A 69,699-nucleotide genomic window follows, 5' to 3' on the forward strand; every position below is an offset into this window, starting at 1 on the left:
GCAACCCGGAGACTCTTCTTTGTATTTAACTGTCTACTTTGTAATCCTGAGACAGTATTGATATTTTGAGATTTGTACTTTCTATCAGACTTGTATCTGTGTAGTAATGGCTCTTGTACTATCCAGACCAGATTTTGGGGTTATTATTACTTCTGCACTTATCATTAATTTGAATTTGTTAGCTAAATCATTGTTCATTTCCGCATAATTCTTATAAATGACTAAAATGATTTGGGAATGGTTCGCCTACCTGGGGGGACAGTATAGGTGCCATCATGATTCACTAATTGGATCATGACATATGAAATTTTAGGAGCTACAATTATGGACAATTGGGCAGTTGGCTTGGAGAAAAGAACTTGCAGTTGTAGAAAATGGAGTCTCACTGGAATCCCTTGCAAGCATGCTATTGCAGCAATTTGGGCTAAGAAGGATAATATTATTGACTATGTTCATGAATTTTACAAGGTATAAAATACAGGAAAATTTGTGAAAAATCAATTCTACCAATGAATGGGCCAACAAATGTGGCCTAAGTCGAGTAAAGTTACTCCTTTACCTCCAAGGATTACAACAAAGAGAGAAGGAGACCGACGTTGCGAAGAAAGGAACAGGATGAAGTTGAAGCAAGTCGAACAAAGATGAAACGAAAACAAAAATCACTAGATTGTAGTAAATGTCACAAGACTGGCCACAACGTAAGGACTTGCAAATACATTGTGCCACCAGAAACTACCTCTTCAGTTCGTCAAAAGCTACATATAATGTTGACTTTTATATTAAAATATATTTTGTCTTTAATAAGCATAAACTAACTTAAATTATATGTATAATTCTTTTTTAGGTTAGAAGATGACATGATGAAGTGGGACAAGGAGCAGTGGAACAGCAGCAAATGCGACAACAAGGAGTAGAAATTGGACTAGATGTTATTTGGGAAAATTCTCAATATACACAACAAAATGGACCTACATTTTGAAGCTATAACATTTTTTTTTGGGGTAAAAATGGTTCGTTCTTTGTGCACACTTGCGAGTGCATTTATGTTACTTTTCTAGTTGATGTTTGATGCTCTTTTCATCACTTTCCAGTGAGCTTAAAGTGTCTTTCTGGTGTTGTGATTTATTATGTTCTTTGCAAAATTTTTAAGTTTGGTGTAGGAATTTTGATGTTGTCTTTGCTGGTTGTGTAAGCTGTTGCTGGAATTTTTTGGTTGTCTTTGTTGATTTTTGAAGTTGGTGCTAGAATTTTGTTGTTGTCTTAGTTGTTAAATGGCTGTTGTTTTTTCTGATATTTTTGGCTGGTGCTGAAACTTGTCATTAGTTGTTGTTTCTACTGATTTTTCGAGCCGATAAATTGTTGCTGAAATGAAAAAAATGTTGCGGGAATTGTTTTGTCATTGTAATCAAAAACTGATATCTTATTTGTCGAAGAATTAATTTTTTATGTCGATGTATTACGAAGTGTATATGATCAGTTGCAATGGAATATAAATTTATTCCCACAACTTTATTTGATTACATAAAAAAGTAAAAGATACTTTCAACCATGTCTTCGTGGTTTAAGATGTTCATTTGAAAGCAAAATGCCACAATAGGACAAGCACACACCATTGTTAACCAAATGAAACTCTATCAAGACTTCCTAGTCTTCATCTTTTTCTCTTTCAGTTCTTAATCTGAGCTTTCATTTGTGTTAATTTTTCCTAGTTTCCTTTCAACTTTTCAATCTCAGCTTCAATCCGACAAACTGTGGAAAAGCTTAATCTTTGTCTCTATCTTTTGCTCTTCCTCTACTTCCTCTTGATTATGTGTCTTTACAAGGAACATGATCTTGATTTCTAAAAGAAGTAAAACACAAAATAAGTACAAAGTAAACCTTTTAAACAACCAAAGATGTAATGGAAAAGGAACAAGTATATGGACCAAAAGTTGAAAAAACTGCTATTAAGTTGAAAATATGAGGTAAAAATCATAACGTTAGAGCTCTCTGATTCAGTGATAACACCTTTTTGTCACGACCCAATTTCTCTAAGCTACGCGGGCACCTACCCTTCCCACCTCGGTAGGCCCCTTATCCCAACGATTGCAAAGTCACAAATAAACAAGCAGAAGAGAAGAAAATCACGTAAGTCTGACGATAATCATATAGAAATGTGCGAAAGTAAGAAAATACATCAAATCCACCCAGAGTCTGGTCTAACCATACAAGAGCCTTTAACTAGATACTATAAGCCTGAAAGTAACAAAATACATCAAAAGTCTGAATATGTCTCGGAAAATGAAATAAGACATAGATAAAGGAAAACTATCCAAGGCGGCAGACGTCCCCGCGCTCATCCTATAAGACTTTAAGCCGCAACTCTCGATCCGCTATCAGCCACCAGAAACAGAGGTCGATCCTACCTAGAACTTTGTATTCATAAAAGAATGCAGCAAGTGCAGGTCAATACAACAACAAGCATTAGTAGGTATCATAGGCTGACTAAGTTTAGCTAACACATATCAAGTCAATAAAGTAAGACAAGCAGGTAAATCAACAAGGTATAAGTCAAACACGAGCCAGAATCCAAGTACACGTCATCACCTATGTTTAGCATCTAAACCCAAATGTGCCAAGTCTCAAATACTTAGTCAAAATCCGTATATCACAAGTATATCACAAGAATATCACAATAGAAGCCATAGTACAATGTAGTGCAATAATGTATGAAATGTATATGCAATGCATATGTTGTGTACATGTACTCCGATAATGGAACATCACATCTCGGTAGCACAACCCATGGGGTACCCGTGAAGTCCATGTACCTCACCGTTCCGGCAACAACCTCGGCAACCGCTACCTCACCATTCCGGCAAAAACCTCGGCAATCGCTACGCACAACCTCAATTTCGGGACAACCATCGGATATCGGTCCTCACGTCACTCTCATCTAACTGAGCCCAGCTCATAAAATGTTTCCTCAAGTATCATCAATGTAGCAACAGTATATCATGAAGGATGAGATAGGTGCAATGTATGAGTTCAATGTCAATAATCAAATCAATATCACAAGTACCACCCATGGGCATACCAACAATATCATGAAAAGGCTACACAATAAGCTATAATAGAACACTATCCTCGTATCAAACGTCAACAAGTAAGATTCTACCATATCATAATCAAGATATATCAATAGTCTCCAATATCTACCATTTTCACGTGGTTTCAAGCTAATAAATAATAGAACAAGATAAGTCACAACACAATGGGGTGGCTAACCCCAATCACACAACAGGGCCCAACCTAAGACAATATCCAACCCAACTTCATACCCGAAGGTTTACATGCTTTCTCCGATAATATCGTCTACATATATGCTTTGCTAAACGAAGTCTCACCATAGGGTAAACCGTAACCTACTTGGAAGGCCGAACAACAATATCACCAACAATCACTCCTTAGACTTCCCTTTCCTCTGAGCCTCGAGATAGAGAAAGTCTAGGCACATTCGAATCAAGAAATTAGAATCAACAAAAACATCAAACGAACCCTACTTCTATTCAAGACCCAAATTCCCAACCTATGGAATGGGTTTTATGAACTAGAAGGGTGAAATTAGGAATTTAAAGGTTCCAACATGAAATTAAAGCTCTAGGTGATTAATTCCCATCAATAGCAAGCTAGAATAATCAGCAATTTACTCAAATCCGAATTCTAGGCAAAACCCCCAAATTTGGGTATAAACCCTAAATTCCAATTCCATAAATTAGCCACTAATTAGGAAGAAGTTATGAAATGAAGGATTCTAATCATCAATTCAATACTTTAGAAGCCTAGAAAGAATACTCATTAAACCCACTTTTTAACCTTCAATCACTTAATGAACTATCAAGATGAATGGATTTTAAGATGATTAAGGAAAACAGAATAGTAAAGAGATTAGAAGAACTTACCATCAAGAATTTCCTCCAAGAATATCCTAGAATTACTCCCAATAACCCAGATTTCAGAATAGTAATAAGTGAGGGACTTAGGGCATTTAACACTTCACTTAATGACTTAACTGCCCGATACCCGCTTCCGCGACCATCAGGCCGCTTTAGCGTCACCACTTCGGCGGTCCCTTGACCGCTATAGCGGTCAAGCCAGAATTGCGCAGGACGCTCCAGCGCCAGGGTGACTGCTATAGCGTTACCTCTGCTGCGGTGTTGGTGCCGCCAAAGCGGGCACCAGACGCCAGAAAAGTCTCTAAGTTTTCACAACTCAACCCGAATTTTTGACTAATTGCCGAGGGCCTCTGCTCACATACTGGTTATATAAATATACACAAAAACATGCTACGAACGCACTCGTGGCCTCAAAATTCCCAACGGAGGTCTCATTGACCGAGTCAATCTCCGATACCTCAATTTTCAAATTCCCAACCCAAGTCCCAAAATGCACCCGAGTGCATTAGGAACCGAACCAGATATGCGCACAAGTTTTAAATGACCATCCGGACCTCCCAGAATCGACGGATTTCGGAAAAGGGTCCGTTTACTCAAAAGCCAACTTTTTTTCGCTTAAAGCCATTTTTTCCCAAAAAGTCACCCAAATCAACCCTGAACACCTCAGGAAGCGTGTCAATGGTCCCCTCGGGTCAAAAATGAGCTAACAAGCTAGAGGAAAGGCCAAAAAATGCCGAAAAGACTATAACGACCAAGCCGGTCATTACACTTTTCAAGTTTCTTATTCTTAGTTTAGTCAACACATACATCATAATGATCTTTTAACAATTTGTATATTGCTGTACCAGCTATATTTATAACTTAATCATGCCCTCTTCACGCACAGCCCGTAGGTGTTTTTTTTAGTGCGCTCATTAGTCCTTTACAACGCTGTTATGACTGACCGCAAAACACTAAAGTGAGTCATGATTTATCATCTTTAAAGAAAAGAACATGCAAGGATTAACAACATTGCACACCAGATTCAGTAAAACCATCGCATCACATCCAAAGGCCAACATTGATAACTCTGAATTCATTGTTTGGGAGGCTGAGACTCGGGCCATTTGCACAAATGTCTATATTCGGGGGGTTGGTTTTGCGGGAGTGGGGGGGGGGGGGGGGTGTTTGTAATTTTTGGCCCTCAAATTTTGTGGTCAATAAGTTTTTCCATTCAGCAATTTTGGTGCGGCATAAACTAGAAACTTATATTTCGCTTGGTATAATTTACGTCAGCTTCAGCATATGTATCATAACATTCCACAAGTTATGTCGGACAAGACAAAACTTTCAACACTCAACATAATCTGAAAAAGGATAAATTATGATCTCACTCTGCATAATTTACGTTTAACTTTGGTGTATTATCATAACATCCACAAACCGGACAAGGCAAAACTTTCAACACTCGATATAATCTGGAAAACACTACACAACTTATGCCGCATAATCTAATTCCTACAAAAAAATTACCGAGCGAGACAAAAATTCAGTTTTCAAAGATAAATATGTTACAAAATTATGCCGAGCGGAGCAGATTTAGATATTTTCACTAAATAAGTAGCAAGAGCAAAAATTAAAGACGCTGATATAAGGGGAAAAATTAAAGACCGGTGCGTTTGAAGGGAAATCCTTGCAAAAAAATGTACACTTGAAAGATTAGTACAAGGGCCCAGTAGAAGATTGAAGGCCCAGAATCTGCCTTGCATATTGTCCAGTAGTCTTTTGTATAGCCTCTGGAATGAGCAAAACTCTGATATTATGATTTGAAATTTTTTGTCTTAGAAAATCACTAAGAAAGTTAAAAGACTCGGAATCAACCAAACTGAAGTGTGATGGTGTTCAATAATTTGCTTCTTTTTTTTTTTAATGTATAGTAGGAGTATTTACTTGAAATTTATAAAGGGAAAATCGGATCCTCCAATGGTATCACTTGGTATATGTTATTTGTATTAAACATGTATATTATATATATATATATATATTATTTGCTGGACGGCTATTTATAGCAATTTCTCTTCTTAATTGGAAGAAGAAGAATATGTCAGCAAAATCTATGACCAGTAGTCCATCTACATCTAACGGAGTTTAAATGTATTACAATGAGAATTATGAATTGACATATAAACAAGTATCCATTTTTGTTGGTTGAACTTTGCATTGAATATGATTGCCCAAAAAACATTTAGCGACGGTTAAAACATTTCGAAATTCATGTAGTAATAATTAAATATATATATATTGATGAAAGTAAAGTGAACTCACCTCAATTTGTAACCAATTCTCCTCCTAAAATTAAATAACTCAACCCTAAACAAACCGCTCCAATTCTAATAATCAACCCGAGTGCAGGACTAAGCAAAAATTAGAAATCCACTCTTAAAACTTTCCCAAAATTTTGTTCAAATTTATTAGAGATGATAGCTGGCATTAGTTTAAACTCCTGTCTTACTCTAATATTAGGGGTGTACAAAGTAAACCGCCAAACCGCACCAAATCGATAAATCGAGAAAAAAACCCGACTAGTGGTTTGGTTTGACTTGGTTTGGTGTTGGAAAAGAAAACCCCGACCATAATTGGTTTGGTTTGGTTTTAGCTAAAAAAAGTCAAATCGAATCAAACCAACCTGACATTATATGTATTCAATTTTTAAAATATTTTACACATAAAAATATTATTTTGTAATGTAATTTATAAATATTTCTTAAATTTTTTTGTAGTTTTTTATCTATTATCATATTATTTAAGCTTGAACTTAGAATTTTGAATGTCAATACTCATATAAAGTCCAAATCAAAACCAACTCAACACTAATATTAACAAAGGAAATTCAATTTACCACTAGGATTGACAATAATGTTGGATATTTATTCTATAGTTTTGTATAATTGGTTTAGAGAGTGAAAATACATAACTTAATTTTTTTTTGTCATGTAATTAATACTTATTAGCCGTACTTATTTTAGCATGACTTTGTATTTTTAGATTATGGTCATTTTCTTTATGGCTTATTAATTAGCAGTATTTGTTTTAACAGATTCTATTATCTTTTGTTGAATATTTTAATACAATGAAACACCTTAATTGTATAGTTGTATCTTACTAGGACTAAAGAAATATTTGAAGTAAAAGTTATATGTTTTGTATCAAGACTATTCCAAAAAAAAAAAAGAAAAATCGGAGAAAACCGAATAATCTGAGGTTGAAAAATCCGAATTTTATTGGTTTGGTTTGGTGTATAAATTTAAAAACCCGACGCAATTGGTTTGGTTTGGTTTTTAAAAAATCCGAACCAATCCGATCCATGTACACCCTATCCAATATTATCCATCTAATCATGTCATTGCATACGTAACTAACGCATATAAGAACGAATTAAAAGTTTACTGCTTTGCCCCAGTTACGTGCGAGAATTCTCGTTCATGCAACTTCCTTCCCAGGTTATCATCAATTGTTTTTGTTTTCTCTTACTACATCCGAACTCTGAAGTAGTAAGTTTTATAAAGTACTATTCGTATTGAATTTAATTTTAATAAATAAATAGTTACTACTCTGATGTGTTTAGGTAAAAGTATTATTAAAACTAATACAGTAATAAGTAATTGATGTGTTTACTGTTAAGAAAGTGTTGATAAACAATCTTTCTATTATATGCACCCAACGGTGTTATCTAGTGGTCAGTGAAGTGGATTAGGTTTATTATACGCACCCAAGGGTGTGGCCTAGTGATCAGTGAAGTGAATTAAGAATCACGAGATCTCACGTTCAAATTCCAATTATAGAAAAAACACTAGGTGATTTCTTTCCATTTCCTATTATAAACATTTTTTGTTTGATCAAATATTTTAGTATTTTATCCTTAATAATTTTTCTGATTTTTAAAATACCCTTTCCAGAACAAAACCCGAACTTCCTCTTCACCACATATCTGTCGTTCCTCACTTTCTTTTGCAATACTTTTAAATTTATATATTTTTTATTTTAAATTATAATAAATGAACAACTTATGAGCACTTTTGTATTAGATATATTAACTACTCATTTTCAATTTGATACTTTTATCCAAACATGTAATTACTTATTTATAAAATTAATTTCTTCATTTTTTAAACAAGTGTTAAGTGGATTAATTTATGTTAGTGTAAAACGGCCTGCTGAGTGGGGTGACCACTGTCGTAAGAAAACACTTGTATATTTTTTTCTTTAGCTCTGCTCCAAAAAAAAAAAAATTGTCTTACTTTCCTTATTAGTAATTTAGAAACAATTTAATTTTATGAAATAATTTACAGCATATAAATATCTAAGGTTTATTTAGACTATACATTTTAAAAGTGTTACTTTATTTTTTAAATTTTATGTCAAATCAAATTAAGACGGGAGGGAATATACATTTTTCTTTCCCCAAGATAGAAGCTGAGTACGTGGATGCACATATCTATAACAGTGTCACCAAACTGCAATACTTTTAATACTCCTAGTACGTTGAAACTCTCGTGGCAAACGACACTGATCTAAGTTCCAAGCACAGATCAAATGGAGAGTGGCGGCGCATTGGCAGGGCTTCACCTTAAACCCACTTATCTCCACCACCACCTTAAGCTTCTCCCTTCTTCTTCTTCTTTCACCTATGAACGCCATTTTTCTAAGGTATTTTGCTCCACTTTGCTAATGTCCTTTTTTTTGTTTTTTGTTTTTTTTTTTCATCGGAACTCGACTAAATTTGGATTGAAAAAGTCACAGGTAAAATACTCCCTAATAAAGGTTACTCCGTAGCTAACAGGACTCGAACTCCAGAATTCAAATAAAGAATAAAACAGTCACCTACCACCTTGTTGGCGCTAATGTCCTTTTTCTCCTCCACTCTTTTCAGCTACTTTAATTTCAATCCGAAATGTCGTTGCAATATAATGCTTATATTTCTTATATTTGTGTAATTTTTGTTTCAATTTGTTTGTCTTACTTTCATTTTAGTCCATTTTAAAAGCCTCTTACTTTATCTTTTATCTTCTAAGATTACAAGATTAAAGGACATTTTAATACATTTTATATATTCGTAATTTAAAAACATAAAATTCAAAAATTTTCTTTACTTTCTCAGGAGTAATGCTTATTTTCCTTAAGTTTGTGTGTTTTTTTTTAAATTATCTATTCATGCTTTTGTAAATTGGAAGTGTTGATTAGTTAATTTTCTCTCTTATACAGCTTCAAAAGCAATCACCTTTTGGTTCTTATAGCTGTAAATGCTCCATAAACGATGGAAGTCCTCTTCAGGTGTCCTCTCCTGCGAGGTATTTTTTTTTTTCCTATCTAATGATTTTTCAGTTTTCCAAAATAAATTTTCCATTCATTATTGTTTTGATTTTCGTTAACCTGAGAAATTCATAATCAGGTAGCTTTAAAAAACGAAGAGCAAATTGAATCAATATCACATCCCGAAAGTACATCCATTTGCTGCTTAAAGTTTAAGGTTATGTTTGTGTTAAATTCAGTGTTTGATCAGTGATTTTAACACTGGACTTGAGTTCTAACTAGAATCCATTGAGAGAACTTTGAAGAAGAAGAAGGTAGTTTTTTGTATATCTTTGTATATCTGTTACAGAATGTATATATATACCCTTTCATGCTACATACTCACGTGCACAACATGTGCTCTATCTAACTGAATCTTAACTAACTACTGATCATTATTTTTGACAACTAATATACAGCTAAGAGCCTAACCACTTATAACAAACTCAGTTCTTAATACTCCCCCTCAAGCTGGAATGGAAAACATCAAATACTCCCAGCTTGCTTAATAGAAACTGATGTTGTGCTACTCCCAACCCTTTTGTCAATAAGTCTGCCAGTTGAAACTTAGTTCCAATGTATTCAGGTTTGATCAGACCATCTTTAAGCTTCTCCCTCACAAAGTGACAGTCAATCTCGATATGCTTTGTTCTCTCATGGAACATGGGATTGGAAGCTATTTGTAAGGCTGCTTTGTTGTCACAACAAAGCTTGACTGGTCTGTCTACAGACACCTTCAACTCTTCCAACAAACCAGCTACCCAAATGACTTCTGCTACTGCTGCTGCCATGCTTCTGTATTCAGCTTCTGCTGAACTTCTACTTACTGTGTGTTGCTTCTTTGACTTCCATGAAATTAGAGACTCTCCTAGTTGAACCACATAGCCTGTTACTGACCTTCTTGTATTGGGGCAAGCTGCCCAAGTCACAAAAGACAGTCCAGTTGTTAATGGGACTGTTCTTTAATAAGATGCCTTGTCCTGGAGAACCTTTTAGATATCTAATCACTCTCAATGCTGCTTCCCAGTGTGATCTCTTAGGGTGCTGCATAAATTGACTTAGAACCTGAACTGCAAAACATATATCAGGCCTGGTGATTGTTAGGTATATCAGTTTTCCTATGAGCTGCTGATAACCGTGTATCTCTTTCAAAGGTGGATCATCTGTCCTTTTGATCAATGTGTCATACTCCATTGTGGTGAGCTTAGAATTTTGTTCCATTGGTGCAGAGGCAGGTCTTGCACTAGTCAATCCAACACTTGAAATTAACTCACGTGTATATTTTCTCTGATTGAGAAGAATTCCCTTATGGGATCTCATAACTTCAATGCCTAAGAAAAATCTAAGCTGTCCCAAATCTTTAACTGTGAATTTTTCATGTAATGTCTGTTGTGCTGCTTTAACCAAAGCTTGGCTGCTTCCTGTGATCAAGAGATCATCAACATAGACCAAGATGATCACTAAGTCATCTCCTGCTTGCTTAGTAAACAATGAATGATCATAAGAGCTTTGCTTGTATCCTGCTTCAACCAAGGCACTAGACAGTTTGATATTCCATTGTCTACAGGCCTGCTTTAAACCATAAAGAGATTTCATCAGTTTACATACCCTCGTCTCCCCCTGTCTGTGAAAACCTTGAGGAAATGCCATGTAAACATCTTCAAATAGGTCACCTTGGAGAAAAGCATTGTTGACATCCATTTGGATCAAGGGCCATCCTTTGGCTGCTGCAATGCTAATGACAATTCTCACAGTCACCATTTTGGCTACAGGTGAGAATGTCCCATGGTAGTCCAGACCTTCTTGTTGGGTATACCCTTTTGCCACCAAACGAGCTTTATATTTATCAACACTACCATCTGAGTTATACTTGATCTTAAAAACCCACTTGGACCCAATAGCCTGTTTGTCAAGGGGTAAGTCAACTAGTTTCCAGGTGTTATTGCTCTCTAAGGCTGAAATTTCATCCTGCATAGCAGTGATCCATCTGGCATCTTGAGAGGCTTCTTTAAAGGATTTTGGTTCTACCTCAGAGGAAATAGCACCCAAGTAAGCTTGGTGAGGAGTAGGTAAATGTGAGTAAGAGAGAAAATTGGACAGAGGATATGAACAGTGGGCAGATGAAGTTGTGTGCGTGACATAGTCATGAAGCCAGGCTGGAGGTTTGGTAGCTCTTGTAGGTCTAGTGAACTCTTCTGGTTGTTGAGGGATAGGAATATGTGGGGCTGGTGCTGGTATGTCTTGAGGGATCTCAACTAAAGGAGGAATCACATCTTGTACCTGATCAACAACATTTGGATCATCTTCTGCCACTTGTGTGGGTACAACATCAGCTTGTGTATCCGTGAGATCAGCCGAATCAACTTGAGTGCTGATGATACTATCAGCTGTATCTTGAGCAGTGTTTACAACATTATCTCCAGATTCTTCATCAACTGTAGGATTCAACATCAAGGCATTATCCTGCTCATGATCAAGGATATTTCCAGGATGTGTGACTTCCACCCTCTCAAACATATCACCTGTATCTGATGATTGATCATTGCTATAAGGAAAATGTAATTCTCTAAAAGTGACATCTCTACTAACAAAGAAAACTCTATCCACCAGGTCAAATAGCCTGTAACCTTTTTGAGTCTCTGAGTACCCTACCAACACAGCTTTCCTTGCTCTTGGAGCAAATTTGTCACCTTTAGGTAGCTTACTTGCATAACACAAACACCCAAACACCTTTAGGTGGTCATACTTAGGAGATTTCCCAAATAAGACCTCATAAGGTGCCTTACCTCCAATCACATCAGTAGGCAACTTATTTATCAAGTAAACAGCTGTTTTCACACAGTCTCCCCAAAACTGTATAGGTAAAGAACTTTGAAACCTCAATGCTCTAGCCATTTCTAAAATATGTCTATGTTTCCTTTCTACAGTGCCATTTTGTTGTGGTGTATATGCACAACTACTTTGATGTATTATCCCATTAGCAGCAAACAAATTATGACAAGAAGCATTATAGAATTCTGTACCATTATCTGTCCTCAAGATTTTTACAGACAAGGCAAACTGGTTTTTTATTAAGGCTAAGAAATCCTTAAGGACTACAATGACTTCACATTTTGAATGAATCAAACATAGCCAGGTATATTTGCTACGATCATCAACTATAGTAACAAAATAGTACTTATTGTCATGTGTAGGTTTTCGATATGGACCCCAAACATCAACATGCACCAAATCAAACACATGCTTAGCCTCACTAGTACTAGTAGGAAACTTCAGTCTACATTGTTTAGCTAAGGGACAAATTCCACATTCATCATGCATGCTCTTATCTGCCATATGTTGTAGTGTCTTGATATGTTGCATTGTCTTGTTGGATGCATGTCCTAATCTCAAATGCCATAGCTTACCATCAGCATGTCCTTTTTCTGTATTTTCTGTAAGTACTGCATTTATTATTGGCTTCAATTGCTCACTAAGTATGTATAATCCATCTCTTTGCCTACCAATCCCCAACACCCTGCCATTGAAGAGTCCCTGTAACACAAAGAAATCAGGATAAAAGGAAACCGAACAACACAGTTCCTTTGTCAATTTTGCTACAGATAACAGACTGAATTTGAAGTCTGGTACATACAGTACATTTTTTATTTCATATCCTTCTAAAATTGTAGTATTTCCTGCTCCTTGGATGTGACATTTATTTCCTGTAGGTACTTGGACTTGGTTATGATGATAGTCATCTATTCTTCTAATGGCTTTGAGGATTGCTTTCTTAGGTCTTATGTGGTGTGTTGCACCACTATCAACTATCCATTCACATGTATGAGTGATGCTTGACAATGTTGAAGTAATACCTGCCATGTTTGAAGAACATTCTCCTCCTGTTCCTGTCCTGTTCATCCTGCTCACCAGTTCCTCATACTGCTCCTCAGTGAAGTGATTCATTGGAACTTTGATGTCACTAGCAGTTGCTTCAGCTTCCTTAGTGAAATTTGCTGCTGCAGGCTTGTATTCTCCACCAGGTCTATTGTCACCAACTCCTTTCTTCTTGCTTTTAAAGTCAGCTGGATAACCTACTAATCTGTAACAATCAACTGTCAAGTGTCCTTTATAACCACAAACCTTACAAGGTGTTCCATTATTTCCAAAATTCTTAGGTCTGTATCCCTGACCATTGTATCCCTGACCAGGTCTATAACCTTGTGTTCTTCCTGCAAGTAATGTTAGTGCCTCTCTAGCTTTATCAGCAACACCTAAAGCTCTTTGGCTTTCTTCTTGTGTTGCCACAGCATATGCCTCATTTACAGATGCAACTGGTTTCCTAGCCAAAATACTACTCCTAATATTCCGATAGCTCTCATTTAGGCCCATTAAGAATTGAAGTAGTCTCTGTGACTTCAAATGAACAACATATGTTGCTGATTCATCACATTCACAAGCAGGCAAAGGAATCATCATATCCATTTCAGCCCATAAGTCCTTCAATTTAGAGTAATAAATAGTAACTGAGTCATTACCTTGCTTCAGAGTTGCCATCTCAGTCCAAAGGTGATAGGATCTGGTCAAGTCAGATCTGTCAAACCTTTCTTCAAAATCTAGCAAAATTTTCTTTGCACTTGAAGCATACATGATGCCTGGTAACAATTCTGCAGCGACTGTGACTGCTATCCATGAAAGTACTATCGCGTTACACTTTTCCCATTGTTCCTCAAGTGCTCCTTTGTAAGCCCTTTTGACACAGCTTCCATCAACGAATCCTAATTTTTCTTTTCCTCTAAGTGCTAATTTCATAGACCTGCTCCACAGAGCATAGTTCTCTGGTCCTGTGAGCTTTATTGGAATTAAAACCACACCAGGTGCATCTGAAGCTTGAAGATAAAGAGGATGATTGTGATCAAGTGTTGTAACTTCATTCACCGCCATTGTTGACTGTGTTGTGGCTTCGCTAACCACCATTGTTGATTGTATTGAGTTTCTTCGAGTTGGTGCTTATTTCTATATTCTCTTTTGCTTTGATCGAGTCTCCTTAGGATCCCCGCTCTGATACCATGTTAAATTCAGTGTTTGATCAGTGAATTTAACACTGGACTTGAGTTCTAACTAGAATCCATTGAGAGAACTTTGAAGAAGAAGAAGGCAGTTTTTTGTATATCTTTGTATATCTGTTACAGAATGTATATATATACCCTTTCATGCTACATACTCACGTGCACAACATGTGCTCTATCTAACTGAATCTTAACTAACTACTGATCATTACTTTTGACAACTAATAGACAGCTAAGAGCCTAACCACTTATAACAAACTCAGTTCTTAATAGTTTGTGAGTTCTCCCGGCATTCCCTGTATTAAGGTGGCTATTGCGCGAAACCAGAGTAAATTAATTTACATTAATCAATCAACTACCGCTCAATGTTGTGGTTAGCTAAGACTAGTTATAGAAAGATTCTACTCTTTTTGTTAGTACATGTAGATGATACTAACTGAATCAGCTAGTCATTTTACAGAACCAGAATAAACTAAGTTACGCAATAATGCTAACTTTTTACTTTATTGTTAGTGCATAAAAACCATAGTACCTGAATTTAGATAGCTTCATCGCCCACAAAATTACAGCAACCATAAGAACCAAAAGCATAAAAGAAAATTACCAGTTTTAAAAAAGAAAAGAAACAAAAGCATAAAAGTAGAGCTTTAACAACATTGATGCATCAACACAGTTTCCTGTAATTATACAATTTTGATTTTCAGACCATCTATCAAGTGTCTCTAGATCTAGTGCTTTACTTGTTTTATCGCCGCAGACCAACTGATAAAAAGTATACTTTCTTTGTATAAGCAGTGCAACACCTGAGTTAGCCGACATCGATTGGCACAACCTTGGCTTTGGGATTATGCCTACGGATTATATGTATATCATGAAATGTTCTCGAGATGGAAACTTTTCTAAGGGTGAGCTACAGCGTTTCGGGAATATTGAGTTGAGCCCATCTGCTGGGATATTAAATTATGGACAGGTCTGCTTTGCAACTTGCTGTGGTTTTGATTTTCACTTCAAGCAACTATTTTTCTTCATCTAAAATATATTGCTGTTGTAATTCATTTTAATGATTATGTTCCACTTTATCTATCAGACTTTACTTAAAATGCTTTTAGAAATATTGATAGGGATTGTTTGAAGGTTTAAAAGCCTATAAAAGACATGATGGTAATATATTGCTGTTTCGACCCGAAGAAAATGCTCTGCGCATGATGATGGGAGCAGAACGTATATGCATGCCTTCACCATATGTTGAACAGTTTCTTGAAGCAGTAAAAGCCACTGTTTTAGCAAATGAAAGATGGGTAAATGTCACATTTCAATCTCTTAGTCGCAGATCTTGTTGTTGGGTGATTTCTGTCCTGACTACTTTCCTTTTTCTATTCCTTACTACAGATTCCTCCACCAGGTAAAGGTTCATTATACATAAGACCGCTACTTATGGGGAGTGAATCTGTTCTTGGTGTTGCTCCAGCTCCTGAGTACACATTCCTTATTTATGTATCACCTGTGGGAAATTATTTTAAGGGTATTACTGGTGTACTGGTAGTTTGTTGGATCACCCCAGGCTTTGATTGTAACTTTTGATTTGTGTTCACAACTGCATCTTTCAGTTTTCCTTTGACATATCACATTCCATGAAAATGTTAATAATTGGTAAAAAGGAATAGCTTAAGGTAGACGTCAAGGGTACTTGCACCTTTACTTAAGAGAACTTCAATTCCAAAATCATCTGACTCTACTCAATTGGTCTATTGCCTGGGGATCACACACAACTGCATTTAATACAAGCACAAAAACCTTTTTCATCTTGGAATATTTGTTATATATTTTCCTCACTATGTATGAGATTACCCGTCAAGACAATTTTCCCTTTCAAGGACTATTTCATCTTTGCGAAATGTTTCAAAGCTATTCAGCTAACTACAGTATTTCCATAGAAATCAATGATGAATTCACCATCCTGGTTGTGAATTAACTTTTCCCATAAACCACCCTGATAAAACTTCCATCAGTATTCATTTCCATTAGAGATGATCATTGTGGTCTAGTGGACAAATTATACTTCACTGCTAAAAGCCTAAGCCTACAGAGATAATTGTTTAAGCTCATCATGAATATATTGATACCTCCCCCAACCCCCAAATTAAAACAAATCCTCTTCTCAAATATATATTTACAAGTATTGGCCCGGGGGGCCGGGAGTACAAACTACATATATGTTTATTGGAAAGTTTGAGTTGCTGAATGAGTATCATGAGAAGGATTGAAACTAGACGTAAGGTACTGCTTTATGAAGTTTTAATGTGAACATGAAGTTTTAATGTGAACAACAACATACCCGGTGTAATCCCACATAAGTTTTAATGTGAATGTTATCACAATATTCATTAGCTCCAAATTCCTTTAAGTAAATTCTGAAATGATCAAATTTGTAAGAATTTAAGTCCTTGATGTTGATGGGTGTGGCAATTCTCGGGACTGTTAACTACATCTGGTGTATGAAGTGAAAATTTGATGGAAATTAAATAGTTAAGTGGGTTATGATACACTACCTCACAATCTTCTTACTACTTTCAAGACAAAAGGATATGGTGTCAGTAAGGAATATAGAAAGGATAGGAAGATGTAGGTCTCTTATTACTTCTCAAAACATCGAGTGAGCATGGCATCTTTTGTTGTAAAATTTCATGTTTGTATTCAAATAATTATGTTATGCTTTGTGTCCTTTTCTATCGTCACTTCATTTTACTTTCTTGGCAGGAAGGTATGGCACCAATAAATTTGGTAGTTGAGACGGAAATGCATCGCGCAACTCCTGGTGGAACTGGAGGTGTCAAGACTATAGGAAATTACGCTGCAGTAAGCTAGGTTTATGGAAATTTTGCTTATTTCAGATATCTGTTTAATGTTTATGTATTTCAAGGTTACCTGCTGAAAGCCTTAATTGGACCCTGACTTATTCTATTTTCTTGGGGATTGACAATGACAAGTATTGGTCCCACTTATCTTGCTTATCCTTAATGTTTATGTCTTTCACTCGTGTTACACTTGATGTGTTTACAAAGGTATTTGCAGTTTTATAATCATATTATTACGTGGAAACACACAAATCTATAGGCTAGCTGTGATCATGAGAAGAAAAACATTGTGCTTCACCTAGTTATTTGATACCTAAATGGATATTAAGGTATGGCTGATCAAAACTAGTTTGGTGCCAGGGTGTAGTTTTTATTGTATATGGATAATAAAATCTGCAATTGTTGATGAATTCATTTTCATTTGTGGGTTTTTAAATGTAGGTTCTGAAGGCATAGAGTGCTGCTAAAGCAAAAGGTTACTCTGATATTCTGTACCTTGATAGTGTTAACAAAAGATACCTAGAGGAGGTTTCCTCTTGTAATGTTTTCATCGTGAAGGTATAAGATAACGTCAATTTTATCTTTGCACCTAAATTATTCTTTTAGTATTTTCATTAGGGCTAATGACACAAGAAATATGTCCAGAGATTTTCTAAAGCAAACTCTTATTATGTGTCCGTTTTATCTTTTTCCATTGTGGCTTACATATGTGGATTAGTTCATCATTGTCACTTGTCGCAAAAGGACTTTCCGTTTTCTGGGGAAAAAAAAACTATTCTTTCCTTCCAGTGAATGTGTGTAAAGTCTTTGCACATGTATTAGGCCAATTAAGATATTTGCTAGTCTTAGACAAGAATAAAATATTTTAGATTCACCAAGATATTTGTCAAACGGTGGCATCTTTCCTACAAGGATCCGAACAGACTTCTTTGCAAATTATCATAATGATGAACTATGTTTCTAAATACTATTTTCTCAGGGTAATCTGATAACAACTCCTGCAATTAAAGGAACCATTCTTCCTGGTATCACACGAAAGAGCATAATTGATGTAGCTGTAAGCCAAGGATTACAGGTAACCCACAGACAACCCTTCACCCCACCCCCACCCCCACCCCCACCCCCAACCGTTCCCCCCCCCCCCCCCCCCTTCAAAATTCAATTTCTCGATACCATTGGTATATAAGAATTAATAAACCGTCTAGCTTACCCAAGGAAGATGATGTTCATATTTGTAATGAACCTCAGTCTAGAAAGCTCAGAGGCAATGAATATTGTCCTTACGCTACCAATTAGCATATACAATTCTGAGTTTAGTTGAATATCATTACTAATTTTACATTTTCGGTGGATGAGAAAGATAAACATTGCAGACTGATTATTCAACACATAGGTAACTTGAGAGTTGTTTTCATGTGTTAGCTATGAAAAGTTTGGTTTGCAATCTCCGATTTATGCAACAAGGTGATTGGGAAATGGTTTTGCATTGCTTAAATTGCCTAGGCAGAACTTCAATTCTATTGAATGATAGAAGTGAAATTCAATGACTTTGGCATATATGTTGGTCGTCTGGTTGCAAGAACAATTGGAATCTTTCAAGTTTAGCTCTTTCCACGGTGAGAAATTCGTAGCAAGTACGCTTTGATGATTAGGTTGCTGACATAATGATGGACTTTACCTTACCATCAAACAATTGAACTCGGGAAAGAATGGGAACTTCATTTAATTTTAGTTCTATTTGTTCACTTGGCTTAGCCGGTTGCTAAATACTTCATGTATCACAAGACCATTATTCTAAGACCATAATGTCAATATGCAGGTTGAAGAACGGCAAGTGTCTGTGGACGAATTGCTTGATGCTGATGAAGTGTTCTGCACAGGAACTGCAGTGGTTGTATCTCCAGTGGGCAGCATCACTCATCTCGGGAAAAGGTATCTACATAAATTGGAATGGATCTAGATAGATTTTTTCATCCAGATACTATCCATTTCAGTGTGTTATCATTTTAGTGTTGTTTCCCTGCTGCTGCAAAACGTGAGATGGCCCTGAACATATACATCGGATAGTGATTTGTAAAATTAGTGTTTTTGTCAATGTATAAATACCAGGGTGAACATTTGTATGTGTATATGTAATGGAGATAATTTGATTAAATACTGCGGTGTACATTTATGCAGGGTAACATATGGAAGTGAGGGGGTTGGTCGTGTGTCAAAGCAACTATATTCTGCACTTACTAGCCTTCAAATGGGACTAGCAAAGGATAACATGGGTTGGATTGTTGAGCTAAAATGAGCTTTGCTATGTAAGGGATAGTACCGTCTTTTGAGTTGTAATGAGCTTTGCTATCTTTGGATTAAAGTTATACATACTTTTTCACGCTATCAGGGCAATTGTACCACTCATAGCAGGTTATTAATTTATTTTCAAGGTTTCCGTATTAGGCTTGTCATGGAGAATTACTGTTGTATGCCAAATTTAATTGATGCTGTAAAAAATCTATGCACAGTCCGTGCACATAACTTCGACTCTTTCTCATTTAGCTAAAGTTTTTGTGAAGTTCTAGACTTGTCATATGGACTTATCTCTTTGTCAGTTAACAATCTCGGTTGATATCTGTTATGTGTACTGGGGTGAAGGTGAGTAGTATGTTGTACATTTAGGGAAAGGGACCGGGTAAAGTTCACTCATTCTTCTAATTTGGTGGGATATTATTAGAGAAAAGCCTTGAACCGAAGGTCTATCAGAAACAATCTGTCTCTCTATCTTTCAAGATAGAGGTATAGTACACTCTACCCTCCCTAGACCCACCTAGTGAATTGTACTAGGTATGTTGTTGATTATTAGAGAAAAGGGCCAAATATCCTCTATATAAGAGATTGGCAGATTGCTAATGAGGTAACATTGCTCATTATATGATTTAACCAAATCGTTATCGCTGGCACTTCTTTCATTTTAAACCATCTGTAAAAACGAAAAAAAAAAAAAAAAACATAGACACAACACCCATCAACCAGCCTCACACCCCCCTAAGCTCCGCCCATTACATTGGATAAGAAGTTGTGAAATTATAAATAAAATATCGACAAATTTGCAACAATAAAGTTTGATACATGTTTCAGATTTTCTCTTTTGCACTCCTTCACAGATTCGATCTACTATTCTTTACCAGAGAACAATAGTTTTTGGACATCACAATGGATGCACGATGTACACTACATGACACACAAAATATACATAGACTATACATCGAGTATATACTTCTCATACACATTATAAGTAGTACCTGATTATACACTGAAGTCTATAGTATACACTCAAGGTGCATTGTGTATACACTACAAGGGCCATACTGATGTTCAGATTAGTAAAAATACTCCACTTTCGCGTGGTTCAGTTTTTCCAAGTATAAAGAAAAATGTGGAGTACTTAAAATTACTTATAAGATAGTTTCATTAAGGAACTAACTAAATACCATATTTGGGATGACAGGAATCACAAAACGCAGCAGGATTCATTCTGAGAACCCGAGTGCCAAATGAAGCAGAAAGCAGCAAAACCATATGGCACCACTGGAGGGGTAATTTGATCCAAGGTACAACATCATGCAATGTGATTCATTGAAGACCTGTACAATCACAAATGAATTAGTTTCTTTTCCTTAATAAAATTAACTAAATCACAAACAAAATTTTGAAAACCTGCCTAGGAAACTGTTACACTGAATTTTCATCACAACCATCAGGATCAATTGACATAAAACCTTTTATGTGCATTAACTTAGACTACTAGTGCAACTAATGCAGAGATTACTACTTTGGACTAGTCTACGTACTCAGTGATATTCATATCTGTCCTATGGGCTTGTATTCTAGAAGGGCTCGTTAGGTTGCTCGTTAGAGAAGAGTTATTGACGTATTAAAAATATCATAACTTTATACATTGTTTGATTACAAAAATGGAAAAATTAATCACACATAAAATCAAGCATAAGTTATACAACGTTTAGTTTTTTTTTTTTCCACATAATACATATCATTAATACAATGTTTGGTTCATGTTTTTCTTTTTCGCAAAACTAATACATGTATAAGTTATGAGGGAATATGTATTATTTTATGCAGGATAAAGATGGAATATAACTAATACATGAATAACTAAAACCCTACATAACTAATACAGGTATAACTAATCCTTGCATTGCTAATACCTACATAACTCTAACCAACAACCAAACGACCCGCTATGGTGTAACGTATTGCAACGCAAGGAGACAAATCCATGTTCTTATTCAACTTATATACTACATGGATGAGAAAAGGAGGGATAGCTAAAGGAGTCACAGGAATCTATAGAAGCATGAAATATAAATTAGAAGAATTTAAGGTCAAGGAAAGATTTAACATACCTCAAGAGAAGGTGTATATCCAATGGCAATCAAAGATCAGGAGGGAATATAGAGAGCTTGAACCCGTTGTTTTTAGTCCCCTCTTGAGTTTGCTTGTCTTTTTTGACTTGTATCTCCCGGGCAGATTTTGCTGCTTTGGTGGAATTTTGCAACTCCATCACTTGGAGGCTACGTATATCAGCCAGGCCGATGGGAATTTCCTCAAGGTTATCGCAGCATATGAGAACAATGTGCTTAAGCCTTGGAAATTGATCAGTTGAGGCAGTCCATGAAGCTAAGTTTGTCCGTTCAATCGACAAAAACTGTAGGGAACGAAAGCCTCCGACTTTTGGCTCCCAACACTCCCCCTTGCATGCATTTTCTTTCAGTTTCAGAACTTCAAGGTATTCTAACTGCCCCAATATGGACATATCATCCCACTCCAACCAGGTATCTGATAAAGACAACTTCCTCAACTTTGTTGGAAAGATATATGCTTGAGGAAGAGACAATTGTTTCCCAGTTTGACGGCCATCATTTATCAGCTTCAGGTTTTCGAGGCAATGTAGCTTCGTAACGCTGTTGAACGATCCAGTCTTATTTGCTTCCAGCAGCAAAGCTAATTTCCCACGAATGCCCAGTTTTTTCAAATTTGGAGCCCTTGCAAACACTTGTTCTGTGCAACTTTCAGGTGAAATTGTGGAGAGAGTTTGTAGGCTTTGATTTACTAAAGCAACTTTATTACTTTTTGGGGCAGCAGGTGTAGGCAACTTAGCACAAGTGTTAGTGTGCAAATGCCTTAGTCGCGGGAGGCTCCATATATCTGCTTGAAAATCAAGAGTGCTTTGTTGTGTGTTAATGATGAGGGTTTGTATGTTCCAAAGTTCCCCAATGCGTTTTGGAACCTTGACCAAGTCAGAAGAGATAGCAATATACCTCAAGTGATATAACTGAAAGAACTCCTTGCAAAAGCGATTGAATTTGATGGATTCAACATCCAAAACCCTTAGCAATGGAAAGCCCTTTGGTATGACAGGGATATCAGCAGCAGGAATCTCAATATTTTTCGAAGAACAAGATAATAATGACCTGACATATTCACCAACGGGCTTTGTAGACAAAAATTCTAGAATTGAGGAATGAATAGACAAACGACGGTAGGTGGATAGTTCCCGTTTTCCAGGAAAAGATTGCTCAACACCTATTGTTACTTCTTGGAAAAGATTTTCCTCCTTTGTAGCTTCTTGCTTGCAAAACTCGTGCAACATGTCATGAAGACGACATGTTTTCGTTTGGCCATCAGATGTCCTTTGCATTATCATCACTAGATTTCTATTGACGAGATCGTTCAAGTAGTCCTCTGCTTTATATTCAAGTGGTAAGTTCCCTTTGTACTGGATGAACCCTTCAGCGATCCACATTCGGATCAATTTCCAAGCAGGAATCTCAAAGCCCTTGGGAAATGCACCACAATACAGAAAGCATGCTTTCAAATCGTAAGGCAAGCGATCATAACTCATTTGCACCAATTTATTACAATTCTCTGGATTGTCTTTATTTATAAGGTGTTCACCCACGCTCTGATCCACTTGTTCCCACTCCCTTGTTGTTTTGCCTTTTCCTATTAAAGCTCCAGCAATCACCACAATTGCAAGGGGTAATCCCTTACATTTTCGGGCTATGCTTTGTCCAGGTCTTCCTAATTCATCAGGACATTTATCCTTTTGAAAAACTTTTTTCTCTAGTAAAATCCAACTTTCTTTGGCAGTTAAAAACTTCAAATTGCGAGGGGTATCATTGCAGTGTTTAGCAACTTTACTATCTCGAGTAGTCAACAATACCCTATTGTATTTATTGTTGTTTGGGAAAGCAATCTTGATGCGTTCCCAAGCTTCTGTAGACCATACATCATCCAAGACAACCAAGTATTTTCCTCCTTTTCCCAAAAACCCTTGTATTGTGTCAGCTAAATCCTCCTCACACATATCATGATACTGTTTAGTGTTCCGTGTGAATTTACTGATGATGTTGAGAAATAATTCTCTTCTCCTGTAGGATTGAGAAACATAAACCCAAATACGAGTAAAGAACTCGTATTCAATTTTAGAATGCTTGTAAATCTTGTTCGCTAGGGTAGTTTTGCCAAGTCCAGGCATACCAACAACTGGTATAACCACTAGATCGCCTGACCCTTGAAGAAGACGGTCGATTACCTTGTCTGCCTCCTCGTCAAAACCCACAACAGCATCTTCCTCTACCACCGGAGGCTTTTAAAATAAAGAAGATAAGGATTAGAACTATGAAATTATATATCATTGACTACCAAAATCTTCAAAAAAATTCTTTTGTACAATTTCACAGCTTACCTAGACATAAATCACAAGTTAACTTGATTTATGCACTGTTTAACCAGAGTTGTTCTGAAAACTTCATTTTATTTAGACAAGCAAAGGCAAAATAAAAGCATCACTTTTGATTTCCTCGTATGTTGTTGTAACTATTGTAAGTTTCTAACATTTGGTTCATCAAGTTACAGTTTTTATAAGCGAAAGACGAAGCTGTGTCCCCACTAAAAATATCATTCCGGTATTTCAATTACAGGATTTTGGATTTTGGTCTATTAGTTTCCTTTGTGGGAGAGTGACGTATATATACATAAGAATAGGGTATATTTACAAAATATGATGGTACTTTTCAGTTTACAAAATATAACAATAGATTTCTTACAAAACATATATGAATATTTTCGCTCAAGGCATAAAAGTTTCGCTCAAGATTTGTGTATGAAATGTGTATATCTTGCTCAAGGCTTAAAAATTTCGCGCAATATTTTATGTATGAAAAATGTATATCTCGCTCAAGGATTAGAATTCTCATAATTTTCGTGTTTGAAAATTGTATAAAAATGGTATGAAATATGTATGTAAGTATATAAAATATAACAACATTGTATACAACTTTCATACACATTTAATACAATTTTAAATCTCGCTTCGAAATGCATATGAAATTTAATACAACTACAATAACATTGTATACAACTTTCATACAATATTAATACAAATTTAGTACAAATGTTTCTTCTTGTTAAATGTACAGAAAGAGAATTAACACTAAAAAGCTAATTTACATCTCCATTTCTCTGATTTGTTGAGCAGTGTGTCTCTGATTTACGGGTCGGAGAGAATAACATTTTAGTAGGATTAAAACTCATAAATGTAAGAAAGATCCAAAAATCAATAAATTCAAACAAAAAACTGCTATGTCAATTCAACTGAAACAGTAGATCTAATCTAGAATGGTAGCAAAAATGGAGAACGCAAGGAGAGGATGGGACGTGAAGGAGGACAACAATGCCCTATATATAAAAATGGACATGCCTGGGCTTCACAAGGAGTACGTGAAGGTGTCAGTGGAGGAAAACAACATTGATAAATATCAAAGGAGAAGGCGAGAAAGAATCGGAAGACGAAGAGTATAGAAGCAGGTATTCAACTAGGCTGGAAATTCCTCAAAATTTGTATAAATTGGATGAGATTAAGGCAGAGGGAAGGGCTGAGCTTTTTAATTTTCCAGATCCGTTATATTTTGTAATTATGTTGGTATGGTTTATAAATAAGAAAAAGTTTGTAATATAGAATCTTAAGAGTATTATTAGGTTATTTTCCCTTAGTTTATAGCTCTGATAGAGCCTTGAATTTATGTTATGTGCCAATTATAAGGCAGGGGTATATTAGTCATTTTACATTGAAGAGTTAGTTAGACTGGTTGTTAGGAGTTGGTTACACTGTAAGTAAAACAGTTAGAGGAATTAACAGCTCGATAATCCTTATACATAGGAGAATTGTATTCTAGTTCATTCATTGATGAAATAATATGTTCTTCTTCCTCTTTCTATACTCACAATCTCAATTTTCCTAATTTCTATACACGGTTCAGAGGCTATTCTTCTCATTAGCTTCTTAGGTTACGGATTTGTGCTTGAATTCTTTAAGGACTTAACGATTTATTGGTCAAGATCAAGACTCTTTTGTTTAATCACTCTTTACCATTATTTCAAAAGGAAGACGAAAGAGTTGTTAAGACGTGTTAAAAAAGCAGATTTGAATAATAACTAGTACTCACTACTCAATTATAAACTGCCGCACCCAAATGAAAACATATGGGGCCCAAATAAGCAGAGAAAATGATCAAAATGGTCCTCAAACGTAGGCTTTGATTCCATTTGGTCCATTACATATAAACATGATAAAAAAGATCCTTATGTTGTGAACTGGAAGTTCCCACATCGCTCGCACACGGGATTGTGTGCGTGCTTATAAGCAGGGCCTGAAGCCTTTACTTGTAGACACGCATAAAACCGTGAGGGAGCCTGAAGTCTCCCAAAGCGGACAGTCTCTAAGAGCTAATGGTGCCTAGTGGCCCTCAACCTCCTAGACGCGCATAAAACCGTGAGGGAACCTGAAGTCTCCCAAAGCGGACAGTCTCTACGAGCTAATGGTGCCAGGTGGCCCTCAACCTCCTGGACGCATTTTAAAGCCGTGAGGGGCTGAGGCTCCAAAGCGGACAACATCTACAAGTTGTTTATAACACGTTATCAGCACGATGCTCGCGATGGGAGGGTGTGTTGTGAACTGGAAGTTCCCACATCGCTCGCACACGGGATTGTGTGCGTGCTTATAAGCAGGGCCTGAAGCCTTTACTTGTAGACGCGCATAAAACCGTGAGGGAGCCTGAAGTCTCCCAAAGCGGACAGTCTCTACGAGCTAATGGTGCCTGGTGGCCCTCAACCTCCTAGACGCGCATAAAACCGTGAGGGAGCCTGAAGTCTCCCAAAGCGGACAGTCTCTACGAGCTAATGGTGCCTGGTGCCCTCAACCTCCTGGACGCGTTTTAAAGCCGTGAGGGGCTGAAGCTCCAAAGCGGACAATATCTACAAGTTGTTACGAGCGATGTGGGAACTTCCAGTTCACAACACACCCTCCCATCGCGAGCATCGTGCTGATAACGTGTTATAAAATAAAACTATGAAGTAAATACACAGAAGAAATATGTAGAGAGATATCAGATTATATTACTTCTGCTCACTCAACATTGCATCTGTGCATCATATTTATAGGAGCAACATACAAAGGATTAACATATTTAATTGACATGGGATATTTTGGGATATTTATAACTTAATGGATATCCACTACTTGGGATATTTTTAACACTCCCCCTTGGATGTCCATTAATAGATGATGTACCTCGTTAAAACCTTATTAAAAAAAAAAAACCCTGTGGGAAAAAGTCCTAATGAAGAAAAAAAAGTGCACATATCTAGAAATACGCTTTGAGAGCTGCCTCATTAAAAACCTTACCAAGAAAACCCAATGGGACAAAACTTGGTTAAGGAAAAAAGAGTACAACACGTATTTCACTCCCCCTGACGAAGACCAAGATTCAGATGTCGGAGTCTTCGCATTCCAATCTTGAATATCATCTTCTCAAGAGTTGAAGTTGGCAAAGATTTAGTGAACAAATCTACAGGATTGTCACTTGAACGGATTTGTTGCACATCAATATCACCATTCTTCTGGAGATCATGTGTGAAAAATAACTTTGGTGAAATGTGCTTTGTTCTATCTCCTTTTATGAAACCTCCTTTTAATTGAGCTATGCATGCAGCATTATCTTCATATAATACTGTGGGTATTTTTGTATCACACTTCAAGCCACATCTTTCTCTGATGAAATGTATCACTGATCTCAACCACACACATTCTCTACTTGCTTCATGAATAGCGATTATCTCAGCATGATTTGAAGAAGTAGCAACAATGGACTGCTTGGTCGATCGCCATGATATAGCAGTACCTCCGCATGTAAACAGATAGCCCGTTTGAGATCGAGCTTTATGTGGATCAGATAAATAACCTGCATCTGCATAACCAACAAGATCTGTACTACCTTTGTTAGTATAAAACAGACTCATATCGCTAGTTCCCTTCAGATATCGCAATATATGCTTAATCCCGTTCCAATGCCTCCCGTGTAGGAGAAGAGCTATATCTTGCTAGCAAATTAACAGAAAATGCTATGTCAGGTCTTGTAGCATTAGCAAGATACATAAGTGCACCTATTGCACTAAGATATGGCACTTCAGGACCAAGTAGCTCTTCGTTTTCTTCCTGAGGTCGGAACGGATCTTTGCTCACTTCAAGTGAGCGAACAACCATAGGAGTACTTAAAGGATGCAAATTGTCCATGTAAAACCGATTTAAAACTTTCTCAGTATAGGCAGATTGATGGATAAAGATCCCTTTTGCGAAATGTTCAATTTGCAGACCAAGACAGAGTTTTGTCTTTCCGAGATCTTTCATCTCAAATTCTTTCTTCAAATATTCAATCGCCTTTTGGAGCTCTTCTGGAGTTCCAATGAGGTTTATGTCATCAACATAAACAGCAAGTATAATGAACCCTGATTTTGTTTTCTTAATAAAAACACATGGACAAATGGCATCATTTATATATCCTTCATTTATCAAGTACTCACTTAGGCGATTATACCACATACGCCCTGATTGTTTTAAACCATATAATGATCTTTGTAATCTGATTGAATACATTTCCCGAGACTTTAAACCAAATGCTTCAGGCATTTTATATCCTTCAGGAATTTTCATATAAATTGCATTATCAAGTGAACCATAAAGATAAGCTGTAACCACATCCATAAGATGTATTTCAAGGGTTTCATAGACAACTAAACCCATGAGGTATCGAAATGTTATAGCATCCATAACTGGTGAATATGTTTCTTCATAGTCGACGTCGTGTCTTTGAGAGAATCCTTGAGCAACAAGGCGTGCTTTGTATCGCACAATTTCATTTCTCTCATTTCTTTTCCGTACAAAGACCCATTTGTGACCAACTGGTTTTTTACACCATTAGGCGTTTGGACTACAGGTCCAAAAACCTCACATTTAGCAAGTGAATTCAATTCTGATTGAATTGCTTCTTGCCATTTTGGCCAATCATATCTTCGTCGACATTCTCCGACAGATTGAGGTTCTTGATCCTCACTGCCTTTTATAATATTTAGTGCAACATTATATGCAAAAACACTATTCACCACAATTTTCGAACGATTCAAGTTGTCCTCATCACCAGTAAAACTTAATGATAGTTCTTCACTCACTGAAGTCTCGGGTTTGCTGATTTCTTCAGGAATATCAGAATTAATCAGATCTTGAATCTCTTCATGAGATCCTTTCATAGTGTCATTCTGATCATTGTTTGTATTTCTTTTTCTTGGATTTTTATCCTTGGAGCCCAATGGCCTACCACGCTTCAGGCGTGGATGAGATTCAGAGGCTATGACACTAGTAGATTGTCCCTTTGGAACATCAATTCGAATAGGCACATTCTCTGCAGGGATATGCGACTTAGTTATTCTTTTCAAATCAGAAAATCCGTCTGGCATTTGATTTGCTATTTTCTGTAAGTGGATGATCTTCTGGATCTCCTGCTCACATATAGGGGTACGTGGATCAAAATGAGATAGTGATGGAACTCTCCACGCAATTTCTCTTTTGATTTCTTTTCTCTCTCCCCCTAATTGTGAAAAATTTGTTTCATCAAATCGACAATCTGCAAATCGGGCAGTGAATAAATCTCCCGTCAATGGCTCAAGATAGCGAATAATGGAGGGTGATTCAAACCCAACATATATTCCTAACCTTCTTTGGGGGCCCATCTTAGTGCGTTGTGGTGGTGCTACAGGCACATATACAACACAGCCAAAGATTCGGAGATGAGCAATATTTGGTTCATGACCAAATACTAATTGTGACGGGGAGTATTTATTATAATGAGTCGGTCTAAGACGAACAAGAGATGTTGCATGTAAAATAGCATGACCCCAGACGGTTGTAGGCAACCGTGTTTTCATAAGTAATGGTCTTGCTATCAATTGCACACGCTTAATAAATGACTCAGCAAGGCCATTTTGGGTATGAACAGGTGCTACAGGATGTTCAACCTTTATCCCAACTGATAAACAATAATCATCAAAAGCTTGGGATGAAATTCTCCAGCATTATCAAGACGTATAGCCTGAAGTGTGCCCTTAAGCGTATTATTTGTGCCAATAATTTCGCAAACGTCAGGTTGCGAGACGATATGAGGCACACATGAGACCATCTCGAAGACGCATCTATTAGAACCATAAAATATCTGAATGACCCACAAGATGGGTGAATAGGTCCACATATATCCCCATGTATACGATCTAGAAAAGCAGGAGATTCAATGTCAACTTTCAGTGGTGATGGCCTGGTTATCAATTTGCCCTGATGACAAGCGACACATGAAAATTCACTACTTTCAAGAATCTTCAGGTTCTTAAGTGGATGCCCTTTTGAATTTTCAATAATTCGTCTCATCATTATTGATCCAGGATGACCCATTCGGTCATGCCAAAGCACAAAAGTTCCTGAATCGTTAAACTTCTGGTTTACGATTGAGTGTGCTTCCACTGTACTAATTTCTGCATAGTACAGGCCAGAAGACAAAGTTGGTAATTTCTCCAAAACATATTTCTGGCCGGAGACATTCTTTGTAATGATAAGATATTCATCATTTGTTTCATTTAATGTCTCGACGTGATACCCATTACGACGGATATCTTTGAAACTCAACAAGTTTCGTGGGGATCTAGAAGAGAATAATGCATCTTCTATAACAAGTTTCGTCCCTTTAGGTAGAAATATAGTAGCTCTTCCGGAGCCTTCAATTAATTTCGAATTGCCAGAAATTGTATTAATATTTCCCCTTTTTCTACGCAAGTGAGAAAAGTATTTCTCATCTTTGAATATAGCATGCGTTGTTCCACTATCAATGTTATATCCCGTATCTCATACATTCGGATAATCCGAGAAAGTCGTGACAAGTTAAGGACAAGATCATTTTCAAGAATTATTTTAATGTACGAGTGGTTAGGAATATTATTTATGAACATTGGTGGTATGAAAATATTGGGAGAGGCCAAGGGTAAAAAGAGAAATTTGCAAAATGACCAATGGAAATAATGTGGAAGACTAAGGGCAAGATGGTGATTTCACAAAATTCTAGAAAAAGAGGAGAAAAGAAAAAAATAAGCAAAGATGACAAATAAGTCATCTTTTGCCACCATTCAAGAAAATTCTAGAGGAAGGCATGTGCCATGCACATGACCCTTTAATATATGGCACATGGATGAGAAGAATTCATCACATTGCCATTTGGAAAATTCAAGAACTTGAGAGAAAGAACAAAAAAAAAAAAGATGAAGGAGAAAGAAGGGGAGTTTCGGCCAAGAGGAGGGGATTTCATCCCCATGAAATCTTGTCCCAAAAATTTATTTCTTCATGCATTTCTACTAACTCAAGGATGACTCTACTCTTAGAAATCCGAGCTTATGTTTGACCCTTTTTCATTCAGTGTAATTGAATTAGGCATATTATGTTTAGTTGAAAAAGTTAGTTTGAATATATGTAACTTTCACCAACGGAACTGGATTGCCCTGAAACTTTCGTAGATGACCTTATAAGACCAAATGTTTATAGTTTTGCGTATGTCACCTCGACTTGACCCAAGGTGGGCCCACAACCCCCGAGACCTATTTGTATTGTTTTATTTGCCCTATTTCCGTACGATAATTAAGGGAAACTTTGGCTAATGTTCCGAGTTTGTTATAAGTACCTAGTAACTCAGATACAAGTGTTCTGACTCGACTATTCTGATATAAATACTTCGATACGAACGATCTGATTCGAACATTTTGATATAAGTATTCTGATGTAAATATTCCGATATAAGTGTTCTGATTTAAGCATTCCAATATAAATAATCCGATATAAATATTCTGATATAAGCATTCTGAGTTAGGTATACTGGTACGAGTGTCTGGTATAAGTGTTCTGATATGGGTATTCCGATATAAGTATTCCGAAATAAGTATTCGGCTATGAATGTCTGGATATGAGCCTTCTGATCCAAGTATTCTGATATGAGTATTCTCTGTAAGCCTTAATGTTCTCTAAGTACGATCTCGGATCGCTTAAAAGTCCGAAGAGGTTTCTGTATTTCAAATGCTCATAACTTCCTGATATTAACTTGGAAGAACCCGAAACTCGTTTCTGAGCCTTCGAATGTCGGCAAGTGTACCCATCCATCGAGTCTGGATTTATGTGCATATGGTTTCTCATGACTCTGCTCGTGCATGACTCAATGTCTCTTTCACTGCGTCCCGGGCCAGGTTCTGTTATCGTGCCCTTCTTCTGCTTGTTCACTGCGTCCCGGGCCAGGTTCTGTTATCGTGCATTTCCTCTGCATTGTTCACCGCGCCCCTCGGTGGGAGAGCCGGGTTCTGTTATCTGTATATGATGATATGGGGATGGCGGCCAGGATGGCATATGATTCTGTTCACCGCGTCTCTTCCCAGAGGGCCGGGTTCTATTACCGCGTCCCTTATCACAGGGCCGGGATCTGTCATCTGCTATCTGCATATGTATATATTGACACATGATTTTGACATATGATGATTCTGTTTACCGCGTCCCTTATCACAGGGCCGGGATCTGTTATCTGTGGAAATATTATATGATTTCGATATGCATAATTTGTGTCCGGAAAGTAAGCACTCTGGTATTCTGTACGTTCTGTATTTCGTCCGATATATGACATCATCTGAGTATTTTGTACGTTCTGTATTCCGTCCGAAACATGACATCATCTGACCATTTTGTACGTTCTGTACCCCGTCTGGCGCGTGATATCACCTCTGTACGTTCGGTACTCCGTTCTGTATTCTGTATTTTCTGCACCTCTTCGGACATGCGATCTGTAAATGTAGAATAAGTATTTTGGTACTTTGGTCAACACCCTTACTTTCTGTATATTCACTGATATGTGAGACAGGTATGTATGCTTTGTGTCTGAAAAGTAATGAGCGTCTGGTACTCTGAATACCGTATTTGTTTGTTAGTTCTGTCTGCTTCTTTGTGATGCATGCCTTACATACTCAGTACATATTCCGTACTGACCCCCTGTCTTCGGGGGCTGCGTTTCATGCCGCGCAGGTACTCCCAGATGAGCCGAGATTATTATAGAAGATGTTCCAGCGGAGTTGGCAAGCTCCATTTGCTCCTGGAGCGCTGCCGAGTCAGAGTTCGTATGTAAAGGTTTTTGATTGATGTTAGAGACTTTGCAGACAACGTCGTGGGTATTGTTAGTCAGTCTGTAAGCGGCTCCGTCAGCCGATATGTCGGTCTGTGTTATGTACTGAATTTTGTATGATTATAGATTTGTTCTACTTGGAAACTACAAGAAAGAATATTTCTGGAAAAAAAAAATTACTATGTATTTTATCTTATTTGATTTAAAAAGTTTGACGTGATTTTATGTGCAGCAAGAGTCTGAGGGTTCGCTCGGCCCTAAGTAAGGGTCGGGTGCCCATCACACCCCAGTAAGGTCGGGTGTGACAAAGTGGTATCAGAGCAGGTCTGTCCTAGGGGTTGTCTGCAAAGTCGTGTCCGGTAGAGTCCTGTTTATGGTGTGAAGCGCGCCACATTCATAAACAGGAGGCTACGGGGCATCTAGGGATTGTTGACCTTCTTTCTGTCATATATCGTGCGATAGAGCCAAGTCATAGGACATGAGATCCCTTATATGCAAGCCTTACATACTACGGAAGAAGATGGGAAATGATATGGAAGGGTCACAAGGGCAAGTCTGGAGATAATCGTTCTGTTCCCTGAAACAGAAAGTTCTGGGCGGCTAGAATGTGATATATAGTCGTATGCTCTGTAAGGTATTGTTGGTATTTGCTGCGTACAGATTTCGAATGATAAGAATTTGTAAAGGTGGTATGGAAGACCGAAAAGGGTAAATTAGTAATTTCACAAGAAAGGACGTGTTACGAATGTGTCTCAGAATCTGTAAAACCTTGACTTGCTCTAGATTATGTAGTAAAGGATATACAAGGAAGTGGACGTGATTATATCGGCGTTAAGGCGCCAAATTCCACCAAGGTTTCGAGGTTAAGCGTGCCAGGTGGGAGCAATTTCAGGATGGGTGACCCCCTGGGAAGTATGCAAGAAATTCCAAAGATTTAGCTGTAAGAGACAAATGAAAAGCTGGAATGGCCTGAGTGAAATTAGAACATATGGGATGGTTGGAGACCATAAGAAGGCGCGTAGAACAAGGCAGACTAGCTCGGTGGAGAGACAAAAAGTACGTCACGGCTCTGGAATTTGGATAGGCTTGAATGACGATTGGAAGTATTTTATGGGCTAGTTGATAATACTTATATGTATATATATATGGATACGTATGACACCTTATTTGTGATTGTATTAGTGGACACGTGTGTCCCAGTAACCAGTGCTACGATATGGAAGGCACCAACTAAATAAGGGTACCGAAGTCCAAGTGATAGCAAAGGTAAATGGTGCAACTGTTATAAAATACGTTGATGTTATTCCTATCATAAGTTAAGAATGGAGAAGCGTTAACACCAGGCTATTTGAAAAAAGACAGGGCATGAAGATGTGGACAAATAAGGATACAGACCTAAAGTGAGAGAAAGACTCATGGTAAGAAGTTTTCGATATGTTATGCGTAGGGAAATCCGATTACGAAGAAAGTAAGGTGTAAAGCAGAGAATGGGTACGAAGAAAGGAATAACTATGATAGGGACCCTCCCGAAGTGTTATGACACCCCACAAGATCAGTTGAACATTCGAGGACGAATGTTCTAAAGGGGGAGGATGTTATATCCCGTATCTCATACATTCGGATAATCCGAGAAAGTCGTGACAAGTTAAGGACAAAATCATTTTCAAGAATTATTTTAATGTACGAGTGGTTAGGAATATTATTTATGAACATTGGTGGTATGAAAATATTGGGAGAGGTCAAGGGTAAAAAGAGAAATTTGCAAAATGGCCAATGGAAATAATGTGGAAGACTAAGGGCAAGATGGTAATTTCACAAAATTCTAGAAAAAGAGGAGAAAAGAAAAAAATAAGCAAAGATGACAAATAAGTCATCTTTTGCCACCATTCAAGAAAATTCTAGAGGAGGGCATGTGCCATGCACATGACCCTTTAATATATGGCACATGGATGAGAAGAATTCATCACATTGCCATTTGGAAAATTCAAGAACTTGAGACAAAGAACAAAAAAAAAAAGATGAAGGAGAAAGAAGGGGAGTTTCGGCCAAGAGGAGGGGATTTCATCCCCATGAAATCTTGTCCCAAAAATTTATTTCTTCATGTATTTCTACTAACTCAAGGATGACTCTACTCTTAGAAATCCGAGCTTATGTTTGACCCTTTTTCATTCAGTGTAATTGAATTAGACATATTATGTTTAGTTGAAAAAGTTAGTTTGAATATATGTAACTTCCACCAACGGAACTGGATTGCCCTGAAACTTTCGTAGATGACCTTATAAGACCAAATGTTTATAGTTTTACGTATGTCACCTCGACTTGACCCAAGGTGGGCCCACAACCCCCGAGACCTATTTGTATTGTTTTATTTGCCCTATTTCCGTACGATAATTAAGGGAAACTTTGGCTAATGTTCCGAGTTTGTTATAAGTACCTAGTAACTCAGATACAAGTGTTCTGACTCGACTATTCTGATATAAATACTCCGATACGAACGATCTGATTCGAACATTTTGATATAAGTATTCTGATGTAAATATTCCGATATAAGTGTTCTGATTTAAGCATTCCAATATAAATAATCCGATATAAATATTCTGATATAAGCATTCTGAGTTAGGTATACTGGTACGAGTGTCTGGTATAAGTGTTCTGATATGGGTATTCCGATATAAGTATTCCGAAATAAGTATTCGGCTATGAATGTCTGGATATGAGCCTTCTGATCCAAGTATTCTGATATGAGTATTCTCTGTAAGCCTTAATGTTCTCTAAGTACGATCTCGGATCGCTTAAAAGTCCGAAGAGGTTTCTGTATTTCAAATGCTCATAACTTCCTGATATTAACTTGGAAGAACCCGAAACTCGTTTCTGAGCCTTCGAATGTCGGCAAGTGTACCCATCCATCGAGTCTGGATTTATGTGCATATGGTTTCTCATGACTCTGCTCGTGCATGACTCAATGTCTCTTTCACTGCGTCCCGGGCCAGGTTCTGTTATCGTGCCCTTCTTCTGCTTGTTCACTGCGTCCCGGGCCAGGTTCTGTTATCGTGCATTTCCTCTGCATTGTTCACCGCGCCCCTCGGTGGGAGAGCCGGGTTCTGTTATCTGTATATGATGATATGGGGATGGCGGCCAGGATGGCATATGATTCTGTTCACCGCGTCTCTTCCCAGAGGGCCGGGTTCTGTTACCGCGTCCCTTATCACAGGGTCGGGATCTGTCATCTGCTATCTGCATATGTATATATTGACACATGATTTTGACATATGATGATTCTGTTTACCGCGTCCCTTATCACAGGGCCGGGATCTGTTATCTGTGGAAATATTATATGATTTCGATATGCATAATTTGTGTCCGGAAAGTAAGCACTCTGGTATTCTGTACGTTCTGTATTTCGTCCGATATATGACATCATCTGAGTATTTTGTACGTTCTGTATTCCGTCCGAAACATGACATCATCTGATCATTTTGTACGTTCTGTACCCCGTCTGGCGCGTGATATCACCTCTGTACGTTCGGTACTCCGTTCTGTATTCTGTATTTTCTGCACCTCTTCGGACATGCGATCTGTAAATGTAGAATAAGTATTTTGGTACTTTGGTCAACACCCTTACTTTCTGTATATTCACTGATATGTGAGACAGGTATGTATGCTTTGTGTCTGAAAAGTAATGAGCGTCTGGTACTCTGAATACCGTATTTGTTTGTTAGTTCTGTCTGCTTCTTTGTGATGCATGCCTTACATACTCAGTACATATTCCGTACTGACCCCCTGTCTTCGGGGGCTGCGTTTCATGCCGCGCAGGTACTCCCAGATGAGCCGAGATTATTATAGAAGATGTTCCAGCGGAGTTGGCAAGCTCCATTTGATCCTGGAGCGCTGCCGAGTCAGAGTTCGTATGTAAAGGTTTTTGATTGATGTTAGAGACTTTGCAGACAACGTCGTGGGTATTGTTAGTCAGTCTGTAAGCGGCTCCGTCAGCCGATATGTCGGTCTGTGTTATGTACTGAATTTTGTATGATTATAGATTTGTTCTACTTGGAAACTACAAGAAAGAATATTTCTGGAAAAAAAAAATTACTATGTATTTTATCTTATTTGATTTAAAAAGTTTGACGTGATTTTATGTGCAGCAAGAGTCTGAGGGTTCGCTCGGCCCTAAGTAAGGGTCGGGTGCCCATCACACCCCAGTAAGGTCGGGTGTGACAAAGTGGTATCAGAGCAGGTCTGTCCTAGGGGTTGTCTGCAAAGTCGTGTCCGGTAGAGTCTTGTTTATGGTGTGAAGCGCGCCACATTCATAAACAGGAGGCTACGGGGCATCTAGGGATTGTTGACCTTCTTTCTGTCATATATCGTGCGATAGAGCCAAGTCATAGGACATGAGATCCCTTATATGCAAGCCTTACATACTACGGAAGAAGATGGGAAATGATATGGAAGGGTCACAAGGGCAAGTCTGGAGATAATCGTTCTGTTCCCTGAAACAGAAAGTTCTGGGCGGCTAGAATGTGATATATAGTCGTATGCTCTGTAAGGTATTGTTGGTATTTGCTGCGTACAGATTTCGAATGATAAGAATTTGTAAAGGTGGTATGGAAGACCGAAAAGGGTAAAATAGTAATTTCACAAGAAAGGACGTGTTACGAATGTGTCTCAGAATCTGTAAAACCTTGACTTGCTCTAGATTATGTAGTAAAGGATATACAAGGAAGTGGACGTGATTATATCGGCGTTAAGGCGCCAAATTCCACCAAGGTTTCGAGGTTAAGCGTGCCAGGTGGGAGCAATTTCAGGATGGGTGACCCCCTGGGAAGTATGCAAGAAATTCCAAAGATTTAGCTGTAAGAGACAAATGAAAAGCTGGAATGGCCTGAGTGAAATTAGAACATATGGGATGGTTGGAGACCATAAGAAGGCGCGTAGAACAAGGCAGACTAGCTCGGTGGAGAGACAAAAAGTACGTCACGGCTCTGGAATTTGGATAGGCTTGAATGACGATTGGAAGTATTTTATGGGCTAGTTGATAATACTTATATGTATATATATATGGATACGTATGACACCTTATTTGTGATTGTATTAGTGGACACGTGTGTCCCAGTAACCAGTGCTACGATATGGAAGGCACCAACTAAATAAGGGTACCGAAGTCCAAGTGATAGCAAAGGTAAATGGTGCAACTGTTATAAAATACGTTGATGTTATTCCTATCATAAGTTAAGAATGGAGAAGCGTTAACACCAGGCTATTTGAAAAAAGACAGGGCATGAAGATGTGGACAAATAAGGATACAGACCTAAAGTGAGAGAAAGACTCATGGTAAGAAGTTTTCGATATGTTATGCGTAGGGAAATCCGATTACGAAGAAAGTAAGGTGTAAAGCAGAGAATGGGTACGAAGAAAGGAATAACTATGATAGGGACCCTCCCGAAGTGTTATGACACCCCACAAGATCAGTTGAACATTCGAGGACGAATGTTCTAAAGGGGGAGGATGTTATATCCCGTATCTCATACATTCGGATAATCCGAGAAAGTCGTGACAAGTTAAGGACAAAATCATTTTCAAGAATTATTTTAATGTACGAGTGGTTAGGAATATTATTTATGAACATTGGTGGTATGAAAATATTGGGAGAGGCCAAGGGTAAAAAGAGAAATTTGCAAAATGGCCAATGGAAATAATGTGGAAGACTAAGGGCAAGATGGTAATTTCACAAAATTCTAGAAAAAGAGGAGAAAAGAAAAAAATAAGCAAAGATGACAAATAAGTCATCTTTTGCCACCATTCAAGAAAATTCTAGAGGAGGGCATGTGCCATGCACATGACCCTTTAATATATGGCACATGGATGAGAAGAATTCATCACATTGCCATTTGGAAAATTCAAGAACTTGAGACAAAGAACAAAAAAAAAAAGATGAAGGAGAAAGAAGGGGAGTTTCGGCCAAGAGGAGGGGATTTCATCCCCATGAAATCTTGTCCCAAAAATTTATTTCTTCATGCATTTCTACTAACTCAAGGATGACTCTACTCTTAGAAATCCGAGCTTATGTTTGACCCTTTTTCATTCAGTGTAATTGAATTAGACATATTATGTTTAGTTGAAAAAGTTAGTTTGAATATATGTAACTTCCACCAACGGAACTGGATTGCCCTGAAACTTTCGTAGATGACCTTATAAGACCAAATGTTTATAGTTTTACGTATGTCACCTCGACTTGACCCAAGGTGGGCCCACAACCCCCGAGACCTATTTGTATTGTTTTATTTGCCCTATTTCCGTACGATAATTAAGGGAAACTTTGGCTAATGTTCCGAGTTTGTTATAAGTACCTAGTAACTCAGATACAAGTGTTCTGACTCGACTATTCTGATATAAATACTCCGATACGAACGATCTGATTCGAACATTTTGATATAAGTATTCTGATGTAAATATTCCGATATAAGTGTTCTGATTTAAGCATTCCAATATAAATAATCCGATATAAATATTCTGATATAAGCATTCTGAGTTAGGTATACTGGTACGAGTGTCTGGTATAAGTGTTCTGATATGGGTATTCCGATATAAGTATTCCGAAATAAGTATTCGGCTATGAATGTCTGGATATGAGCCTTCTGATCCAAGTATTCTGATATGAGTATTCTCTGTAAGCCTTAATGTTCTCTAAGTACGATCTCGGATCGCTTAAAAGTCCGAAGAGGTTTCTGTATTTCAAATGCTCATAACTTCCTGATATTAACTTGGAAGAACCCGAAACTCGTTTCTGAGCCTTCGAATGTCGGCAAGTGTACCCATCCATCGAGTCTGGATTTATGTGCATATGGTTTCTCATGACTCTGCTCGTGCATGACTCAATGTCTCTTTCACTGCGTCCCGGGCCAGGTTCTGTTATCGTGCCCTTCTTCTGCTTGTTCACTGCGTCCCGGGCCAGGTTCTGTTATCGTGCATTTCCTCTGCATTGTTCACCGCGCCCCTCGGTGGGAGAGCCGGGTTCTGTTATCTGTATATGATGATATGGGGATGGCGGCCAGGATGGCATATGATTCTGTTCACCGCGTCTCTTCCCAGAGGGCCGGGTTCTGTTACCGCGTCCCTTATCACAGGGCCGGGATCTGTCATCTGCTATCTGCATATGTATATATTGACACATGATTTTGACATATGATGATTCTGTTTACCGCGTCCCTTATCACAGGGCCGGGATCTGTTATCTGTGGAAATATTATATGATTTCGATATGCATAATTTGTGTCCGGAAAGTAAGCACTCTGGTATTCTGTACGTTCTGTATTTCGTCCGATATATGACATCATCTGAGTATTTTGTACGTTCTGTATTCCGTCCGAAACATGACATCATCTGACCATTTTGTACGTTCTGTACCCCGTCTGGCGCGTGATATCACCTCTGTACGTTCGGTACTCCGTTCTGTATTCTGTATTTTCTGCACCTCTTCGGACATGCGATCTGTAAATGTAGAATAAGTATTTTGGTACTTTGGTCAACACCCTTACTTTCTGTATATTCACTGATATGTGAGACAGGTATGTATGCTTTGTGTCTGAAAAGTAATGAGCGTCTGGTACTCTGAATACCGTATTTGTTTGTTAGTTCTGTCTGCTTCTTTGTGATGCATGCCTTACATACTCAGTACATATTCCGTACTGACCCCCTGTCTTCGGGGGCTGCGTTTCATGCCGCGCAGGTACTCCCAGATGAGCCGAGATTATTATAGAAGATGTTCCAGCGGAGTTGGCAAGCTCCATTTGCTCCTGGAGCGCTGCCGAGTCAGAGTTCGTATGTAAAGGTTTTTGATTAGCGGCTTCGTCAGCCGATATGTCGGTCTGTGTTATGTACTGAATTTTGTATGATTATAGATTTGTTCTACTTGGAAACTACAAGAAAGAATATTTCTGAAAAAAAAAATTACTATGTATTTTATCTTATTTGATTTAAAAAGTTTGACGTGATTTTATGTGCAGCAAGAGTCTGAAGGTTCGCTCGGCCCTAAGTAAGGGTCGGGTGTCCATCACACCTCAGTAAGGTCGGGTGTGACAATCAATCACACAAATATCTTCATGATTGGTCATTGATCCAAATAATATTTGAAGATTTTTCATATATTCTTCGAGGCTTGTAAAGTATTTGATCGAGATGACAGAGTCTCGTGCTGATAACGTGTTATAAAATAAAAATATGAAGTAAATACACAGAAGAAATATGTAGAGAGATATCAGATTATATTACTTTTGCTCACTCAACATTGCATCTGTGCATCTTATTTATAGGAGCAACATACAAAGATTTAACATATTTAATTGACATGGGATATTTTGGGATATTTTGGGATATTTTGAGATATTTATAACTTAATGGATATGCACTACTTGGGATATTTTTAACACCTTAATATTTTTCAAAAAGTAATTAGTTTGATCCTAAGACAATAAGTAAAGATAATCACTACCAATACTATCAAAATAAACAGACGCCCTCAGCATGTGCACTGCACATGAGCTATCAAGCAATAAAATAAAAGTGCCTTGTTATATCGTTCAATCTGATTTCAAATTTACATCAAAATTCCAGACCCTAACTTGAAAAAAGCCATGAATAAACTTTCAATATAGGGGCAGGGCTACGTAGGTTGCGTATAAACTTTCAAAATTCCGATTTATGGTGAATATATTCAATGGAGTATAGAAGGAAAACTAGAATGTCTTCGATTGGGTTAAGTAGGTTGTGCATAGAGGAAGACGTCGCGGGCCTTAGTTTATTTTAACAGTAAAAGTAATGACTATCTTTACTTATATGGCTTAGGACCAAATTAATCACTTTTTGAAATACATTAAGGACCATTTTCATCATACGCATACATTAAGGACCAAATGATACCAAAGCCCATACACTAGGGGACCATTTTGATCATTTTCTCCAAGTAAACACATACTCCATCTATTTCAATTTATGTGAACCTATTTGATGGGGCACGGAGTTTAAGAAAGAAGAGAAGACATTTAAACTTGTGGTGTTAAATGAGTCACATATATTTATGTGGCTATAAATCATTGCATAAAGGTAAATTATTTCCAAATATAGAAAGAGATGATTCTTTTTGCCATGGATTAATAAGAAAATAGGTTCACATAAATTGGAACAGGGAGAGTAGTATATTTCTGGAAATCTCAAACCACCTCCCGCAATATTTACACGAAGCGTAAAATAAGAAATTAAAAAGTCTACGCTTTAGACAAAATTCATTTTCATTAAATCTCTAACACTAGAATATACTTCCTCCGTCTCAAAATAGTTATCACATTTTGCTTTTTGAGAGTCAGTTTGACTAATCTTAAAAGCTAACTTTAATTATATCAATTTAATATTTTAATTTGAACTCATATTATATCTAAAAAATACCATAAGTGTAATTCATCTCATATCAACAGGATTAAAAATGTATTTTTAAAATGTTGGTCAAATCATATACAGTCAAACCTCTATATAACAGCATGATTGGGTCCGAAATTTTTCAGCTGTTATAGAGAATGACTGTTATACACCTATAACAGCATTGACATTTAAATAATACTTCGCTGATATAGGCAAAAAAGATCCATAAAATCAAATTTTCATTTTTAATTGTCAAATTCTAAGCTTAACCACACTTTGTATAACGGAGGAAAATCGTTTAATGATGAAAATATATATTAATATGATATTTTTTGTCATAAATAGTGTATTAAATGATCAAATATTTGGTCAAAATTTCTACTCTTATTATTGGTAATCATAGATATTCTATTTTTATAAAGATGGTTAATTATTATATTACTAAAAAAAGAAGATAGTTGTTATATGGGGGTAATTTTACAAAGAACGTACTGCTATAAAGTTGGTTGTTGCTGTTATAGATGAAATGCTGTTATAGAGAAGTAAAATATAACATAAAAAATCGGTTCTAAAAAATCTCAGTGTTATAGAGAGGTGTTGTTATATGCAAGTGTCGTTATAGAGAGGTCTGACTGTATAATTTAACTCTCGAAAAGTAAATATAACAAGTATTTTGGGGGAGTAACACCTAAATATGATTGACATGTTGTGTAACATCATTTGTGAGTGTTTACACAAACCAATGGATGCATGTCATGTATATGAATATATAATAACATTACATTACTTAACCATGATTAGTAAATGTATATATTTACTACATTAAACTACTTAACTACAGTAAATTATACCATCATTTGTCAGTTAAAAAGGTACTCCAGTAACAAAATTAACAGAGAAATCAAAATCAGAATCCGCACCTTTCTCTCTTCGACAGCAAAAGGATCTTCATCTTGAAGTGCCTGAAGGCCATGGGCATTTTCTTGACGCATTGCCTTCACTCTTTCTCTAATACCTCTTATTTCAACAGCCACATCCCTCACTCTTTTATAATGAGCAATGTCCACATACTTTACTACCCCTGTTATGGAAAAACAGAGAGAATGAAAAAAAAACTCATTGGCGGATCCAGGATTTTTATTCAGGGGTTCGAAAAAATTAACAAAAGCTAAATATTAAAAATAATGATGTCGATGGGGATCAAACCTAGGACACTAGAGGCAATTTTGAACACCCTAGACCACTTGAGCTAACCTTTTGCATTTGTTTAGGGTGTTAGAAAAGCTAATATATGTACATAAACACAGAAAATCTACCCTATATAGACACTGTAATTTTTTACCGAGCCTGCCACCCACGTAGATCCGCCCCTGATTGAACTGATTTATTACATTGTTTTCTGCATTTAAAATTAAATACTACATCACTATTTTACAAAAAAATATATATATATATTTTCCTTTTAATACTAAACTAACTAGTCTATAATTAATGTAAATACCAGATTTAAAAAGAAAATAAATATTTTAAAATATTTCTCGACTAAGAAAAAAGTAAATATTTAAGAAATAAAGACAGAATTGTGAATTTTGTTACACTAAATTAAAGATGTATATGATATACTAAAATGTTTTTTTAATCCTGTGATTATAAAGTTGTGGTTTAGGATGTTTGAATTGTCTTAGACACTATTTTTTTGGGACAGTATTCTACAAATTAATGTAATTCAGAAGGAAAGTAAATCTTTTTAACACCTTTGTCCTCGTGAAGCTTGGCCTCAATTACAAGCTTATCAATAGCGTCTTCAGCACTGTTGACCACTGTTCTAATCTTCTTCACTAATTCCTTCAGAACTTCATTTTCACTGCGGCATTTTGCAGCTTGTTTGAGGAAAGCATTGAATTCGTTTAGATCTGTAAGCAGATTCTCAGCTTCACCTTTAACACAAATAAGTAGCTCAGCATTGTCACGTAACAATTGCATCAAGTTCTCCACTAGAAAATTTACAGCTATATCTGCCATTTTTCGAAGAGTAATGAATTTGATCGATCAAATTAAGCAAGAGAAATTAATCGACCTGATACTCGTTGCAGCTTAACTTTAGTTGAGCAGGAGGACTTAGAATGGACTGGAGATCTGAGCATATATGCCAATAGCAAATGCGCGTGTTGACTCCATCTTTTAAGTCATTCTTTAATTTTTCTTCTTCCATCTTTAACATTTCTAGGAAAATGATAAAGATAATTTTTATTACTCCCTCCATGCTAATTTAAGTGTGTTAGTTTAACTAGGCGGAGTTTAAGAAACAAAAAAAAACTTTTGAATCTTATTATTCTAAATTAGAAATGTGTATATTGTACTGAAATGTTTTTTGAATCTTGTGGTTATTAATTAGCCCTGCAGGATGTTTTGAATTGTCAACTTACTAAATATAAGAAGAGACACTCTTTTTGGGATAGATAAAAAAAGAAAAATAAGACACTTGAATTGGGACGGAGGAAGTTTTTTTTTTTTTTTTTTTTTTTTTTTTTTTTTTTTTATAGGTTCAAAATAGTCTTTTAAGTATGCACTACTCCCTCCGTCATTTGCACGATTACCCTTCAAAGGCACTGGTCTTTAATTTTTGCCCCTCAAATTAGTGGTTTTTAATTTTTGTCCTTCGCCTAATATCATGAAGTTTGGGATTCGAATCTCCGGCTTAGTCAAAAAAAAAAAATTCGTAAGGCAGAGTTTCGTAGCAAAGTTAGGCCTCAGGTAGAGTTTTGCATGCCTTGTGAATCCAAACAGGCCTTGTGAAATTCTTTTTTTTTTTTTTACTGAGCTAAGGTTCGAACCCAAAACCTCGGGGTATTAGGCGAAGGACAAAAATTAAATACCAGTGTCTTTGAAGGGCAGTCCGCACAAAAAAAAAAAGTTTTATATGAAGGTGTTTGACTCGGCACGGAGTTTAAGAAGGAAATGAAGACTTTGAAACTTGTGGCCTAAAATGAGTCACATATATTTGTATAGTTATAAATTATTCCATTAAGGATAACCCGTAAATTTGAAGTTAAAATGTTTTACTAAATATAAAAATGTATAATTTTTTTAGGACTGATCAAAAAGGAAAGACTGTCGTATAAATTGGGACAGAGGAAATAGTAAATAATTAGTCCTTTTAAGTTTGTCTAAATTTAACACTTTTAGGTTCGTCAAACATTTAACAATTTAAATTTATTGGATTAGATGAAAATAATGAAAAGAAAAGAAAATTAGCAGGAACTCATATTTAGAAGTATGACTTTTGTGATTTTGATTATCTTCTTATTAATTATAGAGTTTTGTGCAACTTTTTAGGTGTAATTTTTGCTATATTTTTAGTATCTAGTGTAGTTTTTGTGTTGAATATTTTATGATTTGATGGAAATTTTTTTTAGTGTTTATAGTTAAATCTTTTTCTTCATTATTTTCGTCAAATTTAATAAATATAAATTATTCAGTATTTGACGAAATTTAAAAATATTAACTTTTGACAAATTTAAAGCACCAGTTTAATTCTGTGCATTTTGTCATTTTCTCTCACTCGTCACTTAATATGGTACTCCCGTAACAAATTTCTCTCTACTTCTACCTGTAATTGAGCAGGAGGACTTTGATAAGCATAAATGCCAATACCCAATGCGCGTGTTGACTCCACTCAATTATTAACACCAGGTCTTTCTTTAAAGCTTCTTCTTCCATTAACATCCAGATGTAGAAAAGGAAGAGCTGTTACATTAACCCCTTGTTTGGAAGGTTGTTACCCATTGTATTGTATCCTATCGTTTTCACAATTACAATGTTTGTTTTTATTGTTATTTAAAGGGAAAAGGATAAAAAATGCTCTTTTACTTTGGGAAAAGAGCTAAAAATATCCTTCATTATAAATTTGGGTCAAAAATACCCCTCCTGTCATTAAAATTTTCAAATATACCCCTGTCTTAACGGAAATCTCCAACATAATCCGATTCATTTTTAAACCCGCTCTATTTAAACTCGACCCAACTAAATAAAAAATGCATATGAGTGACCCGCTCCTGTGCCTAGTGGCTCCAGATGTAGGACTCGAGAACAAGTTGGTCGCATATGGATTTTTATGTAGTTGGGTCGGATTTAAATAAAGCGGGTTTAAAAATAAAATCGAGTTATTTTGGGGGATTTGAGGATTTCCGTTAAGATAGGGGTATATTTGAAAACTTTAATGATGGGAGGGGTATTTTTTACACAAATTTGTAACAGAGGATATTTCTACCAAGGTAGAGGGACATTTTTGACCCTTTTCCCTTATTTAAAATGTAATGTATCATATTGTTAAGTTCTGTCGTTACGTAATAATGAAAAGCTCCATTTTATGTAACAACCGATTTGGTGTTATCCCATTATTACCTAATTTCTCTTTCCAATTATGTCCTTACTTAATATTTCATTATCCTATTTTACCATTTACCCTATATTATTTAACTCAATATCTAACCCTACGTCTTTTCTCATTCTTTATTCTTCATTCTTCTGTCTCCTTCTAGGTTTAGAGTTTGCTTGCTCTCATTTTCTTTCGTTATCTCTGTCTCCTTTTTTTAAAAAAAAATTATTATCTCTGTCTTCTTCTACATTTTGGTAAAAAAAAAAAAGTTTTACAAATTTCAGTTAATTATTAATCGTCAAATAAAAAAAAAAGTGTTATTTTGTTCGTTTATGCAAGCATGCTACGAGAAATGAAAAAGTTTTGGAATTGGAATGTCAGATCGGAGAAGTGCACAAACTGCTGCTTCTATATTGGATTTATAAGGAACTTCTAATGAAAAAAATGTACTTATTATTATTTTTAATATTAATAACATGTTTTTCATTAATTTTGTTAAAATTTACATGAATTTAACAGCTTAATATATTTACAAGACATAATTTGTGACAAATTAGCAGAAATAATTTGTGTTAAATTACGTTTTTAGTAATTATTACTAATAAATTTAATATTTACAATAGTTTACGGTATCTTAGTAAACTTATCAGTTACAATACAGTACCATAAAGTCAAACCAAACAATAGAAATGTTATTAAACAACATCAAATGATATATTATACCCAAACATTGTATCTATAAAACAATACAATATAGAATACAATACAATACAATATATAGTACATTATGAAACGATGGATAACAATGATTACTACTTACTACTCCCACCGTTTTAATTATTGTGTCTTACTACTTTTTATTTTAGTACATTTAAAAAAGAATATCATATTCTATATTTAATACTTTATTTGTCTCAATTTATATGATGATATTTGACTAGATACAAAATTTAAAAAAGAAGAATTTTTAAAAAATTTATAATGTAAAACAAGTAATAGATATTTGTCTGACTATAAATCATCTCATTAAGAATGAATAAAAAATTTAAAAGTAAAATTATCTTTAAATAAAAAAGCACGACCCTTTTTAGAACAAATTTTAAAAAATTATGTTACGTGAACTGGGATTGAGGGAGTAACTCCTAAGAAACTTCCTCGAAGTATAAAGGAATTGTAATGGATCCATTAGTTTTAAACTTTAGGACCAAAGCTATTAGTACCTTTTCCCAAACATTAAGGACTATACATGTTACATGAAGGATCAAAATAATCCAACACCCATACATTAACCATTTTGATCATTTTCGCTGTGCACTTCACCCAAAACCAGTAGGTATAAAATTCCATGGTACCTTATTTCCTTACTTTTGCAATTTAACTCTTGAGCACGAAATTTACGTATAGAAATTGTTCTAGCTACCGTTGAGGAATTTCGTCTTTAGCCCTTTTTCTAATTGATTTTCAGCAAAAGTGAAAAAGTAATGCTGAATATTATCGATAGGCGGCTGGCATTAGTATCGAACATTGAAAATTCAATTTAGATTTGGTCAAGGCTATTATAATGGTAAGCACCAACTTTCATTTTCCCCAAACTGATGAAATTATTGAGTGCAAGATACTGAGTTATATCTGAGTTCTATACTTCTAGGACTGTGCAGAGCAAAAAAGATGCCAAGAACTAGCCAAATCATCATCTTTTTATCGCAGGATATATTCAGAGGTATGTAGTATCAGTCAACTCTTAAGATTGAAGAATGTATTTTATAATACACCTTTTGTTTTTGGTGATGAATTTAATTCACGTATTCATGTGTCTATCGTGTTCAAAGTTTTGCACTATTAGAAACAAGCCTTTTGGTAGACTTTCTTTTCTCCTATACTATTGCAGTAAGTACTTTAGAGCTAGTTTGGATTAGCATTTTTAAGTGCTAAAACTGATTTTATAAATAAGCAGTTACGTGTTTGGATATAGATGCTGAAACAGTTAATAAGCAGTTTATGTGATTGGTAAAAAAGTGCTAATAAACTGTTCTTTTGTTAGGATAACTAAGTGCTCTTTAATATTTTGCAAAAAATTAGAAATTTAGAAGTTTCCGTGTAAAAAAAAAGGAGGAACGATGGATAAGGAGTGAAGAGCAAGTTACGAGTTTTGTTTTGGGAAAGATATTAAGAGAATTAGGGGGGAAATATTGAGGAAACAATAAACTACTGGGTCAAACCAAAAGTGCTAATAAGTTGAAAAGCCATAAGTTCGGGATCACCAACTTATGGCCTTTGGCTTATAAGCACTTTGGTATGTACCGAATGGGTAGATAAGCTAACAAGTACTTATAAGCCAGTTTGACCAGCTTATAAGCTTAGCCAAACACCCTTGTATTATGTTTTTCTAGAAGCAGAATGGGAAGAGGGCCTTGAAATTTGAAATGGAGAGAAAAGCCCCATGTTTTGTGCTTCCATTACCTTCTTTTCTTATTTGGGGAGTGGGAAGGTGGAGCTACTGCATAGCTTTTGAATTCATTTTACTAACAAAGGGGTAGTTTACCCACCCGAGAGTTACATTGATGTTAAATTTTAGCTATTATGTTCCTAACCTTTCCCAGTGGCTTTATGAAATTCTGAGTTTTATTGCTGACAATGATCAGAAGTATATGTTTGCCTTTAATAAAATTTCTCGGCAATTTTTGTATTGTGTTTGACATTGCTCAGTTTCTGAATTAAGCTATTATATGCAACTTTGGAACTACTATGGTGGTAGCATCGTTGTATATTAGAGACATTGATTGAATGGTTTATTCTTTGTGTGAATATGCTTTAGGCAAATGTTTTTTGGGATTTTCTTTCTGAATTTATGTTGTATCTACAGGTAGAAGAGATAGGATGGGAGCACCTTGTTAAATTTGGGGAAGATATGAGACTTCTCAGCTTTCGCGTCGTGTAAGTCGTTTTTTATCTTTTAACATAGGACTGGGTCAAAAAGAGGAAGTGTAGGTGTTGGTTAAGTGAATAAGAGTGTACAGTTTATTTCCCTTGTTTGGTCAGGAAGTATAAGAGGAGAAAAAGGAAAAAATAGAGGGCTATCCAACCCCTGTATGTCAGTTTTCAGATGTTGCAAAATTAGACAATAAGAAAGTAACATAGAGAGTATCCAACCTAGGGCAGGCAAAATCATTAAAAAAACAAGTAACCATCCAATCCGACCCGTTAAATATGGGTTGTATAAACTGACCATTTAAAGGATGAATTAAGTATGTATATTATCCGCTAAAAAATGGATATCTAGATAGATAATATGGATATCCATATTATCAATACCCGTTTGTCTGCTTGTTATTTTTCATGAGTTCTTGCTTTCTGGGAGTCTAAGCTTGTTTTCTTAGAACCCGACTGTTCTTGAAACTATGGATATCCATATTATCCGTTGGTTAACCCATTTTTTATTCGTCTTAAATATGGGTGAATCAGATATTTCATCCGTTTTTGTTTAACCCATTTTCGACCCGCCCATATCCGATTCGACCTGCCTGTTTGCCACTCCTAATCCAACCCCTCCATATGAGCTTTTCCAACTCTTGCAAAGTTGGATGATAAGGAAGTAAATCACCTTTACTTCATCATGTGGAGGTAAATGAAAAATATTCCCCAAAAGGAAGAAAATTTACAATTATCCTCTTTCCAATAAAACATTATGTACTATAGATTTTAGTGCTATAGCCACCGAGCCATTCCACTATAAGATAAAAGAAAAGGGAAAGGAAGGGTAGTTAGAAGCAGAAAGCTGCTATTTTATGGGCCCTAACAAATTAGAAATGTAGAATGGAACTTGGTTTTTAAATCACAGCTAGTGGAAGACCACAATTTACCTTGCTGGGCAATAAACTCTCAAGCTTTTTCTGTGTGCTAGGGACAAGAAGGGAAGAGTGCACATGGTGCAGATAACTTTGGATGGAACATATCCTAACCATCCACCTTCAATATCAGCGGTTGGCATCCTTCAAATTTCAGATACTAGAGCCTTCCACTCTTTAGGCAATGTCCTAATTTACTGATAATTCCCCAGGACGTGCCTTATCTCTTCAATTTGAAATGGTCAATTAACTCAAGACTGAAAGATGTTATCCAACAGTTTCAGAAGGTAATTGTGTATTCTTTTTTGGGATTTTTTCATTTTGGCCCCTCGGCCGAAATTAGTTACGGGCGCTAGCCAAAATATACAAAACATATGTACACTGATTATATGTATATTATATGCTTATTTAGACGTAAATATACAAAACCTATACATTTATAGCTATTTTGTAAATTGATCACCGAAAGGCATTTGACTGTAATTATCTCTTCTTTTCAACATGTTGTTACTCTCCCTTCATTTGCATTTGCTTTGTAACTTATGATTTACTATTGATTATTTCATCCACCAAAGGCACGTGTAATTTAACGACGTTTATGGATTGTGATTTTCTGCTATAATTACCATATATTTTTCTTACTGGATCCAGCATCTTGAGAAGCTTCAGGACTTTTGGAATCTAATGGATGACATTGACCACTCGCTTTTGGTTTCTGATCTACGGTATCCTCAACGTGCTTTGTCACATCGCCAACTTAATATAAGTATGTGCTTATTTACATGTTGATCAATATCCCTTTACCACCACAGACCTGATTGATATCCATTCGCTTTTATTATAGGTAATGACTGCAACATCATATTGTCTATAGATGCTAATGATCCCACATCCGTACCAGAGTAAGTGTTAATAGAAACCAGCAGCTTTTATAAGTATTCTTATCTTTAATGAGTTATAAATTGATATAAAGTTCTTCTAGCTGTCGCTTTCTTGGTTCGGATTCGGAGGTGGAGAGATTGAGAGCGATGTGGAGGAGAAACTGCAAAAGATGGTATTTCACGTTCTGCTTTTAGTGCTGGCTGCAATTTCATGGTCCTTATCGTTGTCTACATTTGGATGCTGATGCTGTTGTTTCAAATTGCTCAAAATAACTGCTTTCAACAATTTTTCTGGAGTTCTCAAGAATTATTGTCGATTTCTCTGTTATCTGGTGTTTCATGTGTAAAAATCTGGGGAACATTTTAGCCATATTCTTCTGAACTTAGTTTTTGCTGCCAATACATGGAATTTTCTCTATTGGTGGTGCTTGGACATTAATCAGGAAAAAAGATGAAGGGATTGGGGGATTGGTGGGTAAGGATATTTGAATTTCCCTTTTGAATGGTTGAGGAGGTTCAACTTGCTATTCATAATTTTCTCTACGTTTGACATTTTGAACAATATTCGGAAAAAAGATTTAGGAATTGGTAGATGGGCCGGTAAGAGTCACTCAATCTCCCTTTTGAAAGGAGGAGGTTTTACTAGCTATAATGTGGAATTTTCTGTATGATTGGTGTTTTGAACATTTATCAGGAAAAAGATTAAGGGATTGGGGGCTGGGTGGTAAAGTTCGTTCTGAATTTCTCTTTCGAAAGGTAAATTGATGTGCCTAGGGTTCGAATTCCGACACATTCAAGCTTGGGATTTTTAACTTCTGCTGAGATTTTGCTTGTTCCTTGTTATGATGTCCCATCAACTGAGATTTCTATTTTATTCACAGGATGAGAGACAAGCCTTTTTCTGAGAATCTCGCACACGTATTGGATATTCAACTTCATGGACCTCCAAGCATTCAGAAAACTGATCCACAAATTGAATGTGGCATTTGTTATGCACAGTATCTTCCAATTGGTAATCCTATAACCGTAAGATAAACCCATTGATATTAGGGATAATTACATTTTTGGACCGCTCAAAAGAATGGTTTTGTATATTAAGTATAAATATATATATATATATATATATATATGCATATATATATATATATAATATGCATATTGTATACAAAAAATATGTATATAATATACATAATAGTGTATAGATTTTGTATATTTTGGCTAGCCCCCGTGATTAATGTCGGCCGACGGGCCAAATATGAGAAAAGCCCCTGATATTTTGTGGATATGGCATTGACTTGGTGATGTGAATCCAGATGATGAACTTGGTGCTAAGAGTGGAAGTGGCACTGATTGTACATGTGAAAATAACAACTGCAGTAGGGCCTTCCACAGCGTTTGCCTTGAAGATTGGTTGCGTTCCATCACAACAACAAGACAGTACGTTGATCTCTCCTATCTTGATTTTGATTGTGATGATAACATATCCTTTTCACTTGTAGCATTACACTGGGTATATTGTTGTTGTTGATAACATATCCTTAAAATTTTGTCACTCTGTACTGTGAGTCCAGGATTAAGCTTTAATGATCATCCGTCAGCATTGGAGGGAAAAGTTTTTAGTTGATTATCTAGCCAGGCCAAGTTAATGCAGTCATGTAAACAAATTGAAACATATAAATTAATGTTTTGGAAAGGAAAAGATATCGTCGATTGGAAGAGAAGCTAATGAAATGTCTCCGAGTACTTAAGAATTTCAGAAAAGCTAAGTCATAGAAGGAGAGATTAATTAAAGAAGATTATTCTTGAACTAATTATAGTGAAGTCTGAAGAGACACTGTTTTTCAAAAGCAGGCATAAAAATTCTATCTTGCATGAGCTTTCGTAGGTAAGTCATACTGTTCTATGTTCCGTTGAAAATATATTCACTCTTTTCATAAACTCGAGTTCTATTTCTCAATTTCTTTTTATGCGACTCTTAAGAAAAAGTTAAATTCGAGAATATTTAGTGCTAATTTGGGAACAAATGGAGGCGCTAAAAACATTGTTTTGGTTTGTGAGGAACATATAAAAATTGTATAGAAAAGAGTAAAAGTGAAACTTGTATAACTTTTGGAATAATTAAACCTTCTTTTTTGTGTTTTCAACAGCTTGTTACCTTTGGCTTTTGTTACTTTCATTACATTAACTGAGGAGACGTACAATTTTCGTAAAATTTTCAATTGTCTTATCACATTCATCTGCTTTATTTTTTTTTACAGGTCGTTTGATGTTTTGTTTGGCAATTGTCCATACTGTTCTGATCCAATTGCTGTCAAAATCAATACTAGGAAGTAAAGTATAGTGATAAAGACTGATACAAAAGGCTGACGAATACTTATATTTTCGACGACCTTCACCTTTGGTTACAGTGAGTGTGAAAACTTGTTAGGGATAATTCTTCTAATTCTTAATTTGTAGTACTATCTTTTAGGGGTCTGATTGAGGTAACTTTAGATGAAAGTGATAGATAATTACTACAACTGAAGTTCCAACTCTTAATTATGTAGTTAATTCAACATTCAGCTCTTTCTTATTTTCTCAAAATAGTAATTAAAATAAGAAACATGGAACATTTGTATAATAAGTAAATCAATCTACGTAGGATCGACATCTTTCTCTATGATTATGTGACAGAGTGCAGTTAAGATTTTATATACGCTAGCAATTCGCCAAATTTTTTACGCCATCCAAAAAAAAAATATATATGTTATTTAAATTTTTTAGTAATGACAAGGTTATATGTGTGTGTATGTGAGTATATATATTATAACTAGATGGCCTATGCCCGTGCTGCGCACGGGTCCAACACTTTAGATTATAGTGTATCTATGTATATGTAATTGTGTTTGGATAGTGATAATATATATACACGAAGCATGGGTTTTGTGTTCCGTATCTAAAACTTTATTATATTCGTGTTTGCTACGAAAATTTATTAATACTTTTTAAAAGAGAAGACTTGTTTAAAAGAAAACTATTTTCCTCTCTTTGAGATAAAACAATAGAAATATTTAAGCATCAGTTGATACTTTCAATTTTAATTCGATTAATTTAAAGGTGTAAAATACTTATTATTTTTTATCAAATTTTGATTTGAATAATTCTAATTCAAATTATTAAATTAATTTTACATGTTTAAAACGAAACAAAGTAGAAATTGATTTTCTATTTAAAAGAAGAAATGTTGTTTTTTAATTTTTGGTAAATATTCTCGGTTTAGTTCATTTTACTTGTTAATGTTGTCTTTTCCATGGTTTTTTAAGGAAACGTGAATTAGAATTATAATTTGACTAATTTACCTTATTCATTATTTGATCTCCATTTGATATCAATCTCTTTTCACATTTATTAGAGTAAGAATAAAAATGAAAAAGTAATTAAATTTTATCCTATTTTAAAATATAAATATTTTAAGTATATTTATTTTAGTAATCATAACAAATAAATGACATGGCGGAATAGCAAATACAGCAATTAAATATCTAGATTAGATCTCAGACTAATATTGTTTGATTTTTTAATATATGGAGTGCACTTTTTTTTTTTTTTTTTGACATTGCTTTTTTTTTTTAATATGGGGTTCACTTTTTTTTTATGAGTTTGGAGAGGGTGGGGTCCACCTTTTTTTTTTATGAGTTTGGAGAGGGTGGGGTCCACTTTTTTCCTTTTTTTTTTTTTTTTTAACTACATAGAAGCATTTTTTTTTAAGAGTGACTGACGACGAAGCATAGGTAAACCGATGCTTCTATATAGTAGAAAAATAGAAATATAATAAAGTATTTCTATCTACTTTTTAAAAGAGTTGGTAATATAAAGTATAAAATGTTATTTTTTTGCCGTTAAATAAAAAAGTGGGTGGGACCACAAAGGATATTTTTGCCCTTAAATAAAAAAGTGGGACCAAAGGACGGACGACGATCTTGCTTATAAACCGGCTCTTCTATATAGTAGTAAAGTAATATATATATTGTTCAAAACACGATTAATATAACATTGTAGTTTATGCGCCGTATCCAAAACTTTATTATATTAGTGTTTGCTACGAATACAAAATTGGCAAAAATTTATTAATAGACTTATTTAAAAGGAAACTATTTTCCTCTCTTTGAGATAAAATAATAGCAATATTTAAGCATCAGTTGATACTTTGAATTTTAATTCGATTAATTTAAAGGTGTAAAATATTCTATTGTTAATGTATGTAGATTGGGCCTAAACAATACCTATTATTTTTTATCAAATTTTGATTTGGATAATTCTAATTCTAATTATTATATTAATTTTACATGTTTAAAATGAAACAAATTAGAAATTTGATTTTCTATTTAAATGAAGAACTAGTATTTTTTAATTTTTGGTAAATATTTTTGGTTTAACTCATTTTACTTGTCATGTTTTCTTTTGCACGGTTTTTTAAGGAAACGTCAATTAGAATTAGAATTTCACTAATTTACCTTATTAATTATTTTATCTCCATTTAATATTATTTTTTCTTTTATGACATTAATCTCTTTTCACATTTATTAGAGTAAGGAAAAAATGAAAAAGTAATTAAATTCTATCTTATTTTAATATATAAGTATTTTAAGTATGTTGCTGTACAATAATTTCATTTGCTCCCACTAATGGATTGATACGCATGTAGCAATATATCCATCATTATTGATTTAATGAGATACTTTAGAAATTACATAAATATTGTTTGATTTTTTAATATGGGATGAACTTTTTTTTTTTGGACATTGTTTATTTTTTTAATATGGGATTCATTTTTTTTTTATATTGCTTGATTTTGTTTTTACATGTTTAAAATGAAACAAAGTAGAAATTTGATTTTCTATTTAAATGAAGACCTACTATTTTTTAATTTTTGGTAAATATTTTTGGTTTAACTCATTTTACTTGTCATGTTTTCTTTTGCACGGTTTTTTAAGAAAACGTCAATTAGAATTATAATTTCACTAATTTACCTTATTAATTATTTGATCTCCATTTAATATTATTTTTTCTTTTATAACATTAATCTCTTTTCACATTTATTAGAGTAAGGAAAAAATGAAAAAGTAATTAAATTATATCTTATTTTAATATATAAGTATTTTAAGTATGTTGTTGTACAATAATTTCATTTGCTCCCACTAATGGATTGATACGCATGTGGCAATGAATCCATCATTATTGATTTAATGAGATACTTTGAAAATTACATAAATATTGTTTGATTTTTTAATATGGGATGCACTTTTTTTTTTTTTGGACATTGTTTGTTTTTTTAATATGGGATTCATTTTTTTTATATTGCTTGATTTTGTTAATATGGAGTTCACTTTTTTTTTCCGTGAGTTTGGAGATGGTGGGTTCCACTTTTTTTCTTTTTTTTTTTTAATATTGGTTGGTGTTTAGTTGGGGCCCACACTTTTTAAAAAAAATATTGGTTGATGTTTAGTTGGGGCCCACACCTTTTTTTTTAGTGGAAAACGGACGACGAAGCATGGGTGCAAACCCATGCTTCTATATAGTTTACTAGACGGTCTATGCCCATGCTGGGCACGGGCCCAAAACTTTAGATTATAGTGCTTCTATGTGTATGTAATTGTCTTTGAATAGTGATTATATATATATATATATATATATATATATATATATATATATATATATGTTCAAAACACGATTAATATAACATTGTAGTTTGTGCCCCGTATCTAAAATTTTATTATATTAATGTTTGCTACGAATACAAAATCGGCAAATTTATTAATATTTTTTAAAAGAGAAGACTTGTTTAAAAGGAAACTATTTTCCTCTCTTTGAGATAAAACAATAGCAATATTTAAGCATTAGTTGCTACTTTCAATTTTAATTCGATTAAATTAAAGGTGTAAAATACTTATTATTTTTTATCAAATTTTGATTTGGATAATTCTAATTCAAATTATTAAATTAATTTTACATGTTTAAAACGAAACAAAGTATAAATTAATTTTCTATTTAAACGAAGAAATACTATTTTAATTTTTGGTAAATATTCTCGGTTTAGCTCATTTTACTTGTCATATTGTCTTTTGTATGGTTTTTTAAGAAAACGTCGATTAGAATTATAATTTGATTAATTTACCTTATTCATTATTTGATCTCCATTTGATATATTTTTTTTATGACATTAATGTCTTTTCATATTTATTAGACTAAGAATAAAAATAAAAAAATAATTAAATTCTATCTTATTTTAAAATATAAATATTTTAAGTATATTTATTTTAGTAAACATAACAAATAAATGACATGGCGGAATAGCAGATACAATAGTTTAATATCTAGATTAGATCTCAGGCTAATATAAAAAAAGAAAGAAAATTGTTTGGTTTGATTACTTAATCTTTTGAAGAAAAGCAATTTCATTTGTTCCCACTAATGGATTGATACGCACGTGGCAATGAATCCATCATTATTGACTTAATGAGATACTTTGGAAACTACATGAATATTGTTTGATTTTTTAATATGGAGTGCACTTTTTTTTTTGATATTATTAATTTGCACTATTTTTATGCATATATATATATATACTATGTTCAAAACACGATTAATATAACATTAGTTTGTACTATTTTTATGCATATAATATATATACATATACTATATTCAAAACACGTTTAATATAACATTGTAGTTTGTGTTCCGTATCTAAAACTTTATTATATTAGTGTTTGCTACGAATAGAAACTCAGCACTTTTTTTTTTAAACATTATATTTTTTTTAATATGGGGTTCAGTTTTTTTTTTTTTTTTTTTTTTTTTTTTTTTTTTTATATTGCTTGATTTTGATAATATAGGGTCCACTTTTTTTTTTTTCCCATGAGTTTGGAGATGGTGAGTTCCACTTTTTTTTATTGCTCAATGTTATTTAGTATGGGGCCCACCCTTTTTTTTAAGTGACAACGGACGACGAAGCATGGGTCTAAACCCATGCTTTATATAGTTTCTTCTTTTTTTTTTATTTTTTTTATTTTTTATATTGTTTGGTGTTGTTTAGTATGAGGCCCACCCTTTTGGACATTATTAGTTTGCACTATTTTTATGCATATAATATATATATACATACTATGTTCAAAACACGATTAATATAATATTGTAGTTTGTGCTCCGTATCTAAAACTTTATTATATTAGTGTTTGCTACAAATACAAAGTCTGCACTTTTTTTTTTTTACATTGTTTGTTTTTTTTTAATATGGGATTCAATTTTTTTTTTATATTGCTTGATTTTGTCAATATGGGATACTATGTTCAAAACACGATTAATATAACATTGTAGTTTGTGATCCGTATTTAAAACTTATTGTATTAGTGTTTGCTACGAATACAAAATCTGTACTTTTTTTTTTTGACATTGTTATTTTTTTTTTTAATATGAGATTCGCTTTTTTTTTTTTTTTATATATTGCTTGATTTTGTTTCACTTTTTTTTTTTATATTGCTTGATTTTGTCAATATGGGATACTATGTTCAAAACACGATTAATATAACATTATAGTTTGTGCTCCGCATTTAAAACTTTATTATATTAGTGTTTGCTACAAATACAAAGTCTACACTTTTTTTTTGACATTGTTTATTTTTTTTTAATATGAGATTCACTTTTTTTTTTTTTTATATTGCTTGATTCTGTTAATATGGGGTTCACTTTTTTTCCCCCCTGAGTTTGAAGATGGTGGGTTCCACTTTTTGTACTTTTTTTTTAATATTGGTTGCGATTTTTTATTTTTTTTTAATATTGGTTGGTGTTTAGGATCCTCTTCTAAATTCAAAATAATAGGTATTTTATTTAATTTCTCATCTCTACTTCCTTCCACCAAGAAGATTATAGCTTGAGAAGAAATAAAATCAACATCTAAGTTCTTCTCCTTTCTTACTCTTTGGCTTCTCCTTGGTTCATCAAGAGATTCAGTTGCCTTTCTTTTATTGTTAGAAGAAGAACTAGGATCAGAATAGTTATTCAAAGTTGTTGCATTATCATGTGTCATTGTAGAACAATTGGGTTACTACACGATTAGTAATTTCATAACCTCCGGATGAATTGTTTAAATCACCAATAAACTTTGTTTCCAAGAACTCAACATCTTTAGATTCAACAATAACTTTAGACTCTATGTCCAATAATCTATATGCCTTTTAGTTCTCAGCATATCCTACACATATGATTTTAATTCCTTTAGCTCCCTATTTTGTTCTTTTAGGACTTGAAATCCTTTAATAGGCTGAGTAGCCCCATATCCTTAAGATTGTTAGAAAAATACGTTTTAGAAGTGGGGAAGAAATAATCTGACTTTGATAGAGTAATCTCTGTTCTTAAGGAATTTAAGCCTCCCACTTCGTTGCTGCAAGGATGGTGACATAATTTTTTCAGGATTTACAAAGCCAACGAAATTCAAGCTTCAGCAATTAACTGGAATTTCTCACAGAACAAAATGTTGTGATTTGTAGTGAAAGCAATATAGAGAAGAAGAGAAAGTATGTAAATTGTACATCCTTTTTCTGAAGCTGTGCCAGATACTTATAATACCTTAGGAATCTGTTCGCAACAGACACATATGTTCAAAGAGACTTTTCGTAAAAGACACATCTTTAGAGTGATTTTTTTCTCTTTTCTGAAAAAAGTAACTTTCTTCTCTTTGAGCTAATCCACTGACACTAAGTAATATAACAATTAACCCTAACTATTTTTCTCCGTGAGGTAGATAAGCCACCACTGCTCCCACCATTATATGATTGTAACTCCCGCACCTGCATGAATGATCTGCCCCATAAATTTTCCCCATGATGGCAATTGATTAAAATCATCTTTAAGTCATTTCTTTTATAACCCTACCTCTTTCTAATTACTACTATTAATAGAAGGGAATCGAGGAGCTTCCCGTCAAAGTGAATTGACGGTCTCACTCTCAATGATATTTTCGAAATTACCTAGTCACCCAAAAAGCTGCGCCTGAAGCTCTTTTACGCCTGTAGGCCCTCACTCCCTGCATTTGTTTTTTTTTTTTTCAAAGACATGGACCCCATCTCTTATTTTGGTTGACAATTCATTCTGCTTTCTTCCGTGAGCATCAACATTTTTTTGTGCGGATTGCCCTTCAAAAGCATTGGTCTTTCATTTTTGCCCCTCAAATTGGTGGTCTTAAATTTTTGTCCTTCGTCTAATACCTCAAGCTTCTGGGTTTGAACTCCAAGTCAGTAAAAAAAAAAAAAAAAAAAATCGCAAGGCAGAGTTTTGCTGCAAAACTTTACCTCAGCCAGAATTTTGAATGGAAAACTCTACCTGCACAAGTAAAGTTTTCCATTCAAAATTCTGCCTGAGGCCTAACTTTGCTAAAAAACTCTGCCTTGCGATTTTTTTTTTTTGACTGAGTCGGGGTTCGAACCTCAAACCTCATGATATTAGGCGAAGGGCAAAAATTAAAGACCACCAATTTGAGGGCCAAAAATTAAAGACCTCCCCAAAATAAGGGCATTCCTGTGAATTGCCCGAGTATCAATTTCTAATATTTAATATTCTACTAAATATTTTTAGATTAGTTTTAAAGTTTCACAGAAACTGATGCATTAATTTCTTAATTAAAATCATGATAGTAAAATTATAAATTAAGGATAGAATGATTAAATTTTCCTACATCTATCCCATTTGACACAATTGCCATAAGAAGATTTTAACAAGAATTTCATTATGAATTTAAATTTATTTTATTAATTTTCATCACAAAATTTATGGAATTTGAAGTTTGAAATTCAAAACAAAAATTAAATAGCTTGACCCAACGAAAGGTGATAGTACTTCTATAACTAAATGTCCAATTTAATTATTTGTCACACAAATTATCCATAGTTTAGTCTTAAATTCATAAATTAATAATTAATATCTAGATATTTTATTATTTTGTAAAAGATTATAATGAGATATTTTAATCTTTCTAATAGCATCACTTTTAAATTTCATCATTTAAATATTGTGTTACACTGAATAATCATGAAACGATACCTTTGAAAAGAATTATAGTCACCATGTTGGGCCCATGCTCAACACGGGTTCCATCTAAGCAGAATGCTTACTTTTATTTTAGCATTCGATTGCCATTAGAAAAATTGAAGAATTGAGACGGTTTATTAATTAAAATACGATTAAAAAAAAGTATTTAGCAAAAATAATTCAACAAAAGGTTGAGTATGCTCTTGCCAACTGTAGTCGAGAAATGACAGGACTAAGTTACTTTGTTACTTCTAAATATTTTCGATTTATGTTTAGGGCCAGTAAATATTGATCATATTATACCATTTTTAAATAAGATCGAAAAAAATATTTAACAAAAATAATTCAAAAAAAGGTTGAGCATGCTCTTGTCAACTGTAGCTGAGAAATGATAGGATTAAGTTACTTTATTACTTATAAATATTTTCAGATTATGCTTAGGGTCAGTCAATATTGATTATATTATAAATCATTTTTAACATCTTTCACTTTCTCTTTAAATTTTTCTTAGGTAGGCCAAAAAGGATTGGTTGAAAGTTTCAGATAGCATATAATAGAATAATATAATTTTGTTCATGTTCTGGGCAAAGCTCTGGCTATCATTTCTAGTAGTATAAATAGAGGTATGATATCTGATGATACATTTGAAAGAAAGAAGAAAGTTGTATTATATTGTTTTCTTGTTTTCATCTTTATATTATTGTTTTGAGCTCAATTTTACAACACATCATTTTCTAGCAATTTTTTACCCAGCTTGGATGTACTTTCTGGCTATGTGGGCTCATCTTTTTAAAATAAGTTACAAGCGTCTAAAGTAATTTTCGCCAGCAGTTTCAATTATATATATATATATATATATATATAATAAGTTAATTCTTTTTGGGAAAGCAAGCTATACAAGTTTCTCTTTACTTTTCATTATCTTATTTCCGTCAAAAGTGTTAGCGAAATGAATTGGTACATCATCGTCAACTTGCAAAAGAGAGACTAAGGAACAAAAGCAAAAGGGAAGTCGCCATTTTATTCCACTAAGTCATGTTGCCATAAGCATTAGTATGTAAGAAAAAGCCTATATCCCCAATTATCAGTTCGAGCTTCACATAATTTAAAATGACTTATGGTTTCTTCTATTGTTAGTTCTCCTAACTTACACCCTTTACATAGGAACTAAAGCTACTACAATAAGTTTAATAGACCCAGCGGCTGTAAGACAAATAAAAAATACTGGAAGAAGTTTAATGCATATGAGATTAATAGTAGTAGGATTAAAAGGATTAACTAGAAAGAACTTAGGAACTAAAGTTCTAATAGTGATTTACGACGATAGATGGTCAGACATGAAAAAAATCAATAATAGGACTAACGGAGCTAGACATGACAAATAATGGAGGAATCTTTTATATTAGCCCAGATTTTATAATGAATTTAGTAGAATTTGGAAAGCACATAAAAATAGGAATACAGACCAAGGGTTATGAAGAGATGTGTAACGGTAATAATTTATTAATATGCGTAGGATTTCTAGGAAAAATGATGACTAATAGTAATACAAAATTTTAAATTAAGGTAGAAGATGTAGTAGAAGTAATGGGAAATAGAGGAATAAGACTAATAAAACCCATAAAGATAAATCCTGAAGAATATGCAGGGATGGAATGAAATCTAGAAGATTTTAATAGAAAAAAGATTCTACAGCCAGAATCTCACCTAATGTACACTAATTCTAAGGGAGAAACATCTATACGTTTTACTAATTATAATTATACGTCACAAAAAGACATAGAAGAAGAAAGTACTTTAGATGAAAATGAAACTACTGAGTCAACCCTTATGAACATAGAATTAATACAAAAAGATTTTGAAGTAAACATAGCTATAGAAGAAGCAAAAAGACTCCAAAAAGAAAACACAAATATGCTTTTTAGATGTAAAGGGTGTAAGTTAGGAGAACTAACAATAGAAGAAACCATAAGTCATTTTAAATTATGTGAAGCTCGAATTGATAATTGGGGATATAGAGTAGAACATATATACCAAAAGAAATCAGACGAATTTGATAAAATATTAGAAGATATGGAATATAGTGATGACGAAATAGAGATAGACTCAATAATAAGTTAAAAAGAATTAATGGAATCCAGTGCATCTAGTTCTAGTTCGTTTCAACGAACAACTGTTGGAGAACAATCCACTGTAGATACTAGTACAGGAAACGTACCTAGAAGAAGAGTTTTTAGAACAGCAGGAGAACCCTTAGGCAATGTCAAACCATCAGGGAAAAGAATGCCTATAGAAGAACCTATTATTCTTCAAGAAGGAGGTAATAAAGGTAAAATATTAAATATAGCAGCACATGATCCACAAAGATGGAATTCAGTAATAGATCTTTGGAAAGGAATAGTAGTAGCAGACTATATAAAAACATATAGTGATACAGACGCAGAAACAATGTATAAATATTTAGAAACTTTTTTAGGAGAATCAGCCAAAGCTCTATGGGAAGCTTATAAGGAAAATTTTCCAATGGAAAATCAACACTTAGTATCTATGGGAGAAAATCCATATAATTTTACTAATAAAATACATACTTTAATTACAGGAGAAGATCCAAATAGTGGACTATTAGTACTACAAAGAAATGCGGTAATAAAATTAGAACAACTAAGTATAAGTAGTTGGTTTCATATTAAGAAATTTTTAAACGATTATTTTTACTACTGTACTATTAGTGGAAATGCGTTTGATCAAGAATTAGGTAAAAAATTATTTAATAAACTACCAGGAGCCTTAGGAAGAGAAATAGAAGATAGATGGAATAAGAGAGACGGAGTAGTGCAAAATCCTAATCTAAAATGGTCTATAGGACATAGAATACAACATATAATGGATATACTACAAGAAAAATGTACCAATATATAGATACAAAAACAGCTAAAACAAAATGAAATGAACTTTTGTAAAAGCGTGGTTTACACTACACAAAGTTATGATAAAGACAATTATAAAAAGAAAAAGCATAAAAAGTATAGAACACATTATAATAGAAATTATCCTCAATATAATAGAAAGAAATATTATCTTAGAAAATCAGCAGCTAGAAAGCCTTATTTAGACAGAAATAGGCATGTAAGAAAATATCGAACAGAAAGGAATTATAAAAATAAACTAGAATGCTTTACTTGTGGAAGCGTAGAACACTTAGCAAATACATGTCCGAAAAGAATAAATAATAAGACAAGAAATTTTCAGCTAATTGAAGATTTTCAAGAAACATTAATAAATGTAGACAAATATATGTCAGATACAGAAAGTATATATTCTATAGTAAGTGTAGACGCTGAAGAAAAAATCAAAACAGACTCGTCAGACTCAGAAGCAGAAGAATTAATCAATGAAATAGGACTAGAAAATCTAGACTTAGAAGCAATAGATAATTTAGCAAATATAGCGGAAGACTGTAACCATGAGTTCGAACAAAATAAGGGATTTAATAGTAATGCATGTTTCTTTTGTAAATGGTATCCTAGTAGAGATAAAAGAGCTAAATGTAAAAATTGTTATATAGAAGGATGACAATGTGTATAGAAAAAGAATTTAAAACAAAAATAAATAAAGAAGACACTCATAAGAAAATTGAAGATCCTACTATTAATCTAAAAATGATAACATTAGAAACAAGAATAAATGAATTAGAAACTAGATTATGTAAACTAGAAAAAAGAAAACAAAAAGAAGTAGATAGTGAAGACGAAGAAATAAGATTATCAAATATACAACCAATAATGAGACCATTAAGAACAATGCCAGAAAATTCTCAAGCAGAATTAATGAGTATAGAAGACCATGAAGCATTAGTATGTAATGAAGATAAAAAATTAGGAACAATAAAAATACTTGAAAGAATTAAAATAGATGATTATGAGATAGAAACATTAGCATTAGTAGATTCAGGATGCACAAAGTGCATAATAAACAAAAGAATAGTTCCACCTAATTTAATAAAAATTCTAGAAAAACCAGTTGCAGCCATGCAAATGGATGGAACATATAAAATATATAGACATTATGTTCATAAGGCCTACATTAGCTTTATAAATACATGTTCAGAATTTTACAAACCAAGCTATAAAATGGATAAGATATGGGTAAGAGACCTTAATATAAATGTAGATTTTGTCATAGGATTAGACTTTATGTTACATAATAATGGCAGTTGTATGATTACAAGATATGGAGTAATTTTCTTAAAAAATATTACTCATACACCGGTACAAGTTCTTAAGACTAAAACTAGAATCTGTCATAAAGAGATCCCTACTACAGACCGAAGCAACCTGCAAAAGAAAGAACATATATAGTTGTTGTAAAGAGTGTCAAGAAAATAATACATGTTGTAAAGATAAGCCAGAAATAAAAAATCTAACTCTAGAAGAAGAAGAAATTCTAGGAGAAGAGGATTCGTTAGAAAAAGATTATACTTTAATAGACATAGAAACAGAGTTATATAATTTTAAAACAGGAATAGAAAGAATAGGAGTAATAAAGAATCAAAAAGACCTAGATAATATAATAAAAATACTAGATGAAATAGAAATTATAGGATAAAAACCATTAAAACATTGGAAAAATAATAGGATTGTATGTAAATTAGATATAATAAATCCAGACTATATAATTAAAACAGCTTCGATTGAAGAAACAAATCAAGATGTAGAAGATTTTAAAGTACAAATAAAAGAATTATTGAATTTAGGAGTAATACGGAGATCTACTTCTAAACATAGATCTGCAACATTTATGGTAAGAAATCATAGCGAAATAGTAAGAGGAAAAGAGAGAATGGTAATAAACTATAAAAGACTTAATGATAATACTAGAACAGATGGATATAAGTTACCAGACAAAACAGAATTAATAAATAGAATACAAGGAAAGAAAATATTTAGTAAATTCGATTGTAAATCAGGATATTGGCAGGTACGAATGCATGAAGAAAGTATAGAATGGACTGCATTCACCTGTCCTGAAGGACATTTTGAATGGTTAGTAATGCCATTTGGATTAAAGACAGCTCCTCCAATTTTTCAAAGAAAAATTGATAGTATATTTGGAGAATACAAAAGGTTTGTATTAGTATATGTAGATGATATACTAGTGTTTAGTAGAGATATTAAAGAACACTTAGGACATCTACAAACGGTATTTAGACTATTCGTAGAAAATGGAATAATAATTAGTAAGAAAAAAAATGAAATTATGTAAAAATTATATAAACTTTTTAGGAGTAGTACTAGGAGATGGTAAAATAAAGTTACAACCTCATATAGCCAAAAAAGCTTTAGAAATGCCAGATAAATTAGACAATGTTAAAGAATTACATTTTTTTTTTAGGAATAGTCAATTATGCTAGAAATTTTATAAAAGATTTAGGAAAAATAGCAGGACCATTGTATTCAAAGACTGGATCTAATGGTCAAAAACACTTTAATACTGAAGACATTAAATTAGTACAAAAAATTAAAGAAAAAATAAAAAACATTCCCGATTTAAACATGCCTCTAGAAACAGATTATTTAATTATAGAAACAGACGGTAGTTTTGAAGGATGGGGAGCAGTACTAAAAGCAAAACCCAATAAATATAGTAATAAAAATGAAGAGAAGATATGTGCTTATCAAAGTGGTAAGTATAAAGAAAAAGGAAATATGTGTAGTATAGATACAGAGATTTTAGCTGTAATATATGGATTAAATAGTTTTGGACTATATATCCTGAATAAACCAGAAATACTAGTTAGGACAGACTGCGAAACTATAGTTAAATTCTATCAAAAGATAAATGATAAAAATAGTAGTAGAAGACGATGACTAAATTTTTTTGATACCATTTCTATTTATAATTTAAAATTTGAACATATAAAAGGAAAAGATAATAAAAAATTTAGCAGACCAATTAAGTAGACTAAAGATTACTGCTAACTGATTTTTTATTTGAACAGCATGAGACCTTCCAGTTCTCAGACAACAGGCAAGGGGAAAGGCATAGCCTCAACCCAAGACACATACAAACAAACAGTATTAGGTAACCTTCATTTTAGACCTACATCTGCATTAGACAATAACGCCATAGAAAGAATCCATTTTGGAACCAATAATTTAATATTTTTTCCGCCATCTAACTTAACTTTTAAGGTATTACCAGAATATGTAATAGACAAACAACAAACATGTTTAGTAGATAATTTATGGATATCACATAACAAAAAGGACGCTAGTCATTTTGTAGCCACTCGAAATGCACTTTGTCAGTATTTTACAGACAAAAATCTAGACAAGAAATTTAAATTTTATGTTGTAATCCATGGTAGAACTAATGGTATTTTTCAGACCTGGATAGAAGTTTTAGATTATATTAAAAATATAAGAAAACCTCTTTTTAAAGGCTTTAATGATTTCACTGAGGCATTAGACTATGCTAGAGGAGTATTGGGTCCAAACTACTATATTTCTTCAGCTCTCAGACAAAATCCAAACAGAACCCCTCAGTACAATATACAAAAAGACACAGACAAGGTGATTTTTTGTGATCACTGTTCTACTATGACTGAAATAGTCAAGAGATTAAACCAGCAGAAAGAAACATTGGTTCAAGAAAAAATGAAACTCTTGGATCAAGTGAAGACATTAGAACAGAGACTACAAGCGGTTAAGTTCGAATTGGTGCAATCCCAGAGTTCTCAATCTCAGACAAAAATGGATGAGACGGGTGTGCATTCCCCAATGAATGCAGTCAGACCCACTGTATCGGGTAAGGATACAGCTAGTCCGGTTCGAACGGTAGCCGGTAAAAACTCATCAAATCCGTTGATGGTTGTCACTTTGCCAAAAAGTGAAGATGAGAGCTGTTCAAGACGGAGACTATCAAAGACACTTACGCAAGGAGCAACTTCTACAAAGAAAAGCACACTTGCAAAAAAGAAAAAGAATGAAAAAAATAGAAAGTATAGTAAAAAAGACACTAGAAATTTTTTTCCAGACAAAGGAACAAGATAAACATATAGTTAAAAATCTTAGTCCGGAATTATCTCCAAGTCAAGGGATGTCACCAGTCCATAGTTCAGATTTCGAAGGAGATGATATTAATTTCCAAGACAGTGCATTTCAAGACTCTCAAGATCCAAATGATGTAGACTCAGGCATGAGTTTTGATTCTATTGCACTACATAATTTAGACACATAAAAAAAATAAAAAAAATAAAAAAATATATATGTGTGTGTGAAATAATCAGACAGACGTAGTGGAGGAAATAGTAAAAAGTGAACAGTACTATAAACAGTAACTTTTTTATTTTTTTATTTTTTTATCTTAATCTGGACTTTGTCCAGTCACGAATCTTGTTATATATATATATATATATATATATATATATATATATATATATATATATATATATATATATATATATATATATATATATATATAATGGGAGAAAAGAAATGCGAAAAATTACAGACACCCACATGTAACAGCTCAACTATTGTTGGCGGAGCCAGGATTTCCGCTGAGGGGGTTCAAAATATAAAAAAGTAAACATACGAAGAAGCCTAAGGGGGGTTCAACATCTACTATATATACATAAAAAATAATTTTAACCTTATAAAAACAGTCTGAACCCCCTTGGCTCTATGTGGCTCTGCCACTGGCTTTAGGCTTAGGTTCGCACGACCTTACACTAGAATCTGAGGCTTGCTTCCTTACATATTCAATATTTCTTTTGTGTTTTGTCGATGTGGGATTTTCTTAGGGTGTTACATACGCACCCCCCTTCCCCCGTCCCCGCGTCTCCCAAAGCGTCCTCGCTGATGTTTGTTTCATCATCGTTCAAGGTTGCATGCAAAGTGGTTCTGATATCATATGTAACAGTCCGACCATTAGTAATATTGCCAGCTTTAGGTCCGCACGATTTTAAGACAGGTCACTAAAATTTGAGGCTTGCTTCATTATAGATCCATCATCTTTTCCGTATTTTGTCAAAGTGGGATTTGCCTATGGGAGAAAAGAAATGCATATGCAAAATACAAGGATGCGACAAACCTAAAGGCCCTCAAGAATAATTAACTACTTAAAAGTTAAGTCCAGTACTTTTTTCTTTAGGATTAATGGAACTTGCTACACTTGCTCATTGAGTTGTCCCAGCAAGTAGTTGGCACTGGTTCATGCACCTACGCTATAAAAGATAGTTGACAAGATATTTTGCACACTAAAGGGCTTTAATATGCCATATTATTGAAATTTGAAAGTCATCGATCGCTTCGTCACTTAAAGTGATAAAAGCAAGGTAAAATGAGAAGTTATCGTTTCATGGGTCCAGC

The 69,699-nt window shown here is 34.5% G+C and overlaps 4 protein-coding genes across 20 annotated transcripts; 3 read left to right on the forward strand and 1 right to left on the reverse strand.

The window, feature by feature from the left end:
• Nucleotides 1-8,404: 8,404 nt before the first annotated feature.
• LOC132616837 (branched-chain amino acid aminotransferase 2, chloroplastic-like) lies at nucleotides 8,405-19,726 on the forward strand. 15 transcript variants are annotated; one of them, XM_060331547.1, is made up of 10 exons: nucleotides 8,405-8,621; nucleotides 9,177-9,262; nucleotides 15,107-15,281; nucleotides 15,433-15,609; nucleotides 15,701-15,830; nucleotides 17,067-17,167; nucleotides 17,608-17,641; nucleotides 18,146-18,241; nucleotides 18,986-19,098; nucleotides 19,345-19,726. In XM_060331547.1, exons 1-7 carry the CDS (start codon nucleotides 8,508-8,510, stop codon nucleotides 17,620-17,622), a joined length of 798 nt encoding a protein of 265 aa, XP_060187530.1. In that variant the 5' UTR covers nucleotides 8,405-8,507; the 3' UTR covers nucleotides 17,623-17,641; nucleotides 18,146-18,241; nucleotides 18,986-19,098; nucleotides 19,345-19,726. The 15 variants fall into 15 exon arrangements, with proteins under 15 accessions (XP_060187530.1, XP_060187541.1, XP_060187533.1 ...); XM_060331550.1 differs by having other exon boundaries at nucleotides 8,406-8,621; nucleotides 17,067-17,176; nucleotides 17,608-17,724; XM_060331551.1 differs by having other exon boundaries at nucleotides 8,406-8,621; nucleotides 17,067-17,176.
• Nucleotides 17,874-19,462, forward strand: LOC132620079 (branched-chain amino acid aminotransferase 2, chloroplastic-like). The gene is made up of 4 exons (XM_060334796.1): nucleotides 17,874-17,981; nucleotides 18,146-18,241; nucleotides 18,986-19,098; nucleotides 19,345-19,462. Exons 1-4 carry the CDS (start codon nucleotides 17,874-17,876, stop codon nucleotides 19,460-19,462), a joined length of 435 nt encoding a protein of 144 aa, XP_060190779.1.
• A 675-nt stretch (nucleotides 19,727-20,401) lies between the features above and the next one.
• On the reverse strand, nucleotides 20,402-44,373 carry LOC132616836 (putative late blight resistance protein homolog R1B-14). 2 transcript variants are annotated; one of them, XM_060331545.1, is made up of 5 exons: nucleotides 44,242-44,373; nucleotides 43,919-44,101; nucleotides 43,085-43,245; nucleotides 21,576-23,821; nucleotides 20,402-20,795 (listed from the first exon to the last, which is right to left on the reverse strand). In XM_060331545.1, exons 1-4 carry the CDS (start codon nucleotides 44,306-44,308, stop codon nucleotides 21,605-21,607), a joined length of 2,628 nt encoding a protein of 875 aa, XP_060187528.1. In that variant the 5' UTR covers nucleotides 44,309-44,373; the 3' UTR covers nucleotides 20,402-20,795; nucleotides 21,576-21,604. The 2 variants fall into 2 exon arrangements, with proteins under 2 accessions (XP_060187528.1, XP_060187527.1); XM_060331544.1 differs by having other exon boundaries at nucleotides 43,919-44,357.
• A 3,357-nt stretch (nucleotides 44,374-47,730) lies between these two features.
• LOC132618760 (uncharacterized) lies at nucleotides 47,731-53,806 on the forward strand. 2 transcript variants are annotated; one of them, XM_060333765.1, is made up of 12 exons: nucleotides 47,731-47,875; nucleotides 48,008-48,106; nucleotides 48,191-48,262; nucleotides 49,406-49,476; nucleotides 50,444-50,522; nucleotides 50,600-50,674; nucleotides 51,039-51,153; nucleotides 51,232-51,289; nucleotides 51,370-51,441; nucleotides 52,150-52,280; nucleotides 52,582-52,705; nucleotides 53,527-53,806. In XM_060333765.1, exons 2-12 carry the CDS (start codon nucleotides 48,104-48,106, stop codon nucleotides 53,600-53,602), a joined length of 876 nt encoding a protein of 291 aa, XP_060189748.1. In that variant the 5' UTR covers nucleotides 47,731-47,875; nucleotides 48,008-48,103; the 3' UTR covers nucleotides 53,603-53,806. The 2 variants fall into 2 exon arrangements, with proteins under 2 accessions (XP_060189748.1, XP_060189749.1); XM_060333766.1 differs by having other exon boundaries at nucleotides 47,735-47,871.
• Nucleotides 53,807-69,699: the final 15,893 nt, after the last annotated feature.

This window comes from Lycium barbarum, chromosome 11, assembly GCF_019175385.1.
Source record: "Lycium barbarum isolate Lr01 chromosome 11, ASM1917538v2, whole genome shotgun sequence".
NCBI classification, from domain to species: Eukaryota; Viridiplantae; Streptophyta; class Magnoliopsida; order Solanales; family Solanaceae; genus Lycium; species Lycium barbarum.

Excerpts from the sequence above, each read along its gene's own strand:
- LOC132620079 (XM_060334796.1), top strand. The coding sequence starts at position 17,874 with ATGTGGATTAGTTCATCATTGTCACTTGTCGCAAAAGGACTTTCCGTT. Across the intron at positions 17,982-18,145 it reads TGTGTAAAGTCTTTGCACAT|GGTAATCTGATAACAACTCC; the intron begins GTATTAGGCCAA and ends CTATTTTCTCAG. Across the intron at positions 18,242-18,985 it reads CTGTAAGCCAAGGATTACAG|GTTGAAGAACGGCAAGTGTC; the intron begins GTAACCCACAGA and ends GTCAATATGCAG.
- LOC132616836 (XM_060331544.1), bottom strand. The coding sequence starts at position 44,186 with ATGGCAGATATAGCTGTAAATTTTCTAGTGGAGAACTTGATGCAATTG. Across the intron at positions 43,246-43,918 it reads CAAGCTTCACGAGGACAAAG|GGGTAGTAAAGTATGTGGAC; the intron begins GTGTTAAAAAGA and ends TTTCCATAACAG. Across the intron at positions 23,822-43,084 it reads TTGCTGTCGAAGAGAGAAAG|CCTCCGGTGGTAGAGGAAGA; the intron begins GTGCGGATTCTG and ends TTATTTTAAAAG.
- LOC132616837 (XM_060331547.1), top strand. The coding sequence starts at position 8,508 with ATGGAGAGTGGCGGCGCATTGGCAGGGCTTCACCTTAAACCCACTTAT. Across the intron at positions 8,622-9,176 it reads ATGAACGCCATTTTTCTAAG|CTTCAAAAGCAATCACCTTT; the intron begins GTATTTTGCTCC and ends TCTCTTATACAG. Across the intron at positions 15,610-15,700 it reads TTTTAGCAAATGAAAGATGG|ATTCCTCCACCAGGTAAAGG; the intron begins GTAAATGTCACA and ends TCCTTACTACAG.
- LOC132618760 (XM_060333765.1), top strand. Across the intron at positions 51,442-52,149 it reads AGGAGAAACTGCAAAAGATG|GATGAGAGACAAGCCTTTTT; the intron begins GTATTTCACGTT and ends TTTTATTCACAG. Across the intron at positions 52,706-53,526 it reads TCCATCACAACAACAAGACA|GTCGTTTGATGTTTTGTTTG; the intron begins GTACGTTGATCT and ends TTTTTTTTACAG.